A 72,089-nucleotide genomic window follows, 5' to 3' on the forward strand; every position below is an offset into this window, starting at 1 on the left:
CGGACTTTTGTTTGATTTTCCAGCTTCCAGCCATATGATGTGGCGCGAAAAACCGTCAATACACTCATGAATTGCTATACTAAATGGTTTCAGCTTGTCATTTCCATTAATATGCCAAATATAATTCGGACCTTTGCTGCTGTACACTCTTCATTTTAATATGTTCCTTTTCCGTATATGCATGGACGCCTTCTGGGTCTTGTATCAGTGGCAGATTCAAGGGAGTGGGCGCAGCCGGCGCCCCCTAAAATTTTCAAACTCTCGAAGATATAAATGACAATTTTTTTCATTGAATTAATTTTATTGGGAGAACTTACATATTTTCCAAAACCCCTTAAATTTGCGTCATTTTATTAATTTCACCTTATTAAAAATGATAGGAAATAGTAAAAATGACTACACAGGAGACATATGTCAAGCCCTATAAAATCTATGAGCTTCCGGGGGCTTCCCTGGGCCCCACCCTGGACCCACTGGGAACCTCAAGACGACCCCCAGCCTCATAAATTTGCGCCCCCTAACCGCAATTCCTGGATCCGCCCCTTTGTATGGAAAAAAACCGTCTGATATCCTCATGGGAAACCCTGTTACCAGCTTTCCAGTAAATTCATCTGTACCTATGAAGTTGGTCACAATACTCTATAGTTTCCTCAATGAAAAGGGCAACATCGCAAATATATTAATTAGATTTGTATTTCCGTTGGAAAAGGCCCAAAGTTGCAGAAATCCTTTAAATAGTTTTTTCTTTTTTCATTAATAATAATGCGGTACTTGTGAGCTAAGCAACAGCTATTTCGGAATAGCAGTCTCTTCTCAAAATATCGTTTAACTACATGTAGCTTCTCTCGCTTTTCCATTATCATCAAGGTCAAATCGATTTAAATTGTTTATAAGATAATACAAGAGGCCCACATACCTTATCGGTCACTTGAGTACTAGTTAAAAGTATCACTATAGTCTCAAGGGCTATGCAATCTAGAAATGATTTCCTGTTCTGAATATCTAAGCTCAATTTTAATATTCTGCAACAGTATATTATCAAACAACATGTGTTCTTTAAAAATCTTAATGCCCTCAAAAGTGCATAGACAGATGAAAGGCTTTACATAATATACCGGTAATATATATCAACATTAAACGATATGACTAATTTGAAACCATACTAGAGTCAAAACCCTGGGGTTGCAAAATTAACCTTATTTTGTACATCCTTTTCTGCTATTCTTAAACATGCATTTAGATTTCATAATGTATCACCAAACTTAAAGACGTCCTTCAAATCTTTAAGACAATAATCATTATAATAATTTTGTCACCATCCTGAAACCAAACCCTTACCCCCTGGAATAATGAAATTTACAATTTTTGTAAAAGACCACCTACTCCTTTTAGATATCCATTTAGTTTTAATTTAGTATCAATAGCACTAAAGAAGATGTTATATAAGTGTTTTACACATAAACGTTAATGCTATGTACCAAGTTTGACTTCATCCTGGGGTCAAAACTGCTACCCAGGGGATCATGAAAATTGCAATTTTGGTAGGCCTTCCTGCTCTACATCACTATGCATTTAGTTTTGTTTTTTTTACATATATGTGGTGGTAGAGAAGAAGATTTTTGAAAATTATTCAATTTTGTGGCAGTGTTTGCCCTACTCTTAAGGCCCAAGGGGCGTAGGAGTCCTGAAATTCACCATTTATGTCCCCTTTGTCCTAAAGATGCTTAATACCAAATTTGAAAGGAATTGGAATGATCATACTTATCAAGAAATTAAAAATGTTTAATTGTTAACGCACGATGACAGACGACAACCAATTGCAATGTCACCCGAAACCTAAAAATCGTAGAACGACTTTTTAAATCGTTTCTACGACTTTCTAAATCGTAGAGACGACTTTTAAAATCGTTTCTACGATTTTCTAAATCGTAGAAACGACTTTTTAAATCGTAGAAACGACTTTCTAAATCGTAGAAACGACTTTTTAAATCGTAGAAACGACTTTCTAAATCGTAGAAACGACTTTTTAAATCGTAGAAACGATTTAATACAATGTATATCGTAGAAACGATTTTCTAAATCGTAGAAACGACTTTCTAAATGGTAGAAACGACTTTCTAAATGGTATATATCTTCACTTAGGGCAGTTATGGTCATTTAAGAGTCCATTACTATTTCTGTGCTTTATATAAAAATATTTCGAATGCAATGTGTATCTTGTACGATCCTCTTAAATGTTCGTTAAGTAAATGTACCCCATTTCCAATCTCAATGACCGTGTAGCGTGTGACAGCGTGGCGAGAATTCCATCGTCATCGAAAGCAAGTTTTAGAGACTTGCCTGGATGGTCGAGCGGTCTAGCTCGCTGGTTACATATGTACATGCTGCTAGGAGATTTGGTTCCGCATGTCGTGAGTTCAACCCCGGGTAGGGGCGGAAGTGGGTATCCAGATAAAGTGAAATTTCCTGTGTTTTATATATTATAATATCAGCAGTGAAATGAAGTTTGCAATGTCAGATTCATGTTCCATGTCTGTTTACATTGTTGTGACAAGTTCTGCTAATAGAATTGTTCCATCGACATCAACAGTAATATAAACAAATGAAATAGTAGTACTTACTTATGAAAATGAATATTTTATCTTTAACTTAAGAAACAATTCAGTCACCGAGTTTAAGTATTGAAGATAAATAAAACTTCCTGTATTAATTATTGGAAATACAAACAAAGGATGTCACCTTCAAGGTCTAATATATTGCCAAGGTTGTCCCAGAAAAGACAATTTTATGTTGTGATTCGGAGAACGGGCAAATTAATTAATGTACTAAAAATTGAAAATTTGTAAACAATGGCTGAAGCATATCAAACATAACCGACACACATGTTTCATGTCATTGTTATGTTAATTGTTTCCAATGTAGATTTATTCACGGAAAAATAATGTTTGACGATCAATGTAATTGTGCTTGTTATTGTGTAGTAACAACATAATTAATAGTGTAAAATTAATTCGAACAGTATAAATATCAACTTGTCGAAATGAAAAAATCATTGAGTCCTCTGCTTCTGTGAAATAGTAAACAAAACCCTGTGAACATTCAACATGGGCAGAATCCTTCTCTTGGTTTTCGTTCTTGCAAGCTGCATGGCCTTTACAGCTGAAGGTGGGTAATATTTTTCTCCAAAATTCTACCTATTTACCACTCCAAAATTCTATCATTTTTCTTTCAGTCCGAAAGACAGAGTTCACTGATCTCTTAGATGTTGAATTCTGTGGCATATTTTCTACATGCAATTTTCCCCCACGAGATAATACGTTTTGGAAATGGCAGATTATATTTTTTCAATCAATTTAATTGTAATACATGTATCCTATGTTATATCTGCTTTCCTTCTGCTGGGGGAGGGAGTTAAAAACAAAGCTAAAATTAAAATGGAACAAGGTGAGAATTACATTTCAATGAGTACGAAAACGCAGTATTAAGTCTTCCCCGGAAGACATGTGTCGCCTGCTAGTTCATTCTATATGTAATATATCACGTATAATGTTGAAAAAGTGAATTATTCAAATGGTTTTTGTCAGTTTAATACTCCTTTTAAAGGTTTTGAGAATTACTAAACATTCTTTAACGATAACTTAATTGAAATTGAAAGATGAGACATTATTATGCAATGGAATTTGTGGGAGAATCTGTTTGAAATTAGGACATTTATTAAATGTAGACTGAATGAAAACATATGTTTGAAAATATGTATCAACCTGTTACTGTGCTCTTCAAGACAATGGTAATAACCATAAGTAATTATCTGGTGGGTTTACTGCTTAGTCTTGTTGTCTTTTTATATATCCAATTTACTGTTTCTCAAGAAAAATCATAATTAGTGCTGTTCTGAAATCACATATACTGTCCTTCAGTATGGGAATTACAAATACTGTCCTTTTGTACATAAAAATACTGTCCTTCAGTTAATCGTAAAATAAAATCTTCAGCAACAAATTTTTTTGCTGTAAAAAAAATTCTAAGTCCCGGCAAACAGGAAGTTGATAAGCGACAGATTCGAAAATGTCTTACACAATACTGTTGGCCACACTGATGCTCTGTGCCAAATATCAGGGAGTTGCCCCATGTGGTTCTTGAGAAAAGTGTGACAGAAGTTTTTTTGCTGTAAAAAATTCTAAGTCCCGGCAAACAGGAAGTTGATAAGCGACAGATTCGAAAATGTCTTACACAATACAGTTGGCCACACTGATGCTCTGTGCCAAATATCAGGGAGTTGCCCCATGTGGTTCTTGAGAAAACTGTGACAGAAATTTTTTGTGACGACGACGACGACGCAAGACGACGGATAGTGATCCCTATATGTCGCCAATAACATGGGAGGAAATTTCCCGACATGCATCTCTGTTAAAATCATGCTCCGTTTGTAACCGAAGTCTTTGTCCTGCTTATGACGCTATTCCACTCATTTCACTGATTGTTGCATGACTTATCGAACTGAATTCAATTTTAAACTTCAGCTTGGAACATTTACCCACGTTGTCCCAAGGGCACCTGGCAGGTAGGCACATGCAATATCTGGACCGGATGCAAAATCGGTTATTGCGTAACCTACGGTAGAAAGTATGGCGTATGTTGTAAGCGACGTGAGTACTGCATTTACGTTCTTTGCATTATTATTATTACTGCCATTATTATTTTCTTGAAGTTTCATGAAACTTTCCTTCCATGAAATAGTAATTACTTTGTAGTTTCATTATTTGAATATTTCTGGTTTAAGTTTCCTTTTTCTTTTCATGTCTTTTAATTCAACGAAGCTATCGGAATTCAAAGATAAAAAACTTTTATCCACGAATGACCTCATATGTTTACATAATTTCAGGAGGATTTTACTGAAGTCGTCGTTTCTGAGATGATTATAAGTTGAATCTCAATAAAGGGAATGGTTTAAGTTTTCTCTTTTTGTCGTTTTTGTTTGAAACAACAAACACTACAATTAAGATAATGGTATTGTAGGTGGTTTGTTTCTGCGCATTTAACACCCCCCTACCCCCCATCCCGCCCCCGTGAAAAGATTAATATATAAGAATTTATTTGGTAAGTGAAGGTTTATTCAAAACATTATAAATAATGTATACAAACATTTAATACATCCAATGTATTTTCTTGATATGAAATAAAACTGGCATTTTCCTACTCAATAATAATTTGATTTCATATACAAATAATCCCATTTAGTTGACAAGTAGTAGAGTAGACTATCGCGCATACAGTTTAACCATCTAGTATTCAACTTTCCGTAATCATGGTAGTCCGAATTATTGTTTAATTACATCAGGACATCTTCCTTTTCGAAAGATCAGTTGCTTGCACTTCATCTCCGCACAGTCAGTTAGGACCAGACAAGACGCCACTCTCGACCGTTGTCGGCAACTGCATTGTAGAATCGGAAGTCAAAATTCCAGGCCGACTCCCAACAACTGTCGCCATCGCCATCCCGTCTACAACACATTCGATGGCGAATGTGTTTGACGGTGAAAGGCGTAGTTATCATATCACATGTAAACATATTTATGTTAAAATCGTGCTATTAATCCGAGGCAACATTGCAGCTCTGTTTATTTGCATATAAACATGTGTTGTCATAAGAATAAATACAGAAACAAATTGGATGGGAGACATACCCACACCTTGACTAGAAATATACCCACACCTTGACTAGAAATGCAAAATGTTAAAGTATTGCACAACAGCATTCTTCCAGCCACAATGTTGTTATAAAACACAAATGCGAAGATATACAATATCAATCTTGACTGGAAACTAAAGCAAAAATGGTGCATAACAAAACTGGACACAATTCATAAAGTTGTTATTTAAAAATGCAGTGGGCGAAGTGGAGGTGGAGGTTGCTTTTTCGTCAGAAAATATCCGTGGCAGCACTTCGAATAAACAAAGGTAATGATGCCTTGCGCGGCAATCTGAACTTCTGAAATAAAACACATATGAACTATAATAAAGAAAACTACCGAGATAAATTGCTTTATTAGAAATAAATCAAATGTTAAAATCCAAGTTAACACCGCAGTTCCGTTTGTTTCTAGACAAATCACAACAGAAAACATGCTAAGGTGTAAAATCTGTCATTTATTCTAAATTACGAACACATGTGACCTCTAAAAATAAATGCAGAGACAAACTGACTGGGAGACATACCTGTACCTTGACTAGAAATGCAAGATATTAAAGTATTACACGACAGCTTTCTCCCAGCCACAATATTGTTCCAAAACACAAATGCGATAACTGGAAACAAAAGGGGGCCACGAGACCCTATCGTGTAGGAATATCGATGTTTATTAAAACAACCTTTGTCGGTTTTACATAACCATCCAATACTGGTTGTTGTTTTTCCTAATAAAATAGTTTTGATAAATGATAAGTTTGCTTGATTGATGGATGTTTTCCGCCACACTCAACAATTTTTCAGTTATCTGGTGGCGCCCAGTTTTTATTGGTGGAAGAGAGAACCCAGATACAATGTACCAGGGAAGAGACCACCGACCTTCCGAAAGTAAACTGGGAAACTTTCTCACTTTACCGGCGCGAGCGGAATTTGAACCCGCGCCGACCAGAAGTGCGAGGCCGTGTTAAATGATTAGTGGTTGCATTGTAGCATCAAGTGTATGTTCTGAACATTTATTTGAAAAGAATGACCAGGATTCTAATACATTTTTCAAAAACATATTATTTCCATTTTTAGTTTTTCTCTGGATATACCGGTATTAAATCTAAATCTAGTTGTCTTGTGTTCTTAAACGCAGCAATATACATAACTGCAGAAAATATCTTTTAAACTCTACTTTGTTACCTTTCTTTCAGCGTTATATTTTTTCTCAGGAATTCCTAAACAGTTATTTTCATAACATATTTGCCTTTACAAACGCTACCACCACAACACTATTCTCATTTCCTTTAATGCAAGGTGAAGATAACGAACAGTGATCAATCTCATAACTCCTACAAGCAATACAAATTAGATAGTTGGGCAAACACGGACCCCTGGACACACCAGAGGTGGGATCAGGTGCCTAGGAGGAGTAAGCATCCCCTGTTGACCGGTCACACCTGCCGTGATCCCCATATCCTGATCAGGTAAACGGAGTTATCCGCAGTCAAAATCAGTGTGCCAAGAACGGCTTAACAATCGGTATGAAACACACCAGACAGCATTTGACCCAATGCGAGGTTGTATTGACGAACTAGATCGTTATAACGACCATAGAATTTGCGAAATGCTGACTTCAATCGAGACTGTTGAAATCCCTGTACTATCAACTTGTTTGTCAGTAGCTTACCTCGATTTAAAAACTGACTATACCCAGAACAAGTTCTTGCATATCGAATCAGTTGAGATATATAAACACCATATGCAGGTGATAATGGAATATTGCTACATAAATGTGGGAAGTTTAATGAAAGGTGAAGATAACGAAAAATGATCAATTTCATAACTCCTATAAGCAATACAGAATAGATAGTTGGGCAAACACGGACCCCAGGACACACCAGAGGTGAGATATGGAACCCCAATAAGCCAACATACCCGTCAATTCATTAACTTGCCTGATAGGTAAATTGATCCTAGCTCTCTCACATGTATGCTCTTTCCGATGTTAGTGCTAGCCACAACCACACTTACATGTATGAAGCTGTGGTCATCTAACCCCAACCTACAACTCCTTTGTTCAGAGTCGGATAATAACGGATATAATCGGTTACCAATGCCGTGATAAAATCAACAGAAAAATGTTTTTTTTTTTTTTTTTTTTTTTTTTACTTTTCATCGCTGAGGTTTACTCGCAAACTAATTCGAGCATTTTGTATTTTCTGAGAAGTTTTTATATCGTGGGATTTTTTTTTATCTCCTTTGAGGCTTCGGAGTTGGCGGACCAGCGACCTGAAAGAAAGAATATCGGCTTACCAGCAACCATAAAGTGATACGCTCTGGACTCTCTTCTTCTGTATCTCCTTAAAGGGCTATCGTTGATGTGTCTTGAAGATAGGAAACCTTTTTGGAGGGTCATGGTTTGAGGATAAGAAGCCGATTGAGAGGTTATTTTAGGATATGAAAAACATTTCTAAGATCGTGGTTTTAGGATTAGAAGCAGACAGGGGATTCTTACTCCTCCTAGGCACCTGATCCCACCTCTGGTGTGTCCAGGGGTCCGTGTTTGCCCAACTATCTATTTTGTATTGGTTGTAGGAGTTATGAGATTGATCACTGTTCGTTATCTTCACCTTTCATACTAGAGATTTTTTTTTTTTATCAAAAAACAAATGTCTCCCCAGCTACCCAAATTGGAAGTGCTCCAAATGGAACTTCCTCCTTTTAATGCACTGAATGGTATGGAGGAGAAAACATGAGTAGGAACATAGACAATATGAACTCCAATAAACCACATTGGAGAAGTGTTCACAAACTATTTTACACCCTCCACCCCTCAGATCCACTATAAATTTAAGGACAACAATTGGATCCTGATGTCCCTGCAAAATGTACATCTGCAAATGGCATTGAAGTATTGTACAAAATTTCATGTCTGTCGAATAAGCCATATAGGAGAAGCGTTCACAGGCTATTTTAACATCCTTCACCCCTCTTAGATCCACTAGAATTTCTAGGAAAATAATTGGATCCTCCTGCCCCTACAATATGTACATCAACAAATGGCAAAAGAGCATTGTACAAAGTTACAAGTCTATGCGATAAGACATATAGGAGAAGAAGTGTTCCATCATGCACCTCTCTTATATCCACTAGAACTTTTTAGAAAAATAATTGGATCCTCCTATCCCGACAATATGCACATCTACACATATGGCAATGAAGCATTGTACAAAGTTTCAAATCTATCCAATATGCCATATAGGAGGAGAAGTGATCACAATCTATTTCACATCCTCCACTTCTCTTAGATCCACTGTAACTCTTAGGAAAATAATCGGATCCACCTGTCCCGACAACCCGACAATATGCACATCTATAAAGCAATGGAGCATTGTACAAAGTTTCAAATCTATCCAATAAACCATATAGGAGAAGTGTTCACAAGCTACTTTACATCCTCCACCCCTCTTAGATCCACTATAACTTTTAGGAAAATAATTGGATTCTCCTATCCCAACAATATGCACATCTACAAATGGCAATGAAGCATTGTACAAAGTTTCAAGTCTATCCGATAAGCCATATAGGAGGAGAAGCGTTCATAAGATTTTGTGACAGACAGACTGATGGAAAGTACAAAATAAATATGTCTTCCCCTGAAAGAGGGGAGATATAATTATACTTGGTGGGTACGATATTTAGAAGAAATGAAGGATTTGTTTAACTTAGATGCAATTTTACGGTTGTTTGTTTTGTGTGTGTGTGTGTGTGTGTGTGTGGTTTGTTTTGCTGCAGCTACATGAATGCATAAGGAATTACGCGATTGATAACTGTAGACTACGAGGGCTGTTCGATATGTAATGTGTATTGTACAACAGCGCGATAACGCTTTGCACGATTTCGTGGATGATGTTACTCTTGAATACCTTTCCAACAGTATAAACACGAGCCTTCAGCTTTAAACTTATAGTCATTTCAATAGAGCCAGTCGTTGACCACGGAGTTTATATAAAAATTCAAAACAAAACTCGGTCATTCGGTAATGCAGGTTTTTACTGAATTGGGGGAAGTTTATGGGTTTGATAAGGTATCTTATGTGACAGTTCGTAGGTGGAGAAAGACATTTCTGACTGGCACAGAGTCCGTCAAAGGTGCAGCAAAATCTGACCGACCTCTGACTGTAACAAGCAAGGCTAATGTCTCAGAAGTCAGGGAAATAATTGAAAGTGATGGCAGATACACGATTCGTGACATTGCCAAAGCTGTTGGCATATCGCTATCGTGGGTGCATTTCATTTTGAAGCGTATTTTGAAAGTACGAAAGATTTCTGCCTGATGGATACCACATATATTGACAGATGACCAAAAACGGGTACGAGTAAAAACCGCTAAGCAATTCCTCAAAATGTTTCCCAAATTCTATCAAAGACAATTTGTAAACGTTGTTACTGGTGACGAAACATGGGTTCACTATTTCGAACGAGTAAGAAAAATTGGAAACAAAATATGGCTAACTAAACACGGTAGAAGGCCTGTAGTTGCCAAACGAACCATAAGCACAAATTAAGAAGGTTCAATATTGCATATTTTTCTCATGTGATGGTATAGCTGAAGGCTCAAGTGAGCTTTTCTGATCAAAATTTCTCCGTTGTCTGACGTCGTAAACCTTTCACATTTTTATCTTCTTCTCCAGAACCACTGGGTCGATTTCAACCAAACTTGTCAAAAAGCATCCTTGGGTGAAGGGCTTTCAAGTCTGTTCATATGATGGGCTATGTCCTCTCTAAACGGGAGATAATCACAAAATGCAAAATTAAGGTAGCGTCATTTAAAAATCTTCTCCTTAAGAACCACCGGGCCAGAGGAGCTGACATTTACATGAAAGCTTCCTGACATAGTGCAGATTCAAGTTTGTTCAAATCATGGCCCCAGAGGTAGGTTGGGGCCACAACAGGGGATCAAAGTTTTACATAGAATTATATAGGAAAAATCTTCTTAAGAACCAATGAGCCAGAAGAGCTGGGATTTACCTGAAAGCTTCCTGACATAGCGCATATTCAAGTTTGTTCAAATCATGGCCCCCGGGGGTAGATTGGGGCCACAGTAGGGGATCATAGTTTTACATGGGTTTAATAAATAAAGAAAATCTTTATAAATCTTCTTCTCAAGAACCAATGGTCCAGAAGAGCTGACATTTACATGAAAGCTTCCTGACATAGTGCAGATTCACGTTTGTTCAAATCATGGTTCCCGTGGTAGGTTGGGGTCACAATAAGGGATCAAAGTTTTACAGGGAAAATCTTTAAAAATCGTCTTCTCAAGAACCATGGGGCCAAAGAAGTTGACATTTACATGAAAGCTTCCTAACGTATTGCAGATTCAAGGTTGTTCAAATCATAACCTCCAGAGGTAGATTGGGGTCACAATAGGGGATCAAAGTTTTACACAGAAATATACGGGGAAAATCTTTAAAAATCTTCTCCTCAAGAACCTCTGAGCCAAAAAGAGCTAAGATTTACATGAAAGCTTTCTGGCATAGTGCAAATTCAAGTTTGTAAAAATCATGGCCTCCAGGGGTAGGTTGGCTCCAATATAGGGACTAAGGTTTCACATGCAAATATATATGGAGTCTTCAGATATGGCCCAAGGTGACTCAGGTGAGCGATGTGGCCCATTGGCCTCTTGTTAAATCGAGACAGGCTACTGACAAAGAAGTTGATGGTGCAGGGGTTTTAACAGTCTCATTTAAAGTCAGCATTTCGCAAATTATATTGTCGTTATATATTTCAGAACATTGAAAACGATCACCTTGTAAAATGGAAAATGGTGTATTATACAACCTGTCAATGGGTAAAATGTTGTCTGATGTATTGCATACCAATTGTTAAGCCGTTCTTTACACAATGATTTTGACTACGGGCTCCTCCATTTACCTGATCAAGATATAGGGCTGACGGCGGGTGTGACCGGTCGACAAGGGATGCTTACTCCTCCTAGGCACCTGATCCCACCTCTGGTGTGTCCAGGGGTCTGTTTTTGCCCAACTCACTATTTTGTATTGTTTGTGGGAGTTGTGAGATTGATCTCTGTTCGTTATCTTCACCTGGCACTTGAGTTATCGGACTGTCTCTTGCGCCAAAGGCGCTTACAAGAGTCAATCTTAATTAAAATCAGACTTCTTAGATCCGCGCCGTATACTCTGCGTAAGAAGATCTGACATAACCCGACTAGGGGTCATGTTCATGTGAACTTTATGTCAGCCAATCAGCACCTAGCCTATGAAATCGTCGGTGTGCACAATTCAAGGAAAATGGCTGCGATTGTTTGGTTTGAAAGAAATCATATCACAGCTAGATGCGACGTCACAATGCACCGTTTATGTCGACCAGGGATTTTTTGGGGGGTCTGTAGGGGCCGAAATAAGGTCCCATTCCCAATGCTAAAAAGCAGGTATTTTCCCCAATTTTTGCTTTGAAATTATCAAACAATGAAAACAAATCAAAGTAGGTTAGCCTTATTGTTCATATATCTTCTTGACAGGCCCACAGGTTACAATTTTTGCTTCAAATTGTTAAATAAACCGAATTGTTGGCCTCTGCTTATTTGAATGAGGTAAGCTTTGACCAAATTGAAAGTGAGAAGGAGTCCAATTGGTTTGGTTTTCTCCCTATTTCTTTATATGGAACAATTTTCCCAATTTTCAAGCAAATGTTGTTATTTTTCCCCAATTGAAAAGGCCCAGGCCCTTGAAATCAAAACCTTAAAAAAACCTGTCAACTGGCATTATATTTCTCGCGTCGATTAAGTAAACCATCTTGAAAACTATTCAAATCGTACCCATCCCTATTCACACAAATGGTAATTCACAATTGATTTAATTTGGGTGTATTTTATATCGTAGGTGTTGTTGTTTGTATGAACGGAATAGATTAAGATTCGTTATGTGAGAATATACAATTTTACAGTGTGGAATAAACTTCGTGGGAGAGAGATTACGGCAACTTGTTTACGATTGCCGGGAACCGCCTAAATAGCCATCATTGTCTGTATGGCGCAATCTGACTGGCTGATAGTTCTCATGAATATTCCAAGCCAAAGGTCATGCGGACGTGACCTTCTATGGGGGTGATGTCAGATCCTATTGTAGCTAAATACGATACATTACTGTATTTGTGGAATGTTCACTTTAAGATAAAATGCGCATTTGTGTAGTCTTTGTTTGGGGACCATTTCCAGGATAATGATTTGTGGATAAGATGTCTATTAATGGAGTCTCAGTATGTTTGATCGATTGATTGGGTGTGTTTTTTACGTCCCGTTGAGATTTTTCACTAATACTACGACGTCAGTTTGAGAATAAGACCCCTACAGGTGGATCGTGATGTAAAAATAACGAACGTATTTGGACGTGAGGTACTAAGGGACAAACTTTGCTTCAAATTACATTGTACATGTATATGATGAAGTTTTAAAAACATCTTTGTGAATGTCAAATAAAAACCCTCAATTGGGTTTTTGGACGTACACTGTATTGTAAGTGGTAAACAGGAACAAAATATGTTTCACTGTGCATTGTGTGCCAAATATATTACACACTAGATCAACTAGATGTTTACTATTATAAATGTTTGTATAGCATCAACATCTTTCGTTACCTAGCTGTGCATTCTCTGGAAAGATCAGTATGTTCCGATCAAGAGACAGATTGAACGGTTACTGACCATCATAAACGTACACGTACATTTTATTAGTGCTATGGGCGCATTTTTCATGCCAACGAAGCGCATGTTTTATATTCAAAGTGATGTTGATGTCTTTTAATGTGTCTCAAATATCTATCTTGGACTAATATTTCTTCATTGTCAGTGGCATTGCTCTTGAAAAATAAACCATGGTTCATTGTCACACCAAATTATTTGGTCATAAGCTTTTGTGTGAACTATAAGGTTCAGCTTTCTACTACTCCACCATGAAATGGCTGGGTCATATAGTTTCACCCTTTTTCATACTTCTGTCAATCCTTCATAATTTACTTATTTACTTTCCGCTCGTTATCTCCGTCGCAGATGCACATTGTTAGCAGGAATTTGGTATATTCTCTCTCTCTCTTGATTTTACGTAGATTTGTACCAGATGCTTCTAGGATTGATTTTTAAATAAAAAGGGAATTGTCCTCAAAAGTAACGCATGTTGTGTCCCTATAACAATCAATATGCAATTTTTCATGTCTACATGAAAGGTGAAGATAACGAACAGTGATCAATCGTATAGCTTCCACAATCAATACAAAATAAGATAGTTGTTCAAACACGGACCTCTGGACACACCAGAAGTAGGATCAGGTGCTTATGAAGAGGAAGCATCCCCTGTCGACCGGTCATACCCGCCTTGAGACACTCGGAAGTTAACACATTGTCTGGATTGTATTTTACTATTCCACCATAGTATATGCTCTTAAAATTGCTCATTTTGTCAAAATATCTTCACTTTTCATTAATATTCTAGCTAAAGAAATTTTTGAAAAACAAATATAACTTAATAATTCTTGGGTCTATGCTAAGTTTTGAATTTTTTTCTACAACCTCTATTTTAAAAAATTGGGGAAAGGATTGACACACCCTACACAACTAAAACAAATCCTCATTGCTTAAAGTGCAAACACTTTAAACCTCAATCAATTACTTATCCTTTATCTTTAAGATTGTCTATGATCTGAATTAAAATTCATTTCACTGAGCTTTGTGTAAATCACCTAGGAAAATTCCCCCGTATGTAACTTAGTAAGCATCAACAACGGACAGTGAAATAGCTACAATTTATTCAATCTACCAAAAATAACCGCATGGTCTCATAGGCGATGTAAACAATGGAGGAAATTCGAACCCCGAATATATACATGTATTTCTCTCCGATCTATGGCGTCTCTTTTTTATGTTACAGGAAGCTTAACTATATGTGTCATTACCACAGAACAATAATTTATCCACGTTTTAAAAATATCCTATCCCACTGATTCATAATATAATAACAAGTCTTGCAACTCAACCTACTCCTTTCCATACCCCATGAGAGATATTTGTCGATTAAAACTTATCTACACTGCTTACCAGCTGGTTTCAGAGTCCCCTTCACTCCCAGTAATTCTTTTTAATGATTAAAATCCTCTAATTACAGCTGACTATCCATTATATATATATTTTTTAAAATATTTTTTCTTCTGTCGATCTCAATCACATCTCTAATCACGGGAGTTTTTTTTTTTTTAAATTTCAATCATATTATAATAAAACAATTATTGAAATTTTCTCGGTCCATGCAATGCTTCAACTAAAGCATCGGGCTTAGTGAATATTTTATTTCTCAAGTAACTAAAGTAACTGTAAAATTTCATTCCATAACGTTTAAATTTCATTTGAAATCTTTAAGAATGTTATAACTAATGAATGATGGGGCCCAATAGTTTTTCAATACCATTTAGTACCGGTACATGACGTTTCCTCAGATGAAAAGGCCAATTTAAAGACAATAAAATTGCAACAAACATAATAACACACACAGGAAATTTGTCTACACCCCCCCCCCTCTCTCTCTCTATCTATCGCCTTTTAGAATAATTCTGAACTATACTGTAAAACGATTGTCCTCTTTTAATCATTGAAATGTTTAAGATGCTTTCCTGGGTGTAATGTGCGAAGTCACTCAAGTTGTTTCTTTGGTGATTTGTTGTTTTACGTCCCGTTCAAGAATTTAATTTTAACTGGTATATTATAAGGACGCCACCATTGTTCAAGGCCGCAACACATTCTTTATTGTGTCAAAGAGACCTCTGGATTATCATCATTTTTGAAAGCCTCATGATTTTCTCATGGAATGTCGTGCGCTTGGTGTTGGAATATGTACTACATATGTCAAATCGTCCTAGGATTGAAGTGGGATTAATAATCGAATCTGGGTCCTCCCGGTTGCAAAGCGAGCACCCTATCCACTGCGATATCGTGACCGGTACGCAATCAAATAAAAAATAAATTCATTTATTTAGTACAAAAAAGTATTGGCAATTTAATAGCGTCTGAGTTTTACCTATCCTCATTTGCATTTCTTCAAAAGGGTTGGAAGAAGCTGAATTATGTAATATCCATCCAACAAAAATTGACATGAAATAGCGTTCGTCAAGTGATGTCAAGAACATCGCCAAAGACCATGTTAAAGGTGTACTCTTACTTAGAGACGTGAGTTACAAAGTGTTCTTTTCGGATGAGATCACGTTCGCTAAGAAATTTTAATATAAATAGTGATGGACAATAGAAATCCAACTGCGAGGTCTGTTTACACTAGACGTACACTGTAACAGAAGTGGAAACCCTATATCATGGGAAGCATTTTCTGTTTTGTTTTTCTCTGTGCCAGTTGTCTGATTTTTACATCTCACGGTAAGACTTTGATAACATATTCTTAATAACAAAATGTTTCATTTACAAAGTCGTTATTTTCGATTCCGAAGTCATAGCTCCAGCACAACCAGAATTTGAGTTTTGAAATTCAGTTCAAAACCAACCTGATTTTAAAATATTTCAACTATTTTCCTTCTACATAGATCAATCGAGTCGACTAAAAGTTAACAAAAAATATGATTGATATTTTCGTGCTTTCTTGTTATTATGAAATGAAAATATTTTGTAGGACTAAACATTCTTTTTGAAAAAAAATCATCGATGTGTAAACTCCGGACATCCTGAATAATACGTTAACACGTCGATAGATTCTTCAAAAATAATGTTTGATTCTTATAATTCCGATTCATTCATTGTAACAATTCCAAAACTCTGAATAGTTTCCCCGTACTACGTTATTTGTTTTCAGGCACGTATGATTACATCGCGTTTTCGGATTTATTGAGGTGTAAACCCTTGTTCAGCTTTATTTTTCCCCAATCAAAACAATTGTAATAACATCCGTTTACTTGATCAATATATAGAGCTCACGACGAGTGTGACCGGTTGACAGGGGATGCTTACTTCTCCTAAACACCTAACCCCACCTCTGGTATATCCAGGGGTCTGTATTTGCCCAACTCTCTTTTTTGTATTGCTTATAGGAGTTATGAGATTGATCACTGTTCGTTATATTCACCTTTCATTGGAATTATAGACTGCTAAACAAAATATTACTAAATTGCAATTACATTATCAAAATTTTGATCTAGCACACGTCTAGAAAAACGTATATTTAAAAACGTTTGGATCCTTGTTTGTGTGTTGTATTATGTCCCATTCGAGAATCTTTCACTCGTGTAGAAACTCCACCAGCTTTGAATGAAGTACCACATGACTTATCAATGGCGCTCAATATACACATGCGTCAGCTGTGAGAGATGTGTTTTGTTTTATTTCGACAACGGCTAATGCGATGCATTACACGTTGGTAAGGAACTTAACGTCGAATGCCGGGCGCTTGGCGAAGGGCAGTGGCTACATGTAACCATTCCAAACGTCCATGTTTGACGCGGTGTTCGTTGATCGAACAGCACATCCGCTCCCAGCTGAACAGTGAGCGCCTTAACCACACTAAGCTACCATAACCGGTTCTATTAAACAATAAAATGCTTTCTTTATTGTTTTATCGGGTGATGATGGTAGCATTCATTGCAAAAAACAAATTAATAATCCATGTAAGCGGGCAATGCACAAAAACAAATCTGCAATGATTACTACCGTTATCACCCGATGAAACAAAAAAGAAAGAGAATATAATATTTGGTAATGATCACGCAGTCAACCGGATCGAACTAGTTTGCAACAAACATGTATTCATTGTCTAATATATGAAAGCGATATAAAATTTAAAAGAATTAAAACATCCGCTAACTTAAAGATTCTAAACTATTTTAAAAGAAAAAACACGGATATTGTGATTAGAAATATTTTATCTAAAAATGGGAACAACATTTAAAAACAATTTATTACGAATACTCGCTTAAAAACACATTACATGTAATTACACTATCATTTAAGTTCGAGCACTTAAGAGATTTTTTTTTTTTTAAATTATGTAAATTTATGAAATGTCATGTTTTAGGTTTCTATATTGGATGTGTCCGATTAAAATTGCAGCAAAACTTAAAATATGGTCGATTAATTGTATACTGTTTAAAGTCTCTCGAGATAATTTTTCATCATGTGGAGACGTCACAATTGCCGTTGAAGAGCTGCAAAATTGGGGCCTTTTGAGCAAAGAGGGTTCTTTATCGTGCCACACCTGCTGCATGTCTGTAACAATGATTTGTACGTCGCGGAGTTACCAAAATATACATAAATATTCGTTCGCAGTTGTAGCAGATTCAACCCAAATTAACTTATTTTTATCCATTTATTTATTTAAAGCTGTATGACCCGATGTTCATGTATTATTTTTGTACATAATTACTTTAAAGCAGATTAATTACTTTACAAAGTTATCAACTTTCCCTTAATTACATGCTTGAAAACATCTGCATATAAAAGAAAACAGTGAGAATATTATTTAGAAAGTAAATATAGTGTGGTACATATATAAATCATCCGGAAAACCTCGGGCCTTTCACCCAAAGCACGGTGTATTCAGTGAAAATCCCGAGGTGTTCCAGATAACGCATAAATTATATAGTGTTAGACGTCTATAAATAGCCCACGCGCGTCAGGGGAATCCCAACAACTCAGACGCAACTGTCTAGTTTTAAGGCTGAAAGAGCATAAAACAACGAATTACTAAGAGGTATTTGATAATTTTATTTCTATTAAACTTATGGCACAGTACTGTTGTAACAAAATGCAGAGGTTTACACAGATAAAACCACCGATGATCTGAAAGTTTGAACTGGTCACGTGACTGTCACTTGAAATGGCAGTGACGCGGTTGTTTGTAAACACCGATTTAGAATTGAATAATTTTGGTTGAAACAGGTGAAATAATGTATGACATGCCATACAGCCTCATAACTACATACATGAGATGATTCAATAGTGTTTTTACGAGATGGAAAAAAATGTAATTCGGACCATACAGCTTTAATTCACAAGGAGTTGCTTCTATGTTTTACACCGACGGACAGGGGATGCGTTCTCCTCCTAGGCACCTGATCCCACCTGTGTCCAGGGGTCCGTGTTTGCCCAACTCTCTGTTTTGTATTGCTTGTAGGAGTTATGAGATTGATCACTGTTCGTTATCTTCCCCTTTCACACTGCCATTCTGGGGAGTACTTATTGTAATAACTTCGTATCAAAACGTAAATTAATGTTTGTTTGATAATAAATAAAAATGAAACGTATTGATTACAGTAATCTAGACGTATAGTTATGATTATATGTTTTTAAAAGCTTTTATTCAGAACTTCTATACATGTACATGTATAATTATTATTCTAAAAAAAACAATAAAAAAATAATGTCTCATTTCCCCATGCGCACTTTTTAACACAACCACAAGTAGATCGGCAGCTCCTGTAGTCGATAAGTGAAAAATTCAGTGAGTGTAAATCTGAGATAATAAAAGCAATGAGACATTACAAATACCAATTTCAGCTCTTTATCCGCCGCAGCAACGATGTCCCCCGAACACTGTGAGAGTGGGTACGTGTCATACGTTTAAGAAGTGCAGGTTGGGTGTCTGCATCATGGAAGACCCTTTGCAAATGGGTGGCTCAGGAATATGCTGTAAAGGACGTGAGTATCTTTTTAAGAGGCCGTCCACGGAGATATCAGGCAGTAGCTATAATACGGCTGGCACATGCAATTCCCCAAAATTTTATTCATACCCAATAAAAGTTAAGATCATACGCCAATTTTATCGTATGTAAAGTGAATTTCACAAAAAACATTGTTAGATGCCAAAACTTGGCCTATTTCATAAATTCGAGGACACTATATAATCTATAGAAAATGATCATTTTGTAAAGTTAAATAATACCCAATACAATAAAATTTGTCCAGAAAGTAAAAACAATATTTGAAGGAAATTCCTTAATAATTAAGATGAAACAATAAAATTGCTGGGAAACAATGTTGTTGTTGAGCATTTACTGACAGAAGTAGCCAAAAAGCCAGTAATTTGAGTTACCTCCCTTGGCGTAAAAAATGTAAAATGATCCGAAACTTGTATAAATTGTAATTTTCGAAGAAAACAGTATTTATTTAGAACATTTTTCACTTATCTCGATTTTTTTTATCAAGTGTAAACGTGGAATTAATTATTTTTTTAATTTGATGGTGAAAAATAAATATTCAGCCCGGACCTTATCAAAGTTTCGTGGGTAAACAGATATGGCTGACAAGTGATAGAAACGTGAAGTTTTTCTAGGAGTGGTCCTTATTTTAGGGACTTGTCAACCCTTAATAATTGTTCAAAAGACATAAGTGGATATTCAAGATATTTTAAAGTTGGAACTGTATGTAATCAACCGAGATTGACCCCCTGCTGTACAGATCGGGGTACTTAGAATTCGACGTAAAAGTTTAACTGTTTAAACTATCGTGCACGGTGCAGATGCTTACTAGTATGCCGAGGTCATTGCGATTCTTTGGGGATTTACTGAAGGCAACCACCAGCAAATGTAGTTATCTACTACACAAAGGAAAGTGTAAAGCAGACAGAGCAGTAAACTTCAATGTTTCAAGGGAAATATTTGTTCCCGTTGGAAGTGGTAAGTATAAATGTCGAATTTTCTCTGTTATTTTTCTTTGAAAACTGTCTTTGATTGCTAGACAATTTTGATGCAAGTTCTCATGATGTGTCAATGCAAACAATTCATTTGATGAAATGATTCTTTTTAAAATAATAATGATTAAAATGATAAATCCCCACAGTAAAAAAAACAACAACATTAAATCAATCTGGGGGGGGGGGGGGGGGGGGTTAATGTAGGGATTTTTAAAATCTGTACTACAACACAATGTTTATCCACAAATCTTTGAATTAAGAAACAATAGAATCACACCAAAACAAGATGAAAGTGGTGAAAAGTTCAATAAGTGTTTATAAAAATGTTTAAAGGTTGATGTATATCATTAATTTCTCTAAATTTAAGCTGAATGGATTATAAATTCAGATGGTTTAACATGACACAAAATCTGATGATTTATTTGCATGCACACAGGTACTAAAGTGTATTAGTGTGATATACATGTATATACCAATTACCAAAGCTTGATAATGATACGACGCCCATTTCATTACAGATTTGGAAAATAATTATAGTCAAATCACCCCTACTGCAAGCCAATTATCAGACTGTATCAGTGAGTATATTTATTTATTTCAATCAAAAGATTTTAAATTCAGAACATGGTATATCTGACCTTGTCATATTGTCATAATTCATAAATTATGTAAGTTTAGAACTATTACAGATAAGAGCTTAATTCCACATTTGACATGTATATTTCTTGAGACAAATCCTGACCAAAGGCATCCAATGTTAAGATGTCACAATCCTTTTGTTTTAACTCACTTGACAGACATACATGTAGAATATAAAAACTTTAAATTTGACAATAACATAAGAATGGTTAGAGATGGGGGTTGAATATTTCAGAAATGTGTGTTCCTTATGTTATATGATAGTAACATTTTTACCTTACGACCTTGACCCTTCATATTGAAGTTTTATGTGATGTCACCATGCCACACACAACACATACATGCATTTTTAATTCATGACTGTTATCAAAGATTTTAACCCACTCGACATGTTTTAAACTCTCTTCAGACAATTCTTGTTTAGATAATTTCAAATACTAGCTCGTATATATATATATATATATAAGTCAGAGGTGATGTTTTGAAATCAGAATGTGGGTTAATTTTTGAATCAATGAATATATAGTTTTTTTTGGTTTTTTTTTTAGCTCACCTGAGCTGAAAACTCAAGAGAGCTTTTCTCATAAAAATTTGGATTCTGTTGTCATCATTGTGGTAATAATTTTTTCCCATTTTCATCTTCTCCAGAACCAATGTCTGTCTGGAACTTGCTCATGTTAGTAATAAGGCTCTCATATTTCATAATTTCATTCCTTATAATAAGACATTTCTTTTGATATCAATTTTTTTTTTACTTTTGTGTTTGGCCTACTTTTAACAAAATATAACCTACAGTAGGCAATTCTCCTGAACTATATATAAAGTAGTCTAGCCTTTTATGTTTAGTATTTAGATATCTTATGGCAAGAACTTTCATTTGATACCATGCTGTTTGATATTGTGACCTTGGTTTTGAAGTTTAACCCATATTTTATTATATTGATATTTTACATAAAGATATACAAAATGTGTATATTCTTTATTACCAGACTTTTAATTTAGTACCTGACCTTAGTCTTTAAAATAGCATGATTTTCAAAAACTTTAAATTGGTATATAATTTCTCAGCCACTTTGGATTGGGCTTTGATATATATTTCACATATTATAGATTACTAATGAGAAGAGCTTTACTTTTGAACTTCTGACTTTGACCATGTTGACCTACTTTTGAAAAACATTCATTATTACCAGATCTGTTATATCTTGAGTGATAAGGTATTGGGTTAGTTTGTTTCACATGAAATGCCTAATGACCAGAATTTATTTTATATCATGACCTTTGACCTTGTGACTATATCAAACATATGATCTTGACTTTCTTAGTGCATTGCTTACAGTGCTATTTAAACATGTTCATCATTTTATTTCCATTAATTTACACAACTGCTGTTATTTAGATCTCAGCTGAGTCCAAGATAGGAAGAGGCTTTGGAGAGAACACAGAATTACTACAAACAAAAGACTTGTGAAGTTATAAGGGGAATTGCAGAACTCATAGCTCCACTTCAATCTAGATATGTTGACAGTTATTTCACAGAAACACTTTGCAGCTGACAAAGATAATCAAATGATGACCACTACTTTAACTCTATGGTTGCAGCATATTTCAATTTTTGAAGTGACAAATTTTATTCCTGTTTGTGAACCAATATTCAAAAGAAACACTGCTAAGGCATTAGACATAAATTAGAAGAGAGTGGTGGCAAAATAAGATTCCATACTGTGAAATGTATCAATTGTAATATACATGTATCAATATAAATTCAGTGCCAATTTTCATAATTTCTAGGGGAAAAGTTTGTTTGTAACAAATGTCAGAAATATGCACTAGCTCTTTCTTTGCAAACCATGCTACTAAGTACCAGGCATTAAGACATGATTTGTTTATTGTCATTTGTTAAACAGACAGATCCAGTGATTTGAAGGGGGGGGGGGGGGGTCCAGAAAAATGATCTAAAATCTGCATTAGGTCATATCCGATGAATTGATAAAGTAAATATGTTTATTATTGATTGCTAGTTACATGTAACCTTTTATGCATCAGTTGAAGATACTTTATGAACATTTTCCGTCACTGGGTAAAATTCAACAAACATTTTGTGTATCTGGAAGTGGTCAATATATATAATATTTCAACATCAGAGTAAACATGCATTAAAGCAAGTCTGCCAATCTGATCTAGGCAGAAATTGGAATATGGCATGTTATTTCATGAATGCAATGGGAAATGCTTTACAAGAGTCAAAAAATTTCTGGTTAATGCTAAATAACTATCTAGATGTCCCAGAGAAAAGGAGAGGGTGTGTTCTACACCCCCCCCCCCCCTTCAGGATCTGCCAATGTCAAGTTTGTAATGTGAGTGAATGAATTAAGATTCTTCATGATAGGCAATTGATTAAAATTTGATTTACTGATAATTTTAACTTCATATATGTGTGTTAATTAATTGACTATTATCTCAAATCCTGTGTCAGAAATTACCTCTAAAAATCAACATTGTAAAATTTTATATAATGAATTACATAGGTATTTTTTTGCCTTTATTATATAGAATGTATACAAAGACATGAAATTTATTACTGAATGTTCATATGTTCTAGTAATTTTTCATGAATTTTAATCATTTAATCATTGATTGGTTATATCTACTTCATATTTATTTCTATTTATGTAGTTCAACAATCTTCATTTAAGTAGTTGACCTTTTTGCACTTATTGAAAATTTTGAGATTTCAGTTCAACTTTTCACCATCAAACCTTGCTTTTCCCACTGAATTTATTTTTGTAACTTGAAATACACCTCTTCAAGTTTCTGGTTATACATAATTTATTTCTTTTGAGACATTGTATTGGATTTTATGAGATCTTAAATTTTGATCATTATTTTGTAAAATATATTGCTGTGAAATATGTGCAATTTTAACAATTAATAAATTCATTCATTGGATGAATATACACACAAAAACCCTCTTAGTTATTGCATATAGTGTATATCTAACATATAAAATATTGCTTTTCTCTATTTCTTAGTTATATGACATTTTAGAGCTGTTCAAACATAGCACTTTTTTCCAATATTTCGTGACCTTTTTGCACCGAAAATTATCTCAAAAGTTGTTTTTCCATGTCGAACCCATACTAAACATGATAGAAACTTTTTATTTGGCAAATTTCATATTGGGGTCAGTAGGAACCTGTGCACAAAGTTTCATGAAAATCTGAGAGATAGCATGTGCCGACCTCTGCCTGATATCATAATGGACACCCTCTTAAATGAATTAAAAACCTGGTGTCACGTATTTAGAAAGACTAGAAACACTCACGATTTCCGTGATTTTAATCATTTCCTTATTGAATTGATATTGTTATCATTACATGTATGTAATTTGCAAAAATGGAAGACATGTTCTATCAAGTCTTAATTATCGTTAATCCGTGTTTGCCCAACTCTCTAATTTGTATTGCTTATAGGAGTTATGAGATTGATCACTGTTCGTTATCCTCACCTTTCATTGTTAATATAATAAATTGTATTCACGAAGTATCGTGTGCATTTAAATATTTGATCACGTTGTATATTTTTTCTATTTTAGGTGGATTTTACTGAGAGAGAAAAAACCTGGGCTCTCAATCATTGAGATTGGTGTCAAATAAGAATTTGACTTATTGTTGAGAAAAATAAAGTGTAATGTTAAATATGGGTCATATTGATTAAGAGTAAGGTGTATGCTGATGGCTTTAACTCCTGTTCGTCAGAGCAGCATAATACCAACAATAAAAAGAATTTTGCAAATAAGAAGGAGGGATCTCTATCGTGCCACACCTGCTGTGACACGGTGCCTCGTTTTTGAGGTCTCATCCGAAGGACCGCTCCCATTTAGTCGCCTCTTACATATGTACAACAAGCAAGTGGTACTGAGGACCTATCCCCACGGGGATGAGCCACACAACTTTATTGAGATTGATTTACACGGTATTCTGGACATTTTGGTTGTAGTTCAATACAATTTCATCACACACTTACGATTGATTGGGGTTTTACGCCGTTTTGGCAATATTTCAGCCATTTTACGGCGGAAATGAAGTCCCTTTGATAGAAAGTCCATATCAGTGGGGGATTTGTGACTTTCATACATCACGTATAGCTTTGTTATCAAGAGTTCACAGAAAATGTTTGTCGACACTTATTGCGAGCTCATGTTGAATATTTCTTTCGGCGTCTTTTGATTTATTTCGACGAAAAGCGGATACTCGTGTTTCGCACTCGTCACCACTTTTCATCCAAATGTATCAATATACATAGAAATAGATATGCATTCTTACAACAGGAAATGGATTTTTTTCATGTAAAAACTTGATAAACACATATCAAAAACCGATTTAGTTGAACTGTGATGTTTAATGAAAACATAAAATATATTGGAAAACATGGCGCCAATTAAGTTCAATGTCTACCATGTGACGTATGGGTAAACTGCTAGCGCCCTCGGGCGATACATGTCGCATATTAGTGTTTTTGCAGCTATTATGGGTCAGAATTACCCTTGATAATACAGCAGCAGAATTTCCTAACAAAGACAATCAAACAATTAATATTTGATAGAAAAATTGTAACAATAACTAAATACTAACTTACGGTAGTTGAGCAATAAATATGAAAAATCCGTGCCGAACTGAATACACACACAAAATTGTAAAATCCAAAATGCATAGAAAGTGTCTTACCAGAGCTTTTTAATCAAAGTTTTCAAGTGTATTCATAATAGGAATGAATTTTCAAACACAATCTTTTTTTTTTTATTTATATAATTTATTTATTTTTTTGGTCACATACAATACATCAGACACTTACACAAATATACCTTTCATACATGCATACATGCTTCAATCTCCCTGTGGTTTAGGTTACTTGCTGTACAATAGTGAAAGTAATAATAGTAACAATAATACATGTACTAAAAATAATGACAAGTACATGTAGTAATAATTAATCAATTGCAAAAACATTTTCCCACTTCATCCATATTTTATCAAAGTTATGTATTTTAAATGTTTGAATTGCAGCATATTTCTCTACATGATATTTAAACTTTAAGTGACATAGTAATCCAACAAGATTTGGTTCTTTATTCTGCATTAAACAGATAAATATGTATTGTTTAGCATACAGAATTATGAAGTTTATAGCTTTATTATTTAAAGACAGTGGAATTTCACCAAATATTATATTTGACACATTAAAACCAATTCTTTCTGAAAATTTTCTATATATATGAAGACTTAACTCACTCCACAATGTTTGGGTCTTATTACAAGAAGTAAAAATATGTGTTATTGTTTCAATATTACTTGTACAAAATCTACAGAGATCATTTGTTTTAACACTAATGTTTTTCAAATAATAACCAACAGGAAGAATTCTATGTAAAATTCTAAACTGTAGCCACTGAACAGAAGAATCGCTAGATGATTTGAAACAAATTTTAAACACATCTTGCACTGAAATATCATCTACTCCATATGAAGATAGTTCAGATTTCCACTTGCCCATAGAAGTTGGGATATCTTCTTTTGCATTTAAAATATTGTAAATAATATTAGAACATCTTTCATGCAATAAAACTGGTTCAAAAAATATAGGCATACATGGATTAACATTTTGTTTGGTTGAGTGTCTATCAATTGACAGATATTTTAAATATTTTGAAATTGCAGTAATAATGCTATTGTATTTCATTACAAATACTTCTTGAAGATTGTATAAACACTGAAATTTTTCTACGGTATGGAAGTTACAATCAGTATCAAAAAAATCTTGAACAACTTTAATGCCCTTTTCTCACAAAACACAGGTTTCCCCGCAATTCTAATATTAGAATTGTACCACACTGGAATATTATGAAAATTATTTTTAATATTTGGAAGATTTTGACTAGTCTTCAAATACAAAAACCAAGCATTAAAAACATCCTTCCAAAAAACATTGCTTTTAACACGTAATTGTTCTACAATAAAACTATCTCCAAAGTCATATAATTTCTTTAAAATATCATTTCCATACATGGCAAAAAAAATATTCATCCATGGTTTCTGACAGTTGGACCTAGTAAGCCTTTTAATCCAAGAGCATTTCAATGATGTAATAAAGTTGCTTATATCAACCATCTTGATACCACCCGATAAATAGTCCTGTGTTATCACAGACCTCTTAACTTTATCTACACTAGATTTCCATAGGAATTCAAAAATAATTTTGTATAAATAAGAAATTGTTTCTTTCTTTGGAGTAGGAAGTGATATAAACAAATAATTCAATTTTGGAATAAGCAAGGTTTTAATGACAGTAGCCCGCCCAATGGGAGTAAGAATCCTTCTATTCCACTGTTCAATAAGAGCAACGATTTTTGGTATTTGAATTCGAAATTTATATCTTCAATTTCTGTAAGATCAACTGAAAAATTAATACCCAATAAATTAAAAGTTGTTGATCCCCAATCTAATTTCCATCTTGTATGGTGAAAAACTTGATCTGAAAATTTCTTTGACCCAATCCAAACAATTTTTGTTTTAGAAGAATTAATCCTTAGATCAGAAAAACTGGAAAAAAATCATATCGTATCTAGAGCTGCAAAAAGCGATTCAGGTAAACCGTCAAGGGCTAGTGAAGAATCATCTGCATATTGCGATATTTTGTGTTCTGTGTTTTCTATACTTATGTCTCTTATACTTTTGTTTTGTTTAATCAATATTGCAAGATTTTCTGCACATTGGATGAATAAATAAGGTGCAATGGGATCCCCCTGCCTATATCCCCTCAAACTGTTCAGATAAAAAGCCACTCTGTAAAACTGAGGCTCTGAAATTTGTGTTTAAGATCTTTATCCATTGAATAAAGTTTTCCCCAAAACCAAAATACTTTAAAACTTTATATATGAATGACCATGACATTGAGTCAAAGGCCTTTTCAAAATCAATGAGAACTAGAAGGCCTGGGATATTATTTCTTTCAGTGTATGACATAATATCATAGATAAATCGAGTATTCTCCCCTATATATCTGCCTTTTAAAAAACCAGAATGTGTATCGGATATTATATAATCCAAAACTTGTTTAATTCTAAAGCTGAGACAACCAGATATAATTTTGTATAATACATTTAAAAGTGTAATTGGTCGCCAGTTTTTTAAAAACTGTCTTGGTTTATCCCCTTTAAGTAAGCATGGAATGATTCCTAGTCTTTGCGAAATAGGAAGTTCCCTCTTATGATATATACAATTAATAGCTCTAACAACATAATATTTAATGTCATTCCAAATTTTGTTTAAAGAATTCAGTTGTATAACCATCGCTACCAGGGGATTTGTTGTTTTTCATATTTTTTAATACTTCCCAGAACCTCTGCTTCTTCAATATCATCCTCCAGTTTTTTGGTTGCATGTATATCTAACTTAGGAGAATTGTAATCGGAGATGATGCTTTCCAGGTCGACATTAATCAATCTAATTAAAATTAGATGTTGGATCCGCTTGCATACTCGCTACACAAACATCTAAAAACATCCCATAGAGGGTCACGTCAGAGGTCAAATTCGGTATCACTCTAGACTTATCGGCTTCAACAAACATTCAATGATTTTGCCATCGGTGATTTCATTGGTCAATCGAATTTGACCTCTGACGTGACCCTCTACGGGATGTTGTTAGATGTTTGTGTAGCGAGTATGCAAGCGGATCCAACATTTAATTTCAATTAGATTGGACATTAATTAAGTTAAAACCAGTATTAGTATATAAGGCTTCATAATATTTCTTGACACCTTCTAAAATATCTGACTGTTTGTAAATTGTACCAGTATCCAACTGAATTGTTTTGATAGTTTTATTTAAATAATTTCGGGATTCTAAATTACAAAAGTATTTCGAAGGTTTTTCCCCTTCCTCTATCCAACGTGCACGAGACCTTATCATGTGACCTTGTAGCTTTTCTTTCATAATGTTTTCAAGAGCTGTTCTCTTCTCATCTAGAATATTAAAATCAATAGGAGAGTCAGACTCTAAAATTTCAATTTCATCTAAAAGTTTCTTTTCTTTGATGTCTTTTTCTCTTTTCTTAAATGCTGAGTGCGATATAGTAATTCCCCTAATTTCCATCATTAAAACCTCAAGAAATAAACTTTCATCAATACCGTTTTTGCACTGAAAATTTATATTTATGTTATCCAAATATTGGCTAATAACAGATTGAATAGTTTCTTTGACCTTCATAACATATTTTTTGTCTGTTAATAAATTGTTATTAAATTTCCAAAGGCCACGCCCTCTTGTAAAGGGATTAAATTTTAATTCAAGAATAACAGAATGATCAGATCTATATCCTGGCTTTATGGTACAGTTTTCAACCAAATTTGACAAACTATCAGATACAAGAAAGTAGTCAAGGCGACTTTGTTTTAAGGGATTTTTTTCCCGCCATGTATAAGCTTTTTTATCTGGATTTAGCACTCTGTAGTAATCTAAAAGTTGTAGATCGTCCATGATTTCTAGAACTTTAGCACGTGCTTTGGGATTATTAATTCCACAATAGTTATAAGTATCCAGTGAAGGGTTTAATGTGAGGTAAAAGTCACCACATATAATAAAATATTCATTGTCAAATTCCAAAAACATATTTCGTACATTTTCGTAAAATTGAGGGTTATCAGTATTAGGCCCGTATATATTAATAAGATTTACTTTGTTCTTTTCAATTGTCATCTCAAGTGCAAGTAAATTACCTTCACAATCCCTTTTTACACCATGAATTTTAAACTCAAAGTTATTATTGAACAAGATGCACACACCCCTTGAGTTTGACATATAATTAAAAACACATTTGTATCCCCACTGTGATTCAATACAATGTATATGGTTCGCATTCAGAAATAAAATGAGTATCTTGTAGACATATAATAGAAAAACGCTTTTGTAACTGGTAATAAATGTATTACATAAATGGTTCATATAGTAGCGAATTCCGCTAACTATAGAAAAAGTTAAACAGTAGTAAATTAAGTTTTGTACAAATTTCTCAAATTCCTTTTTGATAAAATGTTAATTTACTGAAACTCAATATGAAAGTTTGGCTACTCAGCACAATTCAATTTAACGCCACGTCACACTTGGCACAACCAGGCCTCCATACAGCGCGAACAGCCCCTCCGCTTCCAGTCCCGGACTCGCAGGTCTCTCACTGAACAACGATACTGGGTATAACGCCGACTTCAAACCAATGGCAACACTAGGCCCATAAAATAATTGCCAAGTCCACCACGTGGAACACCCATGTACATGCGGTCTCACGTGTTTTGATTCCCACGCCGAGCACCTACTGAAACGCTGAGAGTACTGCCTGATATGGCCCAGATAGCTTCTTAAATCCCCTCAGCACGGCTGGAGAAAACCTATGCCCACACAGTAAAATGTTTGTCTCTCTGGCTACCCATTACCCAGACTAACTTCTGGAATTCGCCAAGAAAAGACCCCTGCTGGACAGCATGAAAACGTGGCCGCACGCTTGACAAACAGCCGCTACTCTGACTGATCAAACCGGTATGCTAAAAATAGCCTTATCGACCAACACTCACACTACGGAAACACCTTACAAGCATAAACAACTATTTACAGACAATACCACAAAAACTAACTAAAATGAAAATTAACTTCATCACACATACCCTTTCTCATCTTCCTTATACTCGGAATGAATCTTCCTCACTTTCACTATCAGAGTGACTTTCTTGCTCTAATTCTCTCTCACCCTCCACTTCTCTCTCATCCTCCATTTTTGTCTCTATCCTGTATATTCCTCTCAACTTCTTTCTCATCTTCCTCTGCAATCGTTGTAACTACTTTTTCTCTCACTTAAGCCCGAGTGTAGTTGGTTTTTCGTCAGTTTCGACTTAGAGCAGATTGTGTCATCAAACAGTAGGTAAAAACGCTGCAAACAAAAGCCATTGTCTCCCAGATTGCCAGGCGGAGATACAATCGGTTTCTCTTCTCCTCGTAGTTCCTCACAACTCACGTTTACGTTTCAATGTGTTGCCGGATTTAGCATCGGTTTGAAAATTTATGGGCCACATGGTCGCCATTTTTCCCGGTAAAAAACGGACTTCGATCCCGATCTTATATCGGCCATCAGGACCGACAATTAAGTAACTCATGTCGGACATTTACTACTTTTATCGGATAATCCGACATTACCGACACTTTTCAAGAACTCTGCAATACGTATGCCACAGTCAACAGTATAGACACAAGATTAGAGGAGGAAGTGCGATATCAATTCAATCATGCCTTTTTGTGAAAGAGCGATTGATGACGTTCCAGAACCGTCGAGGGACGACAAAAGATTTCTCGAATTTGTGACCAATTCAGTTCGCTTCGAAAATGGACATTATGTCATTGGTCTGCCATTCAAATCGGAAAATGAGATAATGCCAAACAACAGAAAACAAGCAGAACAGAGACTAAATTCTTTATCTAGGAAACTTTTCAGTGACAGTGAATTCCATGACAGTTATAAAGCCTTTATGGACAAAATTATTTACGAAGGCTATGCACAAAAGGTACCCATTGAGGACTTAAATCGAAATGATGGACATGTGTGGTATTTGCCGCATCATGGTGTACTACATCCCAAGAAGAAAAAACTTCGAGTTGTGTTTGATTGTGCAGCGAGGTTCCAAGGGACTTCACTAAATGAACAATTGTTACAAGGCCCTAACTTGACAAACACACTCATTGGGACTTTGATGAGATTTAGAGAGGAAGATATTGCTGTTATGGGGATATCGATAGTATGTTCTACCAAGTACGTGTTCCCCAACAAGATGCTACTTTTCTACGATTTCTCTGGTGGAAAGATGGGAATCCTTCAAGTAGTATTATTGAATACCAGATGGTTGTGCATCTGTTTGGAGCCATATCATCACCCAGTTGTGCCAACTTCTGTCTTCGAAAAACAGCTCAAGATTGTACAGGACATTTTAGTGACGAGACAATAAAGACAGTCTTTCAGAATTTCTATGTTGATGATTGTCTCAAGGCAGTGAATTCTGTAAGAAATGGTGTGACATTGGTGAAAGATCTAGAGGAACTGTTGAAAAGTGGAGGATTTCATATATTGAAGTGGATCAGCAACAGTCGAAAGGTCATGAATTCCATACCAGTTGCTGATAGAGACAAGGAGGTCAAGGGTATGGATCTTGACTGTGATACTCTACCAATAGAGCGATCTCTGGGAGTCCAGTGGTGTGTAGATTCTGATATCTTTCAGTTTAAATTGGACTTTAACAAGAAACCACTTACAAGACGAGGAATTCTGTCAATGGTAAGCAGTGTGTTTGATCCACTGGGATTTTTTAGCTCCACTACTACTCAAGGCCAAAGTCATTCTACAGGAATTGTGTAAACTTCAGTTCGGATGGGACACTGTTAAAAATTATGTTTCCAATCCTCTTGCTGACGATTCAGATGACGAAAATCGTATCAATAAGGCTGAAAATAAGGCCCTTAAAGAGAAAAAGGAAAGAATTCCAAAAATATCTTTTCTAATGATGTTAGGAGCTGTGCTCCGTTCACTTTTCCTAGGCAGCCTTTTCGTGGACCAACGCCCTTTCACTTTGGATTCCCCGGTATGTCGGGCCCGAGATTTCCCATCGGCTTTTTCCACTGTGGGAAGCCCGACCATAAAAGAAAAGAGTGTCCAGAACTCAAGCTCGGCAAATAAGATGGAAAGAGAATCTAATCTTGTAAAAGATGAGTATCTTGCAGAAAATATCTATTTTGACATTGCACAATTTGGTGATTGTTATGAATACACAGAAAATGGCAAAGTCTGTGTTAGAGGTCGCTTAAAAGCAAATATTCAGTTCTGGAAAAATATTGATGCGTGCAAGTTTATCATCGATACAATTGATTCTGGTTACAAAATTCCTTTTTATTCTTTACCACAGGGTAGATTTTCTTGTTACAATAAATCTGCTTTACAGGAGGATGAGTTTGTACGGAGCGCAATTACCGACTTGCTGGATAGTGGATTGGTTTCTGAGGAGTATGAAGTGCCTTACGTTACTAATCCTCTTTCTGTTTCAGTTAATTCTAGCGGCAAGAGAAGACTCATTTTAGATTTGAGAGAAGTAAATAAACATATTTGGAAACAATCAATCAAGTATGACGATATTAGAACTGCTTTATTATACGTAGAAAAGAACAAATGGTGTTTTAAGTTTGATATCACTAGTGCATATCATCATATAGATATTTTCCCAGATCATCGGAAATATTTGGGAGTTTGATGGCCATACTCGTTATTTTCAGTTCAATTTTTTGCCATTTGGCCTTACTTCTTCTCCAAATATTTTCACAAAGCTAACAAGACCTTTAATCAAAAAATGGCGCAGCGAAGGTAAGACTATTCTTATGTACTTAGATGATGGTTTTGGTTGTCACGTTGAGTATGATCAAACGTGTGAAATGTCCAGACAAGTTTATTCTGATATTATTCTATCAGGCTTCATTCCAAAGGATGAAAAGTCTATGTGGATACCTTGTCAAAGTTTAGAATTTCTAGGCATCCATTTGAATTGTGAACAGGGTACTATTCATGTCCCATCTCGTAGACTTAATAAAGTTGCAGATACCATTAAGAAAATTGATTACTTTCTTGAAAGAAAGTTACCTATAAAGGTAAGACGGGTAGCTAGTCTTGTTGGTCAGATTATTTCTATGTCTGTAGTTATCGGCAGTGTTTCTCAACTTATGACGAGATGTCTTAGCATCGATACATCTTCGGCTACATCTTGGAATAGTATGATATTTTTGTCGAAAGATAGTATTGATCAGATTTCATTTTGGAAACACACTCTGGATAAAATCAATTGTAGAAAAATGAAGTGTATTTCAGGCTCCAATCGAGTGGTATACACGGATGCTAGTGACACGGGATATGGTGGATATTGTGTACAGACAGGAAATTCTGTTTCGCATGGGGTATGGGATGAAAGTGAGAGAATGCAGAGTTCTACATGGAGAGAATTAGTGGCTGTAGAAAGGGTCTTATGCTCCTTATTGCCTTTCTTGGCAGGAGAGAGTATAAAATGGTTTACAGATAATACAAATGTTGTATGTATTGTTAGAAAAGGGAGCATGAAAAGAAATTTACAAGAGGTTGCAATGAAAATATTTCATATTTGTCTTGAAAATAATATCCGTTTAGAGATAGAATGGATTCCTCGAGAGATGAATGATCAAGCAGATTATCTTAGTCGTATTGTTGATTTTGATGATTGAGGGATAGCTCAAAACTTATTTGATGAAATTTCTAATGAATGGGGTCCTTATGACATAGATTTATTTGCTTGTGATTATAATACAAAAGTTGAAAAATTTTGTTCCAGATTTTGGAATCCTTTTTCCTTTGCAGTAGATGCTTTCACTTTGAACTGGAATGGATGGAATGCATGGATAGTTCCACCGATTTATTTGATTCCTCGAGTATTAGTATATTTATTCAAATGTAGAGGATTTGGCACTCTTGTAGTTCCTTTGTGGGAATCTTCGGCTTTTTGGCCTATTTTTATTTCAGAAAGTTTTAAAGCACATACTGTGGATTGGAGAGATCTCCCTGTTGGGAAAGAAATTTACACAGCTCGTAAATTAAATCTGGCATTTTTGGTAAAGAAAATTTAAAGTTTAGAATGCTTGCAATTTTGCTTGACTTTAGAGATAGCTCTTTTGTAAAGAATGAAGTTTTTATACGGAATATATTTTGCATATTTGAATTTCTTTTTCAATATTTTCTTATGTCATTTGATATAAACTTGATATTTGCACTTTTTGGTGCGCATTGCTATTTCACACAGATTTGATTTAGGTTGATATGGATTTGATTTTGTGCACATTTTAGTGCCTTTTGCCGTTTGGCATATAGTTTTGAAACTATTTTTCTGGTAATCGATGATAATTTTTGTGGTTTGATGTTTATACATATGATATTTGCATAACCCTTTTTTGGGTGTGAAAATGTAAAGTTCTTCATTTTATGGCAAAGTTATTGACAATTTTTTGCGTATAGTATGCTAATACGAGTAGCAAAGAAATGAGAATAGTTTTGAGATATTTATTGGATTGGTTTTATTACATTTGTTTTTTCAGAGTTTTGGAAAAGATTTTATACATTTGCCGAAAAAGTTACAGGACAAAGTGTCTTTACTTCCTGGTATTCTTCAATCTTCACGAGCGGATTCTACGACAAAGCAATATTGTGCTAGTTTCCTAAAGTTAAAAAAATGGGCAAAAATCCAAGGAATTGGGGATCACGACATTTTTCCGTCTAACGTTTTACATGTTTCAATTTACCTGGCGTGTTTATCACAGCAAGCTAATTCTCCATCTTCTATTATTGAAGCATTTTACGGAATAAAGTGATATTGCGGGGTGCCCGCTCCCGACAGATAATCATTTTGTGAGGAACATTTTAGAAGGAGCGAAACGTATATCATCCAAACCTATTTCACAGAAAGAACCGATTACGGTTGAACTCTTACGAAAAATGTATTGCAAGTTATTTGATCGTAATAATTTGTATAATCAACGTACCATATGTATGTGTCTACTGTCATTTTCAGGATTCTTGCATAGTAAAGAGCTTATCAACATAAAGAGATCGGACGTGTCTTTTTTCAGTGATCATGTTGAAATATTTATTGAATCTAGTAAGGCGGATGTTTTAAGAGACGGAACCAGAGTAGTGATTGCGAGAGTGTTTCCCGATTTATGTCCAGTTCGTAATCTTGAATTATACTTTAGTTTGGCAGGAATCTAAGACGATTCTCAGGGCTATGTATTTTGTGCCGTTAAGAAAACTGAACATGGCTTTAAGATGTGTGATTGTGGTAAACCCCTCTCTTATACTCGTGTACGTGAGATCTTCATAGAGGCTTTCACGGGACTTGTGAATAATATCAAACACTACGGACTTCACAGCCTGCGTTCGGGGGGAGCTACAGCTTCTGTTGTGCGGGGGATTGCAGATAGGCTATTTAAGAGACACGGTCGATGGCGTTCAGAATCCGCAAAGGACAGTAATGTGAAAGACCCGATATCAGATAGATTAAGTGTTTCAAAAAATCTTGGACTCTAATTATGTTGTGTTTGTATGCAAAGAATTTTGTCATTTCTATATATTTGATATGTATTCTATGTGTTGATTCATAAATTGTTATAATTTGATTTGGTATTTTCCCCGTTCTTTATATTTAAGCTGCTACGTGTTGTTGCTAGTCCAATTTATGTGTTGTTATTTATTACTGATCTTGTATCAGGAATGAATGGATTTCAAAGTAGAATTTGAAAGTTTTCAATTTCAAAATATTGTTGTACTTATCCTCCACTTTTTATCCATATCAAATTTCTCTGGTGTAGCATACATCCTTAAACCTATGAACTGTATGGTTCATGGTAATAAACAATGCAATACGTGTTTCTTCTTTGGTGATTTTAAAATCGTGTCGGAACGATTCTGCAATTTTCTGCTACATTGCCGGTATATAGGAAACATTCTACACGTAAATGTGTCGAGGGTCTGTCCCGAGTTGTATTATTTTAACCAGCCATTGCACTGAATGAAGTCTCCGGTTTGAAAACAACTTCGAGCTCAGTCGTTAAACCAGAAATGTGATTTAAAGATAAAGTTGCATGTACGTATTGTTCAGTTAACCCGGAAGTTTTTCTAGTATATTTAAATAAACAATTCATATCGATAAGCTGTAAAATAAAACTGAATATCTCTTGGAGTGTTTTAAAATTGCATAAACTCTATTTTGTAATATACGATATTTTATTTTTCACTTTATATTAAGTTGTCTGATCAAGGCCTTGGCAATATTTAAACTTCCTTTCATAAAATTTATTTCCTTTTAGATATACGCATGTACATATCTGACGTAAAGCGTGTCACCTCATCGATTTTCGACCTGTAATCGATAAATTTAGATTCTCGGTTATCAAAAGTTGCTTGAACACGAAGGAAAATGTCTGCCATAGTTGCTGGAAATACAGAAATTGGACTGAAAAGGGTCGGGACTGCTGTTACAGTTCCGGCGCATCCAATAGCTAGGTTGATGTATTACTTACGATGTATTTGTCAGGTCCTTAGCTTGGATGACCAAAACTTAGACCGACTGACCAATTTCACCCAGTACTACACTTTGACTACCGAGGAACTGGATGCTTTACTCGTTCTTTGCATTTTGTTAAGTCCGGATAATTTGGTTGGAAAATGCATTTTCGAGGATGAAGAATTGTGTGGGAATTTGGTGACACAGTTCTATGAATTGAGCGCAGTACAGAACCGGTTTGTGGTAACAGATTCTGTTTTACTTGGAAGTCAGCAAAGGCATGTGAAGAAAATCATGACGTTTAAAAGATCCTTTCTGGCTGATTACTACATTATTCCCATTGCAACTTTCGCTGACAGATTACGATTAATAGCATCTGGTATAGACAACGAGCCCATTAGAATGCAGCCTTCCATCGCATATGGATCGACTGTAATCGTCACTCAGCCCGGTGCCAGTAATTATACCACTGTTGCCGAGTAAGTTGGTTTTTTTAGGGGGGTCAGCTTTATTGAACTTCCCTAGGCCATAGCGCACATGAATATATTGTATAGGACGTTGGTGTGGGCCCCTTCACGTCCTCGTTTTATTTCAAATAACACTAATCCCAAACACGTTCTTCAAATAATACTGTATAATCCTATGATTTAAGACAAAGGAGTTATTGCAAATCACGAATACCAAATAGACAATTATTATCATTATTATCAACTGAGAGTTCGTTTTTACAAAATGATAGGAAAAAATATAAGAAGTTGATCACTGTTCGTTACCTTCACTTTTTCCTATTCACGCGAGTTTTTACATGGTGACTATTTACGGGGATCCTTGCCATGAAATTTGCAGGCAGAAAATTAAGAATTTTAGTTGATGATTTTATTATCAGAATGAAGTGTGCATAAATTTAGACAAGTTTTGAAGCTTTTTCAATTACGTTTTGTGCTCTATAAGCGAAGATAATCCCGAATTGTTAACCTTATGATACATTCCTCGATTCATAAATATTCATAAGATAACAGCGTTGTAATCATCACGTATCCCGTTCTTTGGATGATAATCACTGCTGAATTTGAGACCAGCACGGTTCATCCAGATTTATATTGATATTAAGCAATTTCCTCATGAATTGCTACATATTTCTCTGCTAGTCGTTATAAATTGTTGTTTTTTATCGGGGGGGGGGGGGGGGGGCAACAATTCACTGTTTTAACGGCTTTCTTTTAGAATTCTTCATTTTAAAAAAATCATGCACGTGGTTTTCTGGGAAACAATGCAGACTCCCAGAAATGGAAAGTTTTAGTATTTGCATTCGACATATTGACAGAAATCTCAAAATGGTAAAGATACGTTCGTTATTCAATCATAGAAATTGACCATGAAAGATTTGCACAAGTAGTTGGAAACGAGTCTTGTGTATAGATCATTTAGGTGCATGAAAACAACATCAATGTGGGTAAGGTGTCAGAATCAAGAAAGACAATAACAAAATTATTTAACACCCCTCCCTCTTTCTGTATATAATATGAGATTACTGCATTCACGTAAGCTTTAACAAATATGATAAATAGATGATAAATTGACTTACCTTCCACATATTTTATACCTGTTTTATTATTTTTAGACGGAAGTGTTATGAGAGAGGCTGCTTACATTTATGTATCTCCTGTATATTTCCCTTATGGTGGTTCGTGTGGTGTTGTTTGGTAAGTAGAGCAGAGAAATTAACATGGGGTTCAAATAATATTCACTATACGTCTACTATATTTGCAACAATATCTAAGTTTAATGAAAGAGAGATCTGCGTATTTTTCAGATTTCTAAATTACTCAAGTTTTTGTAATATTTTCTTTCGTAAACCATGCTCATCTCTACGCAGATCGATTCATTAATTAAGACTTTGTAGATGCGAACATGCAGTTCGTTAATTACCTTACTGTATCACCTGTTTACATTGTACATGTATACAGAACTTTGAATTATTCTGCACGATCTCATGCATGTATTGTACAGTGCATGCTGCTGTAGGAACTTGTGGATATGGTGGGGGTAAATTACCGTATGAAAGCCTATCAGTCATGGTGCGTTTCTATTGTAAAATTGACTCTAATTTAGAATTTGTTTGTTGAAGTGTTTTAGGTTGGTTGGTTGTTCAATGTCCCGTCGAGAATTGTTCACTCGGTTGTAGGTGAAGTACCAATATAGTTAGATTTATGCTGAACGCTTGCGGTCGAGGCAATGAGGGTGCTTTAACGTGTCAACGCCTGTCGCGACACGGGACCTCCGTTTGAAGGTCATATAATATGGAAGACCACCGATTCTCACTTATAAATACGGAGCAACTGGCGAAGGAGCAAACACTGCCTTTGTTTGCGTGTTACAGCTGTAGGTTTGACACGGTAATAACATGATCGGGGCTCGAACTCAGGACCTCCCGGTAATGAAACGAACAATCTACCACTGCGCTATCACGACCGGTGAAGTGTTTAAGGTCCCTTCCAACAAATTTTATTTATATTTAGATTTCACCAGCTGTACATACTTAGACCTACTAGTATGCATCAAACCAGTGCATGCCACAACATGGGACCTCATCCGTATCTCTTTCATCCACACGCCGGGCGTTTGTAAAAGTAGTCAGTAGACACTATAACTATTTTACGACTGATTTGACACGGCCAATGTATGAGTAGGGCTCTTACTCACGACCCCCCCCCCCTCCCCGGGTCACGAAGCGAACGCTCTAACCACTAAGCCACCGCGATCGGTCAGATCTAGGAACTCTGCATCATTATAACACCCTCTAGAAATATTATTCCCTGCTGCTATAATAACGTGTTATGCTGTATAACATCAGTTATTCTGGAAAATTCTATATACACGTATTTTAGATATTTCAAATACTCCCGACATGTGAAGTAAAAATCAAATAGCGATAAGCAGTTGTAGTACTGATATTAAACAATTTCAAAAGAAAGTCTCTTAAAGAAAGATCGGGTTCATAATTTAAAAGCATCGGGTATGTTATTCATTTACTGGAGCCATGAGGCCAGACAAGAAACCATTGGATTTGATGTTTAATGCCGTTTTACAACAGTTGACAAAGAATTTAATGTAGCTGAAGAATGCAGATATTACGGTATGTATACAAGCAATTTACAGTGTATTTTATAGACTGGTTAATTTTGCTCTAGATAGACATTAGGATTCTTGCTTACAGTGTCCATTCATTAAATGATTTAATATTGAATTTACTATCAAAATAACTATGGTATCATCAATTAGAGACATGTGTGAAATTTAACACTCTGGTTATATGGGGTCTACCTGTGGTTTTTTCAAAAGATTATTCTTATTTGCAATTTTATTTTATTTTTTCAGAGAGTGTTCTGTAGCTGTTCTTCATGAATGATTGTGAATATACATTTCCAAAATGAGAATTTTTAAAAAGTTTAATTGAAAAATTGCACTTTATCCAATTTGTACCTTCAACCATGACTTTCTAAGTGAGTTTTCTTTGACTGCGATAATGTGTATATGAGTACAGATCCTTTGAAATACATAAAAAATGGGTGGAACTGAAGGTGGGCGGTGGACTTGTTGTGGATGAAACTCGAGTGATTTTATGACCAAATATTGAACAAGTGCATGTCGAAGTGAACAAATCAAAGAACTGCACATGGTTGCAGATGTTTGGTTTTATCAATTTATCTGTAACAGTTCATTTGTTAACAGAGCTTTGAATTGTAACTCTTAAAGTTTCATTAGGATGTAATAAATATTCCTATCAGAACTTAAGTGAAGTTTATTGAAGAGTTTTCTTTCTTTTTTTTTCTGCATTTGTTACAGATTTCCGTATTTCTATTACAGATTTCTGTATTTATTACAGATTTCCGCATTTTTCCAAACAGATTTCTGCATTTCTGTTAAAGATTTCCATATTCCCTCATTTCCACATTTTAAAAAATTTTCCGGAAAAAGAGTCCCAAAACTGCCGTCCGCATTTTTTTCATATTTTAAGGTATTACTCTACATCGTCATAATGGCTGACTTCCTTTAAAAACATGGATGACAAAATCGATATCAGCAATATTTGAGTTTCCCTTTTCTATTTAAATACCTAGCCGAGTAGCTCAGTAGGTTAGAATACCGACTGCTGAAATGTAGGTCGCAGGTTCGAGTCCAGCAGGGGTTTTAAATTTTTTTCAGATTACCTTCTACTAAAACTGTATTTTTTGACAAAATAAAGTAAATTTTCAAATTCAAAATATTTTTGTACATATCCTACACTTTTCATCTACATCAAATTTCTCTGGTGTAGCATACCTCCTTAAATGCGGAAAAATCTGGAGTAGATCTCCAGATGCTGGGCACGAATTTCCCTATACGGAATTTTCGGTGGAGTCATTGAAGTGTTTGTGACATTAGGAGATGTACATGTACGTGCACCTGTTCAATATACCCAGAATGTTTACTATCATAATCCCTCTATGGCTGCTATTCACTAACCCAAAGATCCTACGTTAAATGCTCCTTTTGGAACGTGAATGGCGATATAAACATCAGCAGTATTATAGGGTTATTGAACTTATATTGGTGAATATTGGCACGATTTGGCTGTGAAAATGCACGAGTTTGCGAGTGCATTTTGTTTTGACAGCCAACGAGTGCCAATATTCACCTATATAAGTTCAATAACCCTTTTATTATATAGCTAAAGTATTTAGTTGTTAAATTAAATCCCCTTTCACTCAAAATACCCCCAAAATAGACGAGAATTCATCAATATTGGCATCTAAGGTGAAGGTGTGCAATATCAGCATGCATTTCTTAACTGTTCAATATTTAAACCGTCATTAATGCATGAAGCAAACTGATTGTGTGAATGGGGACATCATAATTTATGTACAGTAAAACATTTTGCTTAACGTAGTTCCACACTCCTGTGACGTCATAAGATTTTCCAAAGTCAATAATTTAATGACTGGAACATAAATTTTGTTGGAGTCTTTTTCAATAGTTATTGTAAAAAATCTTGTTAGCCATAAAATATTTCAAAAGTCTTAGTTATATTTGAATAGTCAATAATGTGTTTCAAAATATTGAATCCAAGGACAATAACTCTGTTTTCATTAAATTATTTATCAAGTCCATTATGCAATAGATTTCCTATATTTTTCACAAACATTTTACCAAGGTGATAAGAAATTATTATCTGTGTCTTTTCATGTAATTACATAAAATTTTAATCCATCAGTGGTTTTGAATAGCTCAGCTGTATGGTGCCAGACTTAGGTTTTTTTATGGGGGTATACATACTCTGGAAGCTATAGATTTGAAATTATTAAGGAAAGGTATGGATTTTTTTTTCATAAATAACTATAACAGGTGTACATCTACTAATATAAACAGAAAAAATGATATGTAAACCATGCTATAAGGAAGTTGTGTCCATATTAGTTTGTTTTTTAACATTTTGGAGAATAAGGCTAATTCAATAATTTTGCACTTATTATACTAAAACTTTATGAACATATTGAAAATGACATGTGTTTTAGTTATTGACATGTTTCCTGATAAATAAATGCAATTTAAATTATTATTATTATTTTTTTTTTTTAAATAACAACAGAAAACTGTTTCCAATGAATTTCATAAAAATCTACATAGGGGTACATGACTTCAGTGGTGACTGTAATGAAAATTAATATGGAAATCCTTAACTAATTTGCCTTTTTTCATTACTCTGAATGTTAATCTATTGATTCCAAACAAAAAAATGATACCTAAACCCCAAAAATTCAGGACTAAGGACCCACCTTAAGTAAATATCAAATACCGGCTCTGTCAGATTCGGAGGACCGTCGTCTGCCATTTTAGATGTTAACGTCGTTACGGTAACGTCAATATTGAACGCTCATACTCGGAATGTTTCGGGCACATTCAATTTACGCAATGCAAAGTTAGCGTTCAATAAATTCTCAGGATATTGAACGCTAACATCCTCTAGATTTTACGCAGACTTTATAATAGACTATTTATTAGCTATATAATAAACTTGTATATTCGTTTTCAATTGAATTGCCTAGCTGGGTGACCCAGACTGTTAACTTGTCGCCTCCGGATCTGTAGATCGTGGGCTCGATTCTTGCTGGGGTTTTAATTTATTTTCATATTACTGCATTTTAAAATAAATAAGGTCAATTTGAAAATAATACTGTACATACATGTATTCTGCACTTTCTATCCATTACAGTTTCCTCTGGTTTGCTATCCCTTATTATTATCATCCATTCTTTAAAGGTCATAGGAGATGGGTTTTTTAAAAAAAAAAAATTGTTTTACACGAAAATGTGTTCTTCTTTAATTACTTAACACATGTAAAGTAGTCATTGAGAAAAAAAATCGTAAGGTAACAGGCGCTACAGACCGTCAAATGTTGCTGTGGTGTGAAGTATCAAAATAGTAAGATGACTTATCTCCCTTGCTTGATGACGTCAAAAGAGACCAGCCTGACGAAAATGTGTATTTGTTTATACATGTACTAACAACTGCGAGTTTTAGCCGTCAAAATGTTCAATGTGCTTACATTTAACTGTAATGTAGCAAGTCGGGTTTTTCTATATACTTTTGTCTAAATGATCCAACGTTCAGAAAGACTTGGGTGTGAAATCTACACCGAGAACACAGAACTCGAAATTGTTTGACAAGTCATTTTACACGATTACGGGGGTTGATGAGGATCAGTTTCGTTATTGTATTCACTCTACTTTGGCAAAAACTAATGGGTTTATGAAATTAAATCTTCGACCAGATGCAGTTCTAACTATTTTTGACTGGGCTACAAACCATCGGCAAGCACGGCGAAGACGAGAAAATCCTGCAAAACGTTGACTGTATATAATGACGGTAGACTACATGTAGTATAGATATTCATAATTTAGTATAAACATGATCTGATTTGTTTAGAAATGAAATTTGACTATGAAATAGTTATATGAAGCTCTTCTGATCAGAATTTTTCTCTCTGAATACATAAGTAAATAAATTGAAGATGAATAGGTCTAACTTTATATGTTGGAAGTTGCATTATCAGACACCCCCCCCCCCCCCCCACCTTCTTTTCTGTTTGAAAAAGAATGTTCAAAGCAAATGGTGGAGCGATATTGAAATTACAAGTTTTTATATCAGGCGAAATAAACCAATTTTTACGGTTATACAAGAGTTAGGGGATGATTTTTTTCCTTTAAATGAAGCACTAATTTGCAAGTTGGTTTCCTTATTAGGGTCAAAATTTTAAACAAAATATCACATTAAAGGCCGAGGATTTTGAACAACCGGTCGGTTGAATTAATCAACATGTAAGAAATAAAGCTTGATAAATTTATTTTGTATAAATGAGAACGTTAGCCATTGATAAATTAGGCAGATTATTCTTTTTTTTTTTTTTTTTTTTTTTTTTTTTTTTTTTTTTTTTACGTTTTCTTGTATCCATTTGACTGCCTTCGTCGGATACCCAGTATCAGACGATGTATGACAGCCAAACATACAGTTTCCGACAGGAGTTCCTGCGTACTGTGCAGATTTTCTGGTTATGTACAGCTTATGAACCGATCATCGTCCCACACCCCACGATGACTCAACATATTCCAAAATTGTTTAGAAAGTTTTATTCTGTTTGAATTAGTTTTTCTGGACTGCACACCAGAATTCTTTGGCTACCTAAAGTTGTCTGTGTGACTCGTCCATAACGCATGGCGTACAGGACATTCGGATTTTTCGACAGTTCCTTCAATAACTGGTCCAGACGAAGAATTCGTTCTTCCTCTGGCTTCCAGTTCCAACCATTATACGTAAGAAAGAGCCCTTATAGCGGCTAATGTGATGGTAAATTATTCTTCATATAGGCCCTAATATCGCAAATTTTATTGTAAATGAATGTTAAAGCCATTTATATTTATTAGATTCATCTGTTAAACTAAAATAGCTGCACACGATACTTGTAAAAATCCTATGATAATAAATTCAAAAAACGGCGCTCACGATGTGTGTAAAGGAAATTTCGATCTGGCTATAAAATATATCCGAGTCAGGGTGGGACTTGGGCACATAAAACCAAAGGGGGATGAGGGGGTGCCCACCTTTTTTGTCAGTCAACCTTCAATTTGACCACCACCCCCACCCCCCCCTTGGGAAAAAACGATGCTGCGTCACTGTGTCTTCATGGGGTTAGAAAGCGCAAGTAATAACTATCTATATTTCTCTTATTGTCATCAGAGAATGTACTCTGAAAGTATCGTACATTTATCATCAACCAGTCAGTATTGTTTCAACCGATTCGGAATAAATAGGATCTTGATCGATCTTCTTGTTCGTCCTCCGATGAAAAATCGTAGATGTGGCTGGCATTTGCATTAATTGTGAGTTCAAAGTGGTATCCTTGTATAACAAACTATGGTTCTCCATCCAAAAACTCCTCCAGTTGAGAATAAATCGTCTATGGGTGTGCTTTTGTTTTGATTTGAAAATCTGAGTGTGGTCTCTTATGACGTCACAAATTCAGGAAATCAGGAACGATAATCGGGTAACGATTTTCTATTCCGACTACCTTTGCACTTCAATTTCTTCGAGTTAATATCGTTATTAATCTTAAAAAAGTATTTTTATGAGGAGTCTATGAGACAAAGTTGATAATTATGGAGAGAAAACGTATTGTTAAAAACCGTCTCCTATGACCTTTAAAAAGCTTTGAAAGGATTCTTCGCGCAATTTTTAATACAAATTAATTTCCCTCTCTGTACATGTAATAACACATATAAGGAAAAGAGCCAAATGAAGTAAAACGCCCTCATTTGTGGTACATGTACTTCACCAACAGCTGGTGACGTCTCAGTATGAGTGCAAAATTCTTGATGGGACGTAAACCAATCAGTCTGTCTAATCTCTCAAATCGTATTTGTATACAAGGGGAGGCTGTGTATAGGAGCTTTATTTCGTGTCTGACAAATTGTTCACTTTACCAGAAGAATCTTAAAATGAACTGATTTATTTTACAATCTTTCTCGGGTTTTTAGTTACCACAACGTGTATTTCAAAGTAGAACATATGCAGCTATAGTTTACATATCAGTGCCCTTCTGACTTGACAGTATTTGATTATGTAACCATCCCTTTATATTCCAATCAATTTCTTGAATATAGATTTTTAATGATTAATTTTCCTTCGTTGTAGTGCGCTTGGGAGATTTAAAAGACAATGGAAATCTGGGCACATTTGCTAAGGTTGATGGTACATGTATCCTACATGTACATATTATAATATTGCAATAGTGTGCAAAATAGTGTTCACTCATAGAAATATTGAGTAGAGTTTAGCTACATTTTCAGTTAATTGGAAAGTAGATATGTACACGCACATGGCTGTATTTTGTGGTAAGTACATGCATACTTTATAATCTGACCGTAGAATGGAATCGGATGAGCATCTCTCCTTCACTCCTCATCTGGAACAGGAACATTCACACGTTGTTATTTATGTTTATATCTGTTATACATGCTCGTTATATTTGATCACCACATGTATTTGTATACCCATAGAAAATGAAAGTTCTTTTTCAGATTTTCAGATCTTGTATTTTCTTAAGTGTTGTCAAATGACTTTTGAATACTGTGATTAAAACTTTTAAAATGTATTCTAAATATGTACATATATGGTAGAAACTACGCAATGCATTTCCTGCATGAAATATCGCTACATGAATAGTACATTGTATGAAAGAATTATACATTTAGTTGTCTGAAGGGAGTGTATTAAAAGTGTGCATGATATTTGTTACATACAGTACACCAATGCAAAGATACATATATGTAGATCATACTACACACAAAGACGATGAAGATTTTTCTGTCGATGATTGTAATTACCGGCCACCAGGAGGCGCTGTTGTAAGATGTGAAAGTATATATATATATATGTGTGTGTGTGTGTGTGTGTGTGTGTGTGTGTGGAGTTGTAATGTTATTTAAAAATTACTAAAACAGTGCACTCTTTCACGATTGGAAGAGGATAGGTAATATTTCAAAATTCATTGTGTTTGAGCAGCATTCATACCATTCCAATGTGTGGAGCGTCTATGAATTGAATGAATACATGTAAGTTCACGTTTTCTTAACCCAGTGACATTTCAATTTTCACCTTTAATACGAATTACGATTTAAAGACCGAGCTAACAATACGCCTTACTAAACTAGCGAACTTTGGGAAATCCATGAGTTATTCACCTACCCTGAACAAACAATGTGTATCTGCTGGCAGACGGTAAAGCTTGGTGCAGTTGAAGAATTAAACGAAACTGACCTGAATACCGATTGGAGAGTTTTTGAATTGTTTACATTCCACTTGACTGCAATCATATTTTAAATTAACATCAATCTACATGAATATCAATATACAAAAGATACAAAATCGATTTGTGGTAAATCATGACGATAAACTGCATGGAGATCAATGAAGTTTTGATGGACCAATGTCTTTTATTCAAAACTTAGGTGGTTCATCACACCAATGTTTTATCTAATTGCTTGTTAAAGCACCTCATCTGATCTATGATTTCACCATCAAAAGAGTGATACAAGCTCGCAATTATTTTATATGAATTTTTGTGATATTTACCCCATAATAATAACAAGAGTACCCCAAACGATACAACATACACCCGTTATACCTTCAGTGATTATGTATGTTTCTGAGAGGGGGGGGGGGGCAAAATTTCAGGGCAATGCCTGTAGGCCTATTCATAGCGGGTAAAAGATCTGGAAAACGAAAATGTTTTCTTATTAAGTGATACTACGACTTTGACCTTGAAAAACAATAGACATCCTCCGCTTGGCATAAGATCTATATGTACCAAGTTTGACCGTTCTATCCCCAACGGTTCGGTCTGTATCCTGCCTACAAGTTTTTCTTACTAAGTGATACTACGACCTTGACCTTGAAGAACAAAAGGCGTCCTCCACTCGGCATATGGAGTATGTGTACCACGTTTGACGATCCTAGCCCCAATAGTTCGGTTTGTATTCTGCCTACAAGGTTTTCCTATTAACTGATACTACGACTTTGACCTTGACAAACAATAGACAACTTCTCTCATTTTGGTGAAAAATGTACCGAGTTGTAAGATCCTAGCTCCAATAGTTCGGTCTATATTCTGCCTAAAAGGTTTGTCTATTAACTGATACTTTGACCTTGAAAAACAATATACAACTTCCTCCCATCATGTTGTAAGATCCTAGCCGCTATAGTTCGGTTTGTATTCTGCCAACAAGATTTTCCCATTAACTGATACTACGACCTTGACCTTGAAAAACTAGGCATCTGCCTCTCACCAAACAGGCGTAAAATAGGGTGTTTTGTTTGCAAACAAGATATTTTTGGAGTCCAAATTTCGCTGTGATAGGGTTAATATATGCATATCTTACCAAGCATTACCCGGTACAGTTTGGATCTTACCAAACATTAGCGTATTTTAAGCCTAATTATCATGTAGTAGCTACACCGGCTGGAAATATTGTTTGAAGTTAAATTCTGCGTCCTTCCTCTAAGAACTCTCTTTGAATTTCTCTATGAGTGTATTCTGCACTGGATGGTCCGTAGTAAAGTGACCAGATTATCAATAGTGTTAAATTGTACTTTTGTGGTTAGATATCTATAGTGTCAAGCAATAAATTTCATTCGGTCATGGAAAATTCTATGGTCAAAATCAAAATTTATAAGAAGTCAAAGATCAATTACTGAAATGACCATTTGGATCAACGAAGTGCAATTGCTTGACAATTTTTCAATTTTGTAGACAATTTTATATATACATGTATGTTACATTGAACATTTGTCATTTCAAATGTATCTATAGCATCTATTAGTTTTAGATTGACAAATTTAAGACTTTTAATGGACTGAATCACGATTTCCCCCAAATGTTTTTCATTTTAATTGTCTAATGTGTATAAAGGGTTTCACAAGAAATAAAGGTTATAAAGTATCACAGAAGCTCAGTTTAGAAAGTTTTTTAAAAAATGTTTTGTAAACAAAGATTGCTGTATGTTATGCTATTGTTTACAAAGTTTTCAAAAGAAATAGATATCGATCTAAGTTTATTATATCTCTGATTCCACGCACAAGTACTCTGAAGTTGAAATAAAAAATATGCTAGAGTTTCTCAATGATGATATCTTCGTAGTCTTTGGTGATCAGGTCTTCCAACAGTCTGATGGAATTCCCATGGGCACCAATTGTGCTCCTTTGTTAGCTGACCTGTTTTTAGCCGAGTTGCAACGAAGTTGAACTCGGCAATTGGTTTGGTGATGCGGGCGGGCGGGCGGGCGTTTGGGCGTCAACAATTGGTTTCCGGATGATAACTCGAAAAGTTTACAATCTAATCAAATGAAACTTTGATATATTGTTGGGTACCAGGTAAGGAAGATCCCTATTGATTTTGGAGAAAAAAGGTCAAAGGTCGAGGTCACAGTGACCGAATATAGAATGAAAATTTCAGAAATATTTGGTTTCCGGATGATAACTCAGAAAGTTTAAATCCGAACCAAATGATACTTAAAGATATTGTTATGTACCAGGTAAGGAAGACCCCTATTGATTTTGGAGAAAATGGGTCAAAGGTCAAGGTCACAGTGACCGAAAATAAATTTAAAATTAAAAAAAAATTAGTTTCCGGAGAATAACTTTGTTTAAATCTGAATCAAATGAATCTTTGATATATTGTTGGGTACCAGGTAAGGAAGACCCCTATTGATTTTGGAGGGAAAAGGTAAAGGTCACAGTGACCGAATATAGAATGAAAATTTCAGAAATATTTGGTTTCCGGATGATAACTCAGAAAGTTTAGATACGTAAAGATATTGTTATGTACCAGGTAAGGAAGACCCCTATTGATTTTGGAGAAAATGGGTCAAAGGTCAAGGTCACAGTGACCGAAAATAGATTTAGAATTCCAAAAAAAAATTAGTTTTCGGAGAATAACTTGAATTTTTTTAATTTGAATCAAATGAAACTTGGTTATATTGTTGGATACCAGCAAAGCAAGGCCCCTATTGATTTTGGAGAAAAAAGGTCAAAGGTCAAGGTCACAGTGACCAAAAATACATTGAAAACTTCAGACAAATATGGTTTCTGGACAGTAACTTGAAAAGTTTAAAACTGAAATTAGTTCTTCACAATTATAAATATGCCACATCATTCCTGACTTTACAATGTATCCCATGCAACTCGGCTTATGCACCCCTGGGTGCATATATTGATTTTTATATTCATATGAAGCAGAAGTTATTCAAAAACTTCTACGTGAGAAGAAAAAATCCCTTGCTGTGGCCTTCAATTCCACATTTTAATATATCGATGACGTTTTACCTACTAACAATAATAACTTTCATTTATATGTCGATTCGATATATCCCTGTGAACTCAAAATAAAAGACGACACAAAGTCGTCCACTTCTGCTTCATACTTAGATATTTTATTGAAAGTCGATATTAACGGCAAACTAACAACTCAACTTTATGAGAAACGGTATGATTTCAGCTTCTCCGTCGTCAACTTCCCATATTCATGTAGCAATATTCCATTATCACCTGCATGTGGTGTTTATATATCACAACTGATTCCATACGCAAGAGCTTGTTCTGCGTATGGTCGGTTTTTAAATCAAGGAAAGCTACTGACAAACAAGTTGATGGCACAGAGGTTTCAACAGTCTCGTTAAAGTCGGTATTTCGCAAATTCTATGGTCGTTATAACGATTTAGTTTGCCAATACAACCTATCATTGGATCAAATAGTTACATTATAATAGGCTGTTCGTAGTACACTGATTTTGACTACGGATAAATCTGTCTACCTGATCAAGATAAAGGATTGACGGCGGGTGTGACCGGTCAACAGGGGATGCCTACTCTTCCTGGGCGCCTGGTCCCACCTCTGGTGTGTCCAGGGGTCCGTGTTTGCCCAGCTCTCTATTTTGTATCGCTTGTAGGAGTTATGAGATTGATCACTGTTCGATATCTTCACCTTGCATTAGTATGTATGCTGTTTAAAATCGAAAACAGTTGAAATCATTTGTACGAGAGAGTAAGAAAATGTTAATGGAAACAAAAAACGAATTTATTGATCACTTGATTTCTTGATCCGACTCGGGTGTGATTTGGGGGGGGGGGGTGTTAAAAATGAAATTGGAAACCACGCAGCCATTCATTTGTTTACATATGTCTCCAATAACGACTGACATAATTATATTGTATGAAATCAGAACAGAACTTCTGATTCTCAAGAGATGATGGCATCTCATCAACTCAGAGCTCGGGTTTTTACGAGGATCGACACGTGCAAAGATCTTGCATAACACCCCCCCCCTTTCCAAAATAAAAAAAAAAATCAAATAAATTAGGAAATCAACGCTCTCATTACTTTATCAGGGCTAAAATTATTCCACCACTACCAATCGACTGTTTCAAAAATAAACCAGATTGCAATGTTTGGGAAACTTTCTCCAAAGTACCTGGACGTGTTCATTCTGTGTGCAAATCATTTGTACAATGCAGCATGAAACTGGAATTGTTAATATCAACTGATATGTTTAAAATGCAGAAAAATAGGTAATTAAATATTTTTTTTAAAATTAAATTTGTTCAGTATTGCTCGATTGATATAAATTATTTTTCATAGACCTGTGTGATCCTGGGGGGTTGCCATATTCTCAAATGTACTCTCTGGGGGAAGGTACGTTTAACCCCCAATAGAATGCTTTTGACTTCTCTGTATCTTCCCTCTTTTATTCGTTTAGCCCCCTTGAAATGTACTTGATTATGTATAGGCACGTATCGTGCCATAACAAATTGCAGCAACAGATTTAGACCCCCCTTTTCGCCACAAATTTACAAAATAATTTGAGTAAAACTCCAAATATTTTACCCAAAATGGCTGTATTTACAAGAACACACTCTTGCCCAATATAAATTCAGGGCGTTATAAGTTATTTTATTTTCAAAACATTGCATGTGTAAATGTCAGTTTAAAGATCGTTTGTGACGACGAATTTCTTGTATTTGAGACTGTTTAAAATTTGTGGGCAGACAGCTGGAAATCTGTCAGTGGCCTCTCACTTATAAGTACAGGCTGGGATAAATTTCACTCGCCAATCGAAGAGATGGACATTTTCAAAATCCAGAGGTGTCTGTCCGACATACCTAGACGTACATCGTGGCAGAACTTTTATCGCTGAATGTACTACATTGATATTGAACAAGTAACTTCTGATATTTTATTATAAATCTGACTGTATTAAAACACGGGCTAAAGATCCTGAGGAAATGTATGCGATATATGATATATACTAATTTCAGTCATAAAACACGTGAAATCCTGGAAAATGGGGGGGGGGGGGTTAGTTAGAATAATCTAACTGCGTCTCGGGACAGGTCCGCCGTAGGAAATTACATCACTTTAACGCTAGAACATTCTAGATATCGGGGAGGGGGTGTCCTCCTCTACTTACAACATTAATTTTCTATTATTTTTACATGCAAAGTTGGTTATTTTGACGTGTATGAAGTAAACTTATGCATTGGGATTTTTTTTATTAACGTTAACATATTTGTTGGCGTGATTACTGTAAAATTATACAGCAATATCTTTGCGGCCTCCTGCACTGTTGATAATGACGCTTCTCGAATATACTACCCGGAAGTCTTAAACTACTGTTACGCAAGCGCACTACGTTCCGCATCAAGGAAAGATAACTCATGTTTTCGGATTGGCCTATTGTGGCCCCAACCTACCGCCGGTAGCCATGATTTTTACATTTTACATATTTGAATCTGAATTTGTCAGGAAGCTGCCACGTTAAATTTGATTTTTTTTTTCTGAACCATTGGTTCTTGAGATTTTTAAAGATTTCACCTATATATTCGCATTTAAAACTTAATCCACTATTGTGGCAACCTACCCTCGGTGGCCATGAGTTTTACAAACTTAAATCCGCACTATGTCAAGAAGCTTCCATGTAAATTTCGACTTTACTGGCCCAGTGGTTGGTAACAAGCTTTTTAGATGATCCCACGTTATTTTTGCATTTTTGTTATTATCTCCCCTTTGAAGGGAGTATAGCCCTTCATTTACTGAAGAATGATTTGTATCAAGTTTGATTGGCCTGCTGGTTCTGGAGCAGAACAGTTTTAAAATTTATCAGTGTATTTACGCTACTTTGCTATTATTTCCCTTTGGAGAAGGGCGTTTCCCCCTCATTTGAACAAACTTGAATCCCCTTCACCCAAAGATGATTTGTGCCAAGCTTGGTTAAAATTGGCCAAGTGGTTCTGGAGAAGAAGATGAAAATGTGAAAAGTTTTCGCAAACAACGGACAACAGAAAGATTTGATCAGAAAAGCTAACTTGAGCCTTCGGCTGAGTTGAGAGCTAAACTGACGATGTTATGTCACAACATGATTCATTAGGTCCCAATGAAGGCAAACTTTGTTCAGAAGTGATATTTTTAACGTTAATTTATATATAACAGTAACTATTTGTAAATGGTCATTAGAAATAATCAAAATTAAAGACGCGTTTTGTTTATTTAAAATATGAAGGTAAAAATGATAAAATCTAAATTTCATCGGCATTTCACACTGTTATCATAAATACATTTGGGAATAAAATTACTAAATTGTGAAATACTAATGTACACTGTACTTGGTAATGTGTGTGAAATACTATACAACACTAATTTCTTCACTCTCATCGCATTCTAATACAAAAACAATTGCCTTAAAAAAATACGACCTGTCAAAAAAGTCTTGGGAAAGCTTTGCCAACGAGAAAGAAAAAAAAAAAGATTCAGCCATGAGGTATGCCGGTGTATTTAACTTGAAAAATAAAGTAACTTAATTCCGGTTTGCCACTCTAGTATCCCCTTTTTGCTTGGAAAATTAACTTAAAGTTAAATTGTCTCATGATGGAGATGGTAATCACCGTTGGGGACAGAAAAGGTATATATAAGGTGCAACCTACAGCCCTCCCCCTAAAAGATGTCTGGATGCACCACGAAAGTTGTGGAACTATGATATCACTAGAGAAGGTCATGTCAAGACTTACTTTTAAATGTGTCTCTAGATGTTAAAAATTGAAAGTAAAAATAAATAATTTCAGGGTTTATCTGAAAATCCACAAGTTGAATGTGAGAATGGGGGACCAGAATACTCGGGTGGCTGTTGGTTTAATTTAAACAATGTTTTATCCATTCTTCATGTATGTATTCATGATTATAAAGTGCAAATATTAAACAAAGATCGGAAAACAATCCAATAGGCTTATTTTAATTTTTCTCTGGGTGGCTATTAGAAGTAGCTTAAACCAACATGACTGCATTAACCGTCGGAAAGGCCTTAGTCCTTGTATTTATAACTACTTAAATTTAAGATTTCTCAGTTTGGAGTGACACCTTTAAATTAATCAATACACACACTGCATCAAGGAAAAGTATGTTTAATTTCCTACATAATGAGCATCGGAATCGGTCCTGTAGTATCCAAAGGTCATGGCGCAGGGGTCACTCTACCAAGACGTATGCACAAAAGACTTTTGGCGTTTATGATTTTTTTTTTTTTTACCTTTCGTCCTCTCCTTTCTTTTGTCACAGTCTATTTGAAGTTTTGTCTTTCTTTTGAAGCCTGGATTGTGTGTGTTTATTTAAGCAGAACCTATACCGGTGTTGTATAGTATCCCCCCAAACTGGCTTTTTCCTCCGGAAAAAATGGCTATATAGTAGCTATGCGGGAAAGGCTACACTATATAGCCATTTTTTTTAAAATATCATAGTAGATCTTCTCCCATAGCAGGGTTACCCTCTCACGTTTTTGATCTAACATCAAAAGGACTAAATATAAGATTTTAAGCATCATAAATATCAACTCTCTTTGACCCCCCCCCCCCCTCCTGAAACCCTGCAACCTGGTTTACAAAATAAACAATTTTGTTAGATAACTTGTGGTCTTTCTACATGTATATACATTTATGTGTTAAAATTTCATTCAGAATAAACAAAAATCATGTATTTGTACATACTAAAGGTATTTTATCTATACAAGCATTTTAGCCGGAGAGATTAGAGAGAGAATTGGTGAATCTCAGAGTCTTATATTCACCTTTAAATGAATATTTTTAGGATTCCCATGAATATAGAAATGAGTTTGAAACGTTCAAGAATAGTCGCGTTTTCATTTTTGTGAAAGAATATCACTAAAATAAAATCCACAAATCAGAGAGAAACGCGCATGAATGCAAACATAACAACTAAAAATTCATTATGTAATTATTATCTCCCGCTGTAGAGGCTCTATGGCCCTTTATTTAAACAAATTCTATCTAGGAATGCTTTTTGCAAAGTATGATTGAAATTTGTCCAGTGGTTCTGGAGAGAAAATCGAAAATGTGGGTTGTTTTTTTAATGGAACGTTAAACAAACAAACAAGACTACTGACGGTTTCTATAACTAGTATTAACTTGGTCGTTTTGCATTTTGCTATAATATTTCATTATAATCCCTACTTTCAAGTTTGAAATCGATTCAAATTGCAGTACATGTACTATAAGGGGAAATTTCTACTGATCAAGAATTATAGACTCAGAAGGACTAGACGTCTGTAGACTAACACAACTCCTTCGTCTATAAATCGTAGCGACATGAGGTTTTTACAAATGAACATAGTGTATCAAAACGTGCTTTTAGCATGTATGCTCTGAATTGAAACCAAAGCTTATTTTCGATAAAAATAAAAGGATAAACTTTTCTCAGAGGATAAAGTTGTACGTGTGTACAACTGTCATTAAATTCGACAAATGATATATGTAAACAAAGCTAATCGTGGTTATCCCTTCCATAGGAAGTCTTCGCGTAGAAAGTCATTTTATTTGTAATTATGACAAAAGTCAGAAATTCTTCACCATCGACCACCACCACCACGACCACCATGACCACCCCAATTGTCATTCCAGCGATCTGAAATTAATATAAACAAACATTTATGGCAAGATCTATGTGCGTGCAACATTGATTCGGCTGTGCACTGCCTGACTATGATAATTTGTATTCTTATAAACCAATAACTACAATCATGATAAAGAGATTATTTTACAAATATTTTTTGTTCATGACAAGGCGTGTATATTATAGGAGAGGATTAAACATTCTTTTTGAAGAATTTATCGATGTGTAAACTTTGGACATTTTACTCACAAACTGAATAACAAAGCGAAACACTTTTATATTAAGTTTTGAGTACAATGTCCTGAGTATACACATTTACATATATAAATTCTTCAAAAAGAATGTTTGATTCTTATAATTCCAATTCGTTCCCTGTATCATTAATTTAAAAAACCCGAATAATTCCCCCACACTATGTTATTTGTTTTCAGGCACGTATGTATAGACTCCTCTACATAGCATTTTTGGATTTATTAATGTGCAAATTCTCATTTAGCTTTATTCTTGTCCTATCCAAACAATTATAATGATGGGATTAAGATACAATATATGGAAACAAAATCAATATATGGAAACAAAATATACAAGTGTCATTCGGGAGGGAAAATGTTGTTCCGCTACATAATGCCTAAATACATTGGCGTGCCCAGGGCATCGTTTTCGGGTAAGTTCATAGACGGATCCAGGAATTTGTGAAAGTGGGGGTCTATATGTAGCACTTGATCTTTTAGGTACTTTTCATAATCTCCACCCCACCCCATTTACACCTTTTGCTTAGATAGTGTGCATAAGCATAACATCTTAAAGTCCGCAAAAAAAGTTTTTTTGGACCCCTCTTTGAAGTTAGTAACATTTATGATGATTAAAAGTACAAATTCATTCAAAATATAGATAAAATTACCAATGTTTATTTATTATCATTAAAATCAGTATATAATGATTGTATGTAAAATAAAAGATACTTACATATTTTAGAAATAATAATTCAAAAGGTGTTGAAATACATTGTCATGTATTTAACTTATTCAAAACACAGATCAAGCTTGATTCAAGACACATTTAAATCAGAATTTTTTGGGGCCTTTTTATGTACACAATCGTACCTTGTTCTTTCTTAATGTTGAATTTACCTGTAACTTGTATATACTTTTACTAGTGCAAGGAGTTTAGCCGAAGTGTAATTTTTTTATTAGTACAAATGTTAATTCAGAGGATCTATCATCTATCAGAAACACGAATGTACATCCCTTCACAATATACAGTACTTGAATATTCAAATATATTGAGGTGTAAAACATGTTATATTAGAATTCAACGATTTATAGAGCTTAATGCGCCACCCCATCTACCAGAAAAATACCAGTGGATTTAGTAATCGTTCGAAGTGTGACAAGGCAGGTAGTAGAGCGATTTATTTTTGGCAGAATTGTATCCGTGCGGCAGTTCAACGTGAGAACTACGTGTACATGTTGTGGGAACTATGTGTACATGGTCGAATGGCTTTGTATTAATCATTGCTTTCACTCATTTTTAGGATCTACTTAATTTTTTAATTGGTGTGTCTCGGTGAGTAATTGTCGCACTGTGAAACTTTATCCATGATCAGAATAAGTTGTAAACATATAAAACGAACACTAGCCTAAGTTATGTGTACGTGTACTGTGAAACTTAGTAATACGAAAATCGTAGTTAATAAAAGTTTTAGAATTTTCTATTGTCAGAACTCACTTCCCCATCGTCTTACACAGCAAGTACCGAACCGGGGTCCAAAGCCCGTTCTATAGCAGAATCCTCTGTACCCACAGTCGTATTCATACATACACCTGCCCTGACTGCGGTAACCCCGCGGGCACCTGTTCCATCTACCTCCCCCGCCTCCACCTCTGTGGTAATTCTGGCCTAGAGAGCTCTGTCCTGAAAGATAGAAAATATGCTTGTTTAAATGTTATATATATATATATACATGTATATATATATATATATATATATATATATATATATATATATATATATATAGATATATATATATATATATATATATATATATAGATATATATATATATATATAGATATATATATATATATATATATATATATATAGAGAGAGAGAGAGAGAGAGAGAGGGAGAGGGAGAGTTGCAAATGTGGTGGAATTTCATGAAACGCACTGTGCACAGGTTTGCAATCTGTCCTTAAAGGGGCATAGACATGATTTGTGCTGAAGATTTTCAAGTTTCGTTTTTCCATTTTTATTGTTTAGAATGATTGACTAAAGTATTTTTAATGGTCAGCAAAAATTTGAATGTCAGTTGTCGAGGTAAATGGGAGATGTAGAGCTCACAATTCTTTGTGATATAAACAAGGCCCGTGACATGTTTTTGTGTACATGACCTTTTTGCACTTGAAATTGACTCGAAATTTATTCAATTCAAATTAATTTTTCTGCTGGTGTCAACACAACAAAAGCAACACAAACCAATCATTACATAAAATAGATACATAATCATGTCTTCTAATAATACAGATAAAAAAGTTTTATACTAGTAATGGAAATAAATAATGACCCTTTTGAACTTGATATACGAAAATAAATCATGCTATCAAATTTGAGAGTTTAAAAGGACATACATGTAGTAGGAGTAATGTCAATTTCTAAAATTTCATATAATTTTCAAGGTCTTGTTTTAAAATTTAAAATGAAACTTTAAAAAGCGGGGATTAGAGAGCAAATTTTTAAATTATTGGCGAAAATGCTGAATTTTTATACAAAATTTCGAGTAAATTACTTTTTTAGGAATCGGTGTTTTTGCTACGCGCATTGATGAAGTTTTCCGTCCAATTTTTCGTTTGATACATGCATCAAATAAAGAATTATAAGTTTCATTTCTTAAATCAACCAAATTAATAAATTACAACATTTGAATTAACTCCAAGTCTCAACTACTTGTATCATAAATTATGAAATTGAAATACACGTATAGGAGTACATGTATAAAAATAGAAGATGTATTGGATGAAACCGAAACTATAATATCATACAGATTTAGAACTTTTTGATTAATCAATCCTTCCGCCACAAAATATAGTCCCTGCCAAACCCTTTCAAAATTTGAATTGACGCCAAAACTTTTTAACTGGATAAGATCCCATAATAAATGTGTGCACCAATGGGATTAGTATTGAACCACTAAATACTTAGTTGTTGCATTGTGCGCAGTTGTGCTCAAAAGTAGCATATACATGTAAATGTACTCCCAACGATAAGTTCGAAATTTGATATTATATCATGAGCTAACTGTAGATTTCACAAGGCCCTATTGTGTAAAAATTGGTTTAAAAAAAAATCACAAACTAGTATCTGGACATACAGCATGAAAATTCATAAAAAATAAAACAAATAAGGGGGATATGCAATGTACGTCATAAGTTATTTAAGAAATAATGATCGCGTTTTCGTGTGTGTTGCAGGATAACCTCCTTAGTCTCGAAATGTTGTTTGAAATATAAAAGCCGCCTCAGCTTTTATATTTCAAATAACATTTCGAGACCAAGGAGGTTATCCTGCAACATACATGGAAGCAAGAACTTTATTTCTATTCTACTACGGCTTAGAAATATACATCCGATCGTTTTCCTATATAGCTACGAACTAGGTCACTGTGACGTCATGGCAGTTTCCGAAACGGTTGAAATTGTTTTTGTTGATGAAAAAGGTGAAATGGTAAGGGTATTCTAAATCTATTTTGAAAAAAAATATTTCACGTATTTAGTTTAATGTTAACGGATCATATCAATTGCTTTAAATACAGTTCAAGAAAAACTTGTCAGTGCATCGCCATGTTTACATGTGTATCGCTCTCGATGTACAGACGATTGGTTTATACTGAATGACAAATGTTTTTCAGTCATTTATGAATTTGTTTTACAATGATTATAAATTTGAATTATCAGTTATCGACTTTATTGTTGCATTAGGAAAACTCGAAGAGCAAGCAAGATGTGAATCAATTTTCTCATAATCAGTTAATACGTATGAAGGTATATTGTAGAATAATGACCGCGCCATTCTTTTGATTTTGTAATAACCGTGGTAGAATTATAAATTATGCATGAAATTGAAGATTAAATATATTTTGTTTTAGGTTTCCATTTTATGTAAGTTTTAAACTACTCTTATTTATAATTAAGAAATAAATTGTTGACGATGGAGAAGCTGAAATCATCCCGTTTCTCATAAAGTTGAGTTGATAGTTTGCCGTTAATATCTACGTTCAATAAAATATCTAAGCATGAAGCAGAAGTGAATTACTCTGTGGTGTCTTTTATTTCGAGTTCACTTGGATATATCGAATCGACATATGAATGAAAATTATCATTGTTAATACATGTAGATATGACGTCGTCGATATATCTAAATGTCAAACTGAAGGCCACAGCAAGAGATTTTTTCTTTTCACGTAGAAGTTTTTGAATAAATTTTGCTTCATAGGAATACGAAAACAGGTCAGCTAACAAATGAGCACAATTCGTGCCCATGGGGATTCCAACAGACTGTTGGAAGACCTGATCACCAAAGACCACAAAGATATTGTCAACGAGGAACTCCAGCATATTTTTTATTTTAACCTGCGTATTTTGTGACCTCATTTGGATAGTGCATTGCGCACAACTTTTGCGTGGAATCAGAGTGGTGTTTAACAAAGTAATTTTTTGGATGACTGATCACTAGATAGGAATATTTATGTTTTCCATTTTGTTGAAGAAGCAATTGTTTATGATATCAAAAAGTCTAGTCTTTAATTTATCGTGAGGAATGGTCGTGTAAAGTGTGAAAAGTCATACGTTTTGATGTTGTTGATTTGAGAAAAGTATTGCTAAATGTGTAGATATGCGTGTATGTCAAGTTACATTACTCTAATTATGTGTCTGCTAAAATCAAATCATTTTGTCTCCCATACGTTGAAATAAACGTGCAATGCATGTTAAATCATAAAATTTACTAATTCATTTTGAAAACTTAATTTGAAGCGATTTATAAACCTTATTTTTTCCCTACATTGATTCCGGAGATTGTCGAAGATTGCTAGGGGAGGAATTCCAATGCAATTGATCTACAGGTCTTTCTTTATAGTTAATGAGTTTGTTTAAGATGCAAGAAATTATAACGCGCTTCATGAAAAGTATACTGACGCAAGGCGTTGCAGTTCATACTCTCATGTATTTTCAAAAATGAATATTTCTTATATCAACATTGTACTTTCATTTCTGTCGGAACTTTAGTCTTTAAAATACTATATTTATAAGTTTCATAGGCACATTGTTCACAATTACACCACATTCGTGAGGAAATGAAAATCATTACAAATGGTAAAGATATCGAATGCATAAACATTGGAAATGTAAATATTTCCTAATGAAAATATCATAGTAGCTTTTCGCATCCGGCATCATCAGCCGAAATGACGTATTGTTATGCGCAATGCACTATCCAAATGAGGTCACAAAATACGCAGGTTAGCTTATTTATTTTTTGTCTAGAAAGCAAAAATGAGTTTAGCAGTAAGACACGCTGTTCAATCATTGGATAAGAAAACAATTTGTGAAATTAATATATGTATAAATGTGAAACTTCGATATTATCAGGAATTTTATCACGTCTAGACAAGATTTAAAAAAAAAAAAAAAAAAAAAAGCGACGTTTATCATCACTTTGAATAGTTTAAAAATTACACTTACCTCTAAGTTATTTCAAAATCATTTTAGTGTAGATTGAGTTGATATTTTACTTACCTTCAATAAATACAAAACTACATAGGACGAAGAACACCAGACTTATAAGAATCTTGGACATGATGGCTGGCTTTCAATCCACAGTTACGAGCAGTGGACACTTAGTGATCTATATATATACTAATGTCCATGGTCACAATAGCAAGGAACACGTTGTTATTACTGAATGATGGAATGATATGTCGTCCTCGTAAATACAAACTTTGGTCGTATACAAACTTTCTTGCTTTGGTCAAACTGTAAAACCATCATTTGATTCGACCGTAAAAACCTAATTGGTGTTATTTGTCTCGATGAATTATGATCTTATTGTGGTAATTAATTTCGCATGAAGGTTAACCCTCGCTGAACTGTCCATTGCTTTGTAGGAGATACGAATCTAAGACATTTCAACAAAGTAAAAAAGTGTTCTTATGGTCTTTGTAAATTCCCCCTTTCTTTTCTCGTGATGTCTGAAATAGATCATCTATTTCGTCGTAACTTTGTAAGACGAATTCTGATGTTAACGAGGCAGGTGTAAATTGCTGCACATCCCACCGAAGCCGGGGACAATAAGGTAACGTTGTACAATGTGTTGCCTCTTTCCTCAGTACAACTTATAATATTTTAGTGATTAAAGTTATTGATGTATTTTTTTTACTTGATTCCTTTTTATGACCACCACAAAACGGTACTGACTAAAACCCGGTCTCGGTCCCGGTCTTCGGTCTCGGTCCCGTGACTAAAACCCGGTCTTCGGTTCCGTTCCCAGATTTTTTTATTCGATAAAAACAGAATATATCAGAAAATGTGATCCCCATTTATCGTTGATTTAGATATTAAATCTCATGCCTGCATTCTGATAGTTGATTGATCGTATTATTTTCTTCTTTCATGAAATAGGATGTGAAAACTTCGGGACCAGTGAGACCGACAAATAAAAACAATGCTAAAAGCCGGTCCCGGTCTCGACATTTTTCCTCAATTGTGGTTTTAATCAACCTTTTCATAAACAAAATAAGGATGTGATACTCAATGACATCCCTTTGTATACACATGTTTCTGATTTATTGTGTGTGTGTTTTATTCCATTTTTCTTTTTTGTGTCAGAATCGAACTCAACTAGGCCGACATGACATTTTCCCCCCAAATGAACGCGTTACATTACATTTTCATAAGAAGATAAGGATGTAGGGGAGAAATAATATATATGTACAAAAGGTACTTATCCTAGTGTATTTCTTTGTTATTTACTGTTGCATATAGTTGGGTTTTTTGTTTAAATAATTCATTGTTTTCACTCAGGTCAAACACCTGACCACACGGTTGATAAAACAATTCAATGTTGGTGTATTCCGAACCCGGTCTCTGTTCATGTATATATACGGCTGACTGTTCTCTCTCTCTCTCTCTCTCTCTCTCTCTCTCTCTCTCTCTCTCTCTCTCATTTGCGAGTGTATTGTGAAAATCGTCTAAATGTGGTAAATTATGACGTCATATTAGTTGTTTTAATCAGCACTTGAAGAAAAGTCTCCATATAAATTAGAATAATAATTTGGTCCGCACGCGCAAAATATAAGAGTCCAGAATGCACGATGTATGAAGTACTAATGCTTTTGAAAAGCAAATATTCAATTTCATTTTCATTTTTATGCCCCCGTAATCGGAGATTCGGGGCGCATATATAGCTTTTGGTCCGTCCGTCTGTTTGTCAGCAACAACTTGAACCTTCGTCATAACTTTTGAATGAATGTTGATAGGGGTTTCACATTTCACATGTGTATTCCTTGTGACAAGACTTTTCTTTACATGTCATTCCAGTGGCGTAGCTACACTGTAGTACTGTAGGCACGTGCTTACAAATATTTTCGTTAAATTTTTATTACGAAAAATGTCCCCAGCTTCACCCCAGAACCCCTGCTTACAAATATTTCAAACTTCAAGCTACGTCACTGCTTTCTTCACCTTTGAAATTTGACCTACTTTTGAAAATGTTTAACCTTAGCCATAACTTTTGTATCTAAAAGAACGAAAACTGAAAAAAGAAAACTAAATATCAAATAAGAAAGGAAGAAATATTTTTATAGTTATTATAAAATTTAAAGGAAGAAATATTTTTATAGTTATTATTCATTGGTTATATATATACACTGTACAAATATATGTAAAATGTGTGTACACATATAAAGAGATCGGGTTCGGAATACAAAACATGAATCTTTGAAAACTGATTCTGAGCTGAATAGAAAAAATTAAATAAATGAAGAAATAAACTAACTGTAAATTAGAAACTAATACACCAGGATAAGTACATATATATCACTTTTCTTCTACATCCTTTTCTTCTTATGAAAAGGTAATGTAACGCGTTCATTTGAGGGGAAATGTCACGTAGTTGAATTCGATTGTGACATAAATATAAAGAAAATTGGAATAAAAAACTCACACACACAATAAATCAGAAACATATGTATACAAAGGGATGTCACTCATTATCACGTCCTTATGGGTTTTTTTTTTTTATGAAATGGTAGATTAAATCGGATATTGAGGGAAAATGTCGAGACCGGGACCGGCTTTTAGCTTTGTTTTTATTTGTCGGTCCCACCAGTCCCGGAGTTTTCATATGTTATTTTACGAAAGAAGAAATAATATGATCAATCAACTATCAGAATGCAGGCATGATATATCATACCTATGTTAACGAGAAATGGGGCTCAAATATCCTGATACATTCTGTTTTTATCAAATAAAAAATATATGACTGGGACCGAAGACCGGGTTTTAGTCACGGGACCGAGACCGAAGACCGGAACCGAGACCGGGTTTTAGTCAGTACCCCACAACATGTATCTTTTTGTTAAGTGTGGAATACAACCCGTGGCTATCCCCCGTAGATCTAGTCACAACTAATCAATCTCCCATTTTATTTGACCATCTATTCTAATTGTGTCTGACCTTTTTACAGGTTTTTTTTGGGAACAATATCATGTGCTATGAAACCGGTCGCGCTAGCCTAGTGGTTAGGGTAATTCGCTTCCGGAGACCCGGGTTCGATTTTTGATCTCGGCGCCAAGTCAAACCTAAGACGTTTAACATAGGTATAGTGGCGGTAGTAGAACTGAAAATCACGGGTCTTTCTGATATGACCTTCGAAAATCAATAGGCGGGAGTAAAATATAGAAATTCCCCTGCTATGGTCCTGAGCGTTATGCAAATTCCATGCTTAACGGCCAGAGCTGCTACATGTATATACTACCTTAAGCAGTGTAGATATAAACAAACAATTTTTTTTGTTCGTGTTTATTTTGACAATCTTATGTTCTGTGGGGACTCGATTACTTATCTTTTGCACAATGTTATATTTGCTGTCAGGCTCCGTTTTGGACATTGTTACAATGTATATGCTGTAGGCCCCATTGCAAATACTCGTGGTCAAGGATTTTAATTTAATATCATTAGCTGTACAATTAACAAATGACAATGTTCACCGTACATCATTATTCTTAATAGGTCATGTATTAAGAAGCGAGGTATCTTCGACATGCAAGTTCATCTTAGGAATGATATTAACTGTTATTGAATTATATTTGAAACCAACAATATATTTTCTATCTTGATTGACTACATCAGTAGGTTTTAACCAGCCAATGGGTGTCCTTTAGGGGAAAATAAAACAAGGAAGTTATTTTGCTGAAAAATGTTACATCCAGGAAATTGTTCATTCCATCTGCTTAATGAAGCTTTCTTTCTCTGATTTGAAACATTTCACTTCATCAACACGCAGTGTCAGAAATCTGTATCTATGCTAAATTAGGAGGAAGGTTTTTTTTAATTTGACGCCATCTATCCGTTGAAACAACGAATCACAAATTTTTTATCCCATATGCTCTGTTTAGTCATAACATTGGCATCATATCTCAATCCCTCTGGGCAATACTAGATGTACCAGGTTATGGTGACAAAGAACATAGAACATTGATCAATATATCATAAGTTTTAAAACAGAATGAAATATACCGAATAGTGTTCCACGAAATCTTCAAATTCTTTCCATTTTCCTCAGTTGCTTACCACAGCATGAAAAAGAAGTGATGTTGAAGTCTCAGATTGATTGTTTGTTTTTAAAACGTTCCGTCGAGAATTTTCATACTGAGACGTCAGCAGCCGAAGTACCAGAAATTTAGACCCATGCTTAGCGCTCAGGCCGGCCCGCCGCGATACGAGACCTCGCTCGGACCGGCCCGCCGCGATACGGAACCTCCGTTTTTAAGGTAATGATTCTCACTTCTAAATGCCGAGCGTTTGGCGAAGAAGCAATAATTACCCAGTTTAACGTCTTAGGTTTGACGTGGTCGTGGCACGAGTTAGGCTCAAACTCACGACCTCCCAGTTCCGAAGCGAACGCTTTACCACTGAGCTACCGCGACCGGTGGAAGCCTCAGATGTTTTCGATATTGAAATAAAAATTAATTTGGAAAGTTCTGCAATTATGCAAATGAGATTTACGGGTTGAATGTCAGCTGTGGTACACCGTGGGTTGATGTACAAATGTATGTGCAAACTGGATATGACCAGGCGTCTATGTAACATTTATTTGTGCATTAGTAATTACTGGAGATATCCTCTAAAATTTCAATTCATGCATGATATCAGTTTTACGAGCTTTATACTGCAAATGAACCAACATTTAAAAGTATCCGTATATGGATCTGCTTAAGCACAACAGATTTAATGCGGATATAAACAAATACTAGTATTCTTCCTGCACATGTGTTTGTACTTTAATTAAGAATTGTTTATCAAAAGTAATAATTTTATTTCAGTATTAATGTAATCCAGACGAAAAAATTGGATAATCATGCCACCCATCTCGGACATGAGTAAATCAAAATTTTCTGTTGAAGCAAAAGAACGAGGGTGCGAGGAAAGCAAGGGAGCAATATTCATTTCTCTCCCTCGAACTCGCCACTGCACTCTTTCGCTTCGCTGCCCGTGTATTTTCGCTTTTCCGACTTCTCCCTAAACCCGAAGAAGCGGTGGGTCTGATCAGAGCACCATATAGATATGTAAATCAGGGTGGGGGGATAAAATATTTATTTCCTCCATTTGAACTTAGCATCCATGATTTCGCACAGGATCCGATGTCCAAGATGTTACGGTAATTGGTCTGCATTTCTATAGAGTTTTCAGCTCGTTAGATGTATGCAGTAAAGTGTTAATATGTAACTATTCTATCAAAATGTTAAAAAGACTTTTAGTACATTCTGTAAGGATATCGAGGGTAAATGTGCAGAGATATAGTGTATTATATTCAATTAATTTGTTTTTCATTATTATTTTTTCCTGTGTGGAGAGTGTAAGTCACCACTACATAATCGTTAACCCAGCACAATCTGTAAGTCACCACTACATAACCGTTAACTCAGCACAATCTGTAAGTCACCACTACATAACCGTTAACTCAGCACAATCTGTAAGTCACCACTACATAACCGTTAACTCGGCACAATCTCTTTTACCATTTTGTTATCATTAACTCTCCACATTTTCGGGGCGACCTATTCCTTCTTCGGGACGAATATTTATATAGAAATGTAAAATACATGTAACTAAAAATGCAAACTAAACTACAAAGGTTGATAACAAACAAAGCGTATAAATATTGAAATGATCGTGTGCAATATAAAAGTCTAATTACACTCGTTCATTTCCGTACACGTTTTGTTTGTTATCAACTTCTGTAGTTTAGTTTTAGTGTTAGTTTGCATTTTTATTTAGTATACATAACTTCTATTTAAATACTATGTAATCTATCGTCCTGAAGAAGGGACAGGTATTTTTAGTGTCTTTAAATCCTTATTCCTTCGACCTCGTATCTACTATTACATGTAGATCCGACACTTTGGATGTTGAGTATTGTTCGTTTTTAGTGCTATATATATATATATATATATATATATATATATACATGTATATATATATATATATATATATATATATATATAACAAAATAAAATAAGCCCTTGGTATAGGCAAAATATAGAAAGAATTCAGATGACGATTTCACATTCATTCCAAAGCGCTTTGGTATAAATATGAAATTTTCATCTGAATTATATATATATATATATATATATCCGGTATTTCATAAAATTCATTATGATATATACACACATCGATACTTCAGTGTACGTCTTTATTGCTTTTGACAACCTTCACAGCTGGTTGTTCTTGTGTGTCATTAATATGGGCCTCCTACAATGACAAATAATATGTAACATTAGCTGTATGTCGTACTCCACCTACCCGCTTTCTTATCAGAATCTTTGTTTTTATTTCTTTGCATTTCATTACAGAATTCTTAATGATATCTGAAATAATGTTTTTACATGTATTCTGTATTTTGTATCTCTACCAATGAAAGGAATTATGCTATCCAATACTACTAATCATTACTTACTTTTTTGGCTGGGACAACAGATGCCGCTACCGTATCCATAGCCGTAACCACGGTAACAGTAGGAGCCATAGTAACAGTCCCAGTCGCTATAGCAATAACCTGTCGGCCATCGCCCATAGGGACAGTATTGTTGTTGAGAATTAAACCCTGTAAAAACAATTTGTATTTGTTTATGAGATGGTATTATCAAACATGAATGTCGTTTTAAATATTTTTGATAATGTAATATATGTATTTGTAATTTGATATTTTTCGTTCCTTTAATTTTCGTTCCGTTCATTATTATTTTCCTTCATTTCCCAATAAAATATATCATCTTGAGTGGCTCTAGCTTAGCCTACTGCTTTCATGGATGTAGGTTGCTTTTTACTGTAGTAATACGAGGTAGACTACAGTCATTAATGTAGGCGACGCTTTACTAACTTTTCTTTTTTATTCTCTCATTCCTCGAGTTACGAATAGTTACAAACAGAAAATAAAACAACTATATGTTTTATAACCAAATATTCTTATTGTATGGAATTGCTTCAGGAGTGTAAACAACATTATTTTTTCTATATAAACACAACCATTTTTCCTTTTGGATACAATTATCAATACCTATAAACTGAAAACCAAAACGCCTAGGCAAAATATAACTTCTGTGGGTTTTGCTTTGTTTACATATCTTCGATTCTATACTCGATTAAGTACATCTTCTACTTCAAGAACGTGTATGAGAGAAAAAGAATTTGATGAAATATTAAAATGTTTCTTCATGATGACGATGGCCTTTTATTAAAATGGACACTAACAATTACATTCAAGTGTACAAACAAACAGATGATTCATGTTACGGTGTCAGATGACGCCACATCTTGTATATTTTGGGGTACATGTACACGCGTGGTATTCCACATTTATTGATAGTTTTTTTTTATTATCATGTATCTTCCTTATCACCATTATTATATTTTTAACTCAGGCGCATAATGTAAAAATGCTAGATTTTCTAGTCAGCCACCTTTACTGATCTCGTTTTGTTTCTTGGTAAAATCCCTATTCTATATAGTGTGATTGTATATATACATGTAGTTTAAAATATTCAATGGATAAATCACAGTATTTCATTGTTGAAAATGTAATATATGAATGTTTGTTTATTTTCATTTACTTGATTTGTATTTGAACAAATGGTCGTTCTTATTCCTCCGGGTGTATGTTACTGTTTAATAAATCCATGGAACGGACAAACACAAAAACAGTTCAAAATCAAACTCTGTAGGAAAGAAAGGCGAAGATAACGAACAGTGATCAATCTCATAACTCCTAAAAAGGTGAAGATAACGAACAGTGATCAATCTCATAACTCCTATCAAGGCGAAGATAACGAACAGTGATCAATCTCACAACTCCTAAAAAGGTGAAGATAACGAACAGTGATCAATTTCATAACTCCTATAAAAATGAAGATAACGAACAGTGATCAATCTCCAAACTCCTATAAAGATGAAGATAACGCCCAATGATCAATCTCTTAACTCCTATAAAGGTTAAAATCACAAACCGTGATCAATTTCATAACTTCTATCAAGGTGAAGATAACGAACAGTAATCAATCGCATAACTCCTATCAAGGTGAAGATAATGAACAGTGATCAATCTCATAACTCCTATAAAGGTGAAGATAACAAACAGTGATCAATTTCATAACTCCTATAAAGATGAAGATAACGAACAGTGATCAATCTCACAACTCCTAAAAGGTGAAGCTAACGAACAGTGATCAATCTCATAACTCCTAAAAAGGTGAAGATGACGAACAGTGATCAATCTCATAACTCCTAAAAAGGTGAAGATAACGAACACTGATCACAACTCATTCATATATATATATATATATATATATATATATATATATGTATATGTATGTATACATGTATAAGCAAAACAAAATAGAGAGTTGGGCAAACACGGACCCCTGGATATACCAGAGGTGGGATCAGGTACCTAGGAGGAGTAAGCATCCCCTGTCGACCAGCCACACCCGGCGTGAGCCCTATATCTTGATCAGGTAAACGGGGTTATCCGTAGTCAAAATCAGTGTGCCATGAACGGCCTAATAATCAGTACGAAACACCTCAGACAGCATTTGACCCAATGATAGGTTGTATAGGCAAACTAGATGATAATAACGACCATATAATTTGCAAAATGCTGACTTTAAATGAGACTGTCGAAACCCCTGCACCATCAAATTGTTTGTCAGTAGCCTGCCTCGATTTAACAACTAACCATACTCAGAACAAGCTCTTGCGTATGGAATCAGCTGAGAGAGATAAACACCATTTGCAGGTGATAATGGAATATTGCTACATAAATATGGGAAGTTGATAGAGAAGTTGAAACCATCCTGCTTGTCATAAAGTTGAGTTGTTAGTTTACAGTTAATATCTACTTTCAATGAAACATCTAAGTATGAAGCAGAAGGGGACGACTCTGTGGTGTCTTTTATCTCGAGGTCACTTGGATATATCGAATCGACATACATGTATGAATGAACATTATTATTTTTTATCGATAACACGTCGTGATATATCTAAATGTCGAATTGAAATCCAAAGCAAGTGATTTTTTCTTCTCATGTAGAAGTTTTTGAATAAATTCTGCCTCATAAGAACATAAAAACAGTTTAGCTAACAAAGGAGTACAGTTCGTACCCATGGAAATTTCAACAGGCTGTTGGAAGACCTGATCACCAAAGACTACGAAGATATTGTCAATGAGGGACTCCAGCATTTGTTTTCCATTTCAACTTCAAAGTACTTGTGCGTGGAATCAGAGTGGTGTTTAAGAAAGTAATGTTTTGGATGACTGATCACTAGAAATGAATATTTCCGTTTTCCATATTTGTCGAACAAGTGTCTGTCTATGATCCCAAAAAGTATAATTTATCGTGAGGAATGGTTGTGTAAAGTGTTGAAAAGTCATACGTTTTGATGTTGATTTGAGAAAAGTTTTGCAATTTCAAATTTACTAAAGTTCTTTAGAATTTTTTAGATTCCACATTTGATTTACATCACTTCTGCCATACATGTATGTAGTCGCACAGTACGTTTTAAGTTTCTTCTTCATAGCTGTTAATATTTTCGTGAGCAGCAAAGATAGGGGCTTGGTGGAACATTTACTGGATCTAGCAATGTATCTTTGTTTGTAAAAGTTTTTATGAAGTTTAGGAATCCAGTATAGATACGGTAACTCTTATTTATCCGACCCATTGACTGGGATATTAAATGTGTCTAAAACTGAAGCATTGTTTTGAAGAATTTCACCTTTGAAAGGGCAGTTGGAGTATAAGTACGATTACCAAAAGTGGAATTAATGCCAGGTTCGTTTGAAATACAGTTGTAATAATAGACAATGTTGTTGCAAGCTTTCTCATCTGGAACCAAAACATATTCCTCATGTAACCTATCTCATTCTTTTATCACTTTTGGTTTACTAAACACTGATGAATACATGCTACGGCGACTTTCTACATGAAATGATTATGATCTAAAATCAAAACATTAAGGACAAGTATCAAACAAGTTCTAAAATCCAATGTCACTCGTCGGCTCGGATATTGGTGCGTCTGGGAGAATCATTGACCTATTGGTCGACATTGCGATGCCACCC

The 72,089-nt window shown here is 34.8% G+C and overlaps 1 protein-coding gene and 3 long non-coding RNA genes across 4 annotated transcripts; all 4 read left to right on the top strand.

The window, feature by feature from the left end:
- Positions 1–3,015: 3,015 nt before the first annotated feature.
- LOC125646705 (uncharacterized) lies at positions 3,016–4,952 on the top strand. Its single transcript, XR_007359801.2, has 3 exons — positions 3,016–3,165; positions 4,521–4,646; positions 4,883–4,952. It is a non-coding gene; the product is annotated as an uncharacterized LOC125646705 (long non-coding RNA).
- Positions 4,953–16,019: 11,067 nt separating this feature from the next.
- Positions 16,020–24,699, top strand: LOC125646707 (uncharacterized). The gene is made up of 3 exons (XR_007359803.1): positions 16,020–16,101; positions 19,228–19,368; positions 24,597–24,699. It is a non-coding gene; the product is annotated as an uncharacterized LOC125646707 (long non-coding RNA).
- On the top strand, positions 20,121–24,107 carry LOC130046874 (uncharacterized). The gene is made up of 3 exons (XR_008795920.1): positions 20,121–20,345; positions 20,881–20,940; positions 22,401–24,107. It is a non-coding gene; the product is annotated as an uncharacterized LOC130046874 (long non-coding RNA).
- A 12,269-nt stretch (positions 24,700–36,968) lies between the features above and the next one.
- On the top strand, positions 36,969–46,848 carry LOC125647789 (uncharacterized). The gene is made up of 3 exons (XM_048874603.2): positions 36,969–37,639; positions 38,782–38,863; positions 46,389–46,848. The coding sequence occupies exons 1-3, from the start codon at positions 37,074–37,076 to the stop codon at positions 46,404–46,406; spliced, it is 666 nt and encodes a 221-aa protein (XP_048730560.2). The 5' UTR covers positions 36,969–37,073; the 3' UTR covers positions 46,407–46,848.
- Positions 46,849–72,089: the final 25,241 nt, after the last annotated feature.

This window comes from Ostrea edulis, chromosome 6, assembly GCF_947568905.1.
Source record: "Ostrea edulis chromosome 6, xbOstEdul1.1, whole genome shotgun sequence".
Taxonomy (NCBI): Eukaryota; Metazoa; Mollusca; class Bivalvia; order Ostreida; family Ostreidae; genus Ostrea; species Ostrea edulis.

What these genes read in the sequence shown, in the direction of transcription:
- LOC125647789 (XM_048874603.2), top strand. Translation starts at nt 37,074, where the DNA reads ATGTCTGCCATAGTTGCTGGAAATACAGAAATTGGACTGAAAAGGGTC. An exon ending in AATTATACCACTGTTGCCGA is followed by an intron (nt 37,640 to 38,781) that starts GTAAGTTGGTTT and finishes TATTATTTTTAG; the next exon opens with ACGGAAGTGTTATGAGAGAG.